Here is a 72089-nt window from a genome sequence, read left to right as displayed (position 1 = left end):
CTGGCATCTGCCTCAGTCTGTCTCTTTCACTTTGAAACCCAACAGTATGAAACAGCTCTCTGAATATATGTTCTGTAGGTTTTGTGAAAAGTTCTTGAGAATCAACTCTGGCCATCGGTGGTGCTTGGCAGTAAATGTAAGACCAGATCTCTACCTGTGAAAAGCTGACATGGTGGCATGGGAGAGAGACACCCAAATAATCTCTTTACTCCATCTCTCTTCTACCAGATGAGGACCCTGGATGTATGTTCTCTTAGCTCTTGGTACTTTACCACACACAGTATGCATTCTCTCTGGTTAATTGTCTTTCCTGCTCTACTGAAAAGGCAGGGCATATACTATACTCAACACCAGACTCCTGGTGTCTATCATACCTACAACCAAAATAAGTTGAGAACTCGGTAAATATTCATGGATGGAAGGGAGTGAGAAAAGAAGAGAGGTTGGGTAGAAATTCTTGGAGATATGCACAGGGTGCTCTGGGAATTTCAGGAAATTTCTAGAAAACTTCAAGTAAAGCTTCTTCTAAGCTGTACCTTGAAGATTGAATAAAAGGTAGTCTCTAAGAAGAAGTGGGAGAAGTTCCCTAAGCAGAGGACAGTCCACACAGTGTGTAGGTGGTGAAATAGCATGGCCAGGGTGTGGACCGCAAGCCTGCATGTACTGTTATGAGTTTAGTGAGCCCACTGTTCTCTTCTTGGCCTCACTGAAGACCACACTGTAAAGGCAGATCTATAACATATTCTATTAACTAAAAACCCCTCTTACTTGGCATTTAAACAATTTTCATTGAAGACTTAAATTTAAAACAGACCAAGAATGCTTTTTTGAGTTGAAGATTTTTTGCCCTTTAAAGAAATTTATCTGTTTTGAAAGTATTGAGGATAAAATGTCCCTTTGCTCATTCATTCTTCTCCATTAGAGGAGTGACTTAACTGGTACATAATTAGGCTAAGGGGAACTTCACATGGACCCCACATTCTCTCCCTTACTCCTTGGGAATTGCCCATGCACAGGCCTAACTGTGCTCCCCTCTGTGCAGTGAGCTCGCTGCAACTGCCCAGTCCCAGCTGGCGGAGGAGCTTTGCAGGACCCCAGCACGCCCCTCCCACTGGGAATAAGCTCAGTTCAGGCTGGGAGAGGCAGGGCTTGGTCGCTCACGTAAGTTTTGTTTTCCACTCTAGCTGGAAAACAAAATTGATAATAAATAATAAAATGGATAATAAATTGATTCATATGTAACCCTGTGTCTATTTCTCAATTGTTTTAGAACTCTGAAAGGAGACAGACATACATAATTGAGTAGAACTTTCAAATCTATACATATGTGACAATGAAGGTGGTTTTATTCTTGTCTGTCTGCGGTACTGTATGTGTATGGGAGAGGGAGAGAGAACATAGAGATACATATATATATTAACTTTTATTAACCAGAATGTTAAAGTAGGCAGCACGACCTATTCTCCTATTACGCTAGTTATTGTAGTTTAAAAAGCAACTTAACAAAATGAATGACTTAATAGCATATTTATAATCTCTTGACTCAATCAAAAGGCCAAAAACAAATATTCCAATTACTTCGATTGGAAATAACCATTGATTCTTATTTTAAATGTTTTTGAAAATTTAACTTGTTACCTGTTTTCTCTTTAAAGTATAGTTTATTAGATTTTGGGTTTCAAATATCAGTTTCCCAGGTGGAATTCTGATAATGATATACTTTTATTTTTATTAATCTTTTTCAGATCATTTGGTGTCTAAGTGAATAATATTATAAGTGAAGTACAAATATGTATTTTAATAAAGATTTATGGTTAACAAAGTAATTTTATGTATATTATTTAGAATAGTGATTCTTAATCATTTTTAGTTTAAGAATTCCTTCAGCATCTAATAAAAAACTATTTACCTCTTATTAAAAATATGTACATATGCATGTGCTCACAGAAGTTTCTAAAACCGTGGGAAGGCAGGCTTTTTGGAACCAGTCTCTAATGCAGAGGTTTGCAACTACACAGGACTCAGGGGCCAAATGTAGCCACCACCTGTTTTCGTGTGTCCCGAGACCTGAGCACAGCTTTTACATTTTTGAATGATTAAAAAATCAACAATATTTTTGACACATGCAATTATATGAAATTCAAATTTCAGTGTCTGTAAATAAAGTTTTATTAGAACACAGCCACATACTCTTTCATTATTAGCATACTGTCTATGGCTGCTTTCCAGCTACAACAGTAGAGTTGAATAGTTTTGAAGCCTAAAATATTTATCTAACTCTACACAAAAAACATTTGCGGACCCCTGATTCTCAAGTTTCAAAGTATATTTTGTGCTTTTAATTGTACTTTGCTGGATGTTTGTTAAAGTATGCTTAAGTTTAATTAGAATTTGAAAAAGACTTTCTACATAGTGCTTAAAAGAATATATAATTATTTACAAAATGACTTTTAAAAGAATATTAGAAGTGGTTAACACGGTGTTTGGAAAAGTATTTAACAGCAAGGTAAAATAATGCTTATGATATTGCTTTAAGTAAAAAAAGTATGAAATAGAATAATCAGTGTGATGTCAATTACATATTTTTAAAAAGTAGAAAACAAGCTTAGAAAAAATATGCTTAAAATGTTAAGCCTCTTAGAGGTTTAAGGAGTGTTTAAAATGTTACTTTTCAGTACTTTTCAAATTGTACACTGTAATATATAACTTTGATAATAAGAAAAACTAAGGAAAATATTGAACAAAAGAGAGTATAATTGCTCAATCTTTGAGAAGAGTGTAGATCAAATATTAGAATCTTCTGTAATAGTATAACTATCAAAATGTTCGAGGGAACAAATGAATAGATTGAATATATTTACAAAACTGGAAATCATTTTTATAAATGAAATCTTAATTTAGACAGCATGACAGTTTGTTGTCAGATACTTTTTTTTCTCAAATGCAAATTATACCCATGAATTGACTAAAGAAGCGTTGATCTTTATGTAAGGAAAAAATCTTACACAAAACTGGAAGCATTGTGTTCATTCTATACCATGAGGCATTTGGTCAAAATTGATGCCAGACAACTCCTTGTCCAAAGGAGCCTCATGGATGGTCCATTAGCACAATGTAGAGTTTTGTGATAGAAAGAAAATTGAACATCTTGTCTGATTGATCAATTGATGAATAAATGAATGAATGATTACATATATCTATGACTTTTTGGCTCCATCAAAAAAATGGTAGATAGTTTGATACCTTGATCAGGAGATCAGTTAATACTCTTTCAAAAAGTATCAGTGGTCAGAGAGACATCAGCAAGGTGGCCAACTGGAAGCCTTAGTGCTTACCCCATCAACAAAGACACCTAGCTTCATTTATTTATTTAATGAATTTAAAACTTCTTGTTGTTGAGATACCCCAGTATCTTATGTGAACTAGTAAGGAGTTCTTGTGGGTTTGGATTCACCTTATCCTCACCATATGTCTAAACTTTCACACAGACAGACAAATCCTGATTAGAACAGGAAACCCGACTTAGATTCAGCGAATAGCCATTGAAGTGCTACACACATTGTTTTCAGTCCCTTTCACTATCCTAGTATTAGCTACATGAACAAATGATGATGTCTAGGTTAGGTTAGAACAAGTATGGAAATATATATGTATATATATGTTTCTTTCCAGTGGGTTCACAATCCAAACTAGAGGCAACGTTTGGAGAGAGGCTCACCTTATTATAAACAGTATTTCCCTTTTCTCCAGCCAGATAAAGGCTTTCTTTTCCCTATGTCTATTTCTCATTTTATAGGTCTTTGGAAATGTGTCTATAAGATGCATTAATGTTTTTACTGATTACCTACCATCTGCAAAGGAATATGCAGGATGCTAGAAATTCAGTGGTAATTGCCAGAGTTCCTCGTTCTAATGGAGCATTTAGTCTTTAGGACATACAGATAAATAAGTAAGATAATAATGTGTGCCCAACAGGGTACAATGGTAGCATAAGAAACACAAAAGTGGAACCAAATATAGAGTTGGGAGGTGGATGGTTGGTCAGTACTTCCCAGGGAATGCAGCACCAGAGCTGAGAACTGAAAGATGAGGGTGGTTGAGGTGAGTTAGGTCTGTAGGCAGAGTGCTTTGCAGAAAAGTAGCTAAGGAGGCCTGACAGAAAAGAGGAATTTGTCTTGTTCTTAACTGGTTGAAGATCATTCAGTGTGGCTGAACAATCGTACATGTGTGTGTGTGTGTATGTGTGTGTATCGTGTAGTAGTAAAAGTTGATTTGGAAAAGAATTCAGAGGCTAAATTATTCAGGGTCTTGACTTGTAATAATAGTAACTAGCCTTTAAATAGCACTCTGTGCCAGGCATTGCTGCCAGGAATTTTAATATAGCAACACATTTATTTCTCACATCAAACCTAAGAAAAAGACGTGCCATTATGATCTTCATTTTATAGACAAAGAAAATGAGACAGAAGCTGAATGACTTCTCTAAATTCACAGAATTAGTGAATGGCACACTGGGATTTGAGCTCCAGCCAGTCTGGCATGAGAAAGCATATTCCAATCCTTGCTCCTCAGTGTGGTCCATGGACCAGTAGTATTAGCATCACCTGGGAGCTTGTTAGAAACATAAAAACTCGGGCACCAACCCGGACCTACAGAACCAGAATCGACATTTTAACAAAAACCCCAAAGTGGTTCTGAGCACCTTGAAGTTTGAGACTTGCTCTAATCCACTATACTCAACTGCTTCTCTGAGAGGAAATTCCCTGAGAAGAAATCTGGACATTATCGTAAGGTGAACGGAGAGTCAGGGAAAGGTTTGAAGTAAGGGATGGGCAAAGTTAAATTTGTTTTTCAACCAACTGTTTCAGTCTAATCACTCTTGCTTCAGTAGGGAGAGTACAGTGGAAGAGGACAAATCTTAGAGGCAGGGAGACCAGATCAAGGGCCACTGCTAACTGAGGGAAAGAAGATGGCACCATGAAATGGGGCAGTGGCAGTGACAAAGGAAGGAAGTGGGTGACCTCAAGAGGTAGCATCGGCAGAACTTGGAGATTCTTTCAGTATATGAACTGAGAGAGGTGGAGGAGGTGGTTCATCGCCAGCTTCTCGCTTGAGCAGCTGGTTGGATGATGGTGCCATTTACTGTCCAAGAGTATACCTGGCAGAATTAGGGTGGGGAACAGGAGAGGGAAATGGTGAGGTTTGAGATGACTGTGGGACAGCCAAAGACAGCTGTTTAGCCGGGGCCAAGGTAACGGGGCAGAGAAACCATATAAATCAATCACTTGGGAATTTAAAAAGGAGTTCCAGGGCAGATGCTATGTCAAATTTGTTTTTTAATTTTCTTGCCTTTGATGTTCTCCCCCCATCCCACTGTATTCATTGGGGTTTTTAATTTTTCTGAGAAGAGGGCCTATCGATCCTATTAGATTCTTAAGGAGATCTGTGATCTCAAAACTAGTCTGATGTAGAGATAGATAAATGCTCAAGCTAATTATTTTGCACTGATTTGAGGTGTTTTGATGAGAAGCAGTTCTCCTCGTCCTCCACCTCCTTCTCCTCCCCCAAGAGTTTCCAGGGTACCAAAAGGCAACCAAGAAAAATGATGACAATCAGAGAGGAAAAAGATAATTATAAGAACATGGAAATGCAAGCTTGTTTAATTGACATCTGATTCCAGAACTTCCCTTGTGAATACAAGTATTTGGTTTTTATTTCCAAAGAGATCATGTTTGCCAGATTGAAAGCATAAAAACAAAAACAAAAAACAAAAAACAAATTAAAGCTTTTCTAAAATACCCTAAACACCTATTTTTAATATAGTAGAAAAGTTTCTAGCCTTGCCTAATAAACCCAAATTAATCCAGCTTTACTTAAAATGTTGTTAGCAAGTATAACAAAAATAAAAGGTAAATTTATCAGTGAGGTGATATGATGTTAAAACACAAATCTGCTACTCTTGTTTAGGTGGATCAGTCCCAGAATTGGCAACTAATGATAATGCGGGAATGAACAGAACAAGTATAGAAAACAGACATCAGAGTTTACCTTCCCCACAAGCGATTTGGATTAGGCCTTTACACATATAACACATATGTTAAGAAATATTTTGTATGATACCTATGTTTGCAATATTTGTGTGAAATTTTAACCCATATACTTTGCTAACACTGGAATTTATACAACAGTACCGTGGCTATGAAATAATAGCTAAAATGGCTCAAGGATTTTTTACATTATATGTATAAAAGCTACACATTTTATTAATAATTCTGTTTAGTTCTCACATTTCTAAAGTTCCAAACTAAGGAGCTGCATTGTGGTTTCAAATGGATAATAGACACCAAAGAGTGTATGACTAAACTAGTGAGAGGGAAAGCATTAACGCCTATGGTATGCACGCTTTTTGCCTAAGTAACACTATCTCAGTTTTAAGAAGTAGCACTTTAGATTGATGTAGTATTTTAGATATCTGTATGGGCTGGACATACAGACATTTTAATTCAATCTTAGGAAACCTAAGATTATGAATTGTTGTATGTCTGTTTCTGGAAAGTAGGCAGATTTTTCTTGAAAATAGCAGGAATCTCATTAACTCTTTTTACTTAAAACCTGTAAGTGACTCCAAAATGTGCTCTGGAAATATAAATCCAGTCACAAAATATCCTTGATGACAATGTAATTCATTTAAATAAATTAAGCCAAATAAAATTCCAGAATCCCTCCTCTTCTCCCCCTTTTTATAATGATGAAGCTATGCCCCAAGTATTAAGACCATTAAGAAAACGCAGGAGCCAATTCCAAAGAGTTATCTGGTTATGTTGCCTCCACGCACATAATAACCATTGGCTCAAATGGAGAAGAATCTTCAAGGTATATACTTTTGCCAAGCAAAAGTTTTCTCTTAAGCACTTATTGGAAAGTTTATAAAAACTCTCATCCTTAAAGAGAAAAATTAAAGAAGCCAAAATACCACATAAACAAAACCCAAAGGAAACATTAAGGGGAGAGAACTCACTTTTTCTTAAAGCTGCTTCTTCCTGTGATTTAAACAGTATGAAAGGAGAACACGTGATGGTTAGTCTTTCTCCGATACATATGTGTTTCAACTGCAAAAGGAACAGAATGGGTCAGCAGTGCTGTCTGACGATTCCTCCCAACTGCAGCTTTTTCAACTTTGTAGGAGAAAATAAGAGGGTCCCTGTGTTTCCTCCAAGTCTTATGACGTGCACACAGCTGCCTCCTACTGGGCTGAGAAAGCAGTCCTTGTCAATTTTTACTTAAAATTATGAGTAACAAATTCTGCGCAGGACATCCTTAAAGGGAAATTCTACCAGGGTTAGTATTTGAAATATCTGGATAAGATCCAAAAAGCTTAAAATACACAGCATTCATACAGACATACACTTGAGAAATTTCCACTGACTAGGCTAAATTAAGGGCATATTTAGAAAAACAATTTCCTAAAAGGATGATGTATTTTCTGTTTCCACGATTAATCTGTTTTTGGTTTTCTTTGTTTCATGGTGGTTATTAGAACCCTCCTTTGAGGTTAGAAATGGCTGAACTGCTGAGCTTTTTTCTGTTGAACTATCTGGAAAGAGATGAAGCCCCATGTTCTCACCTGCGGAGTTCTTGGGTTGTGGCTTCTATCACACCTTCTTGGGAAATTTGGGAACTTTGAGCCTTGGATTTGAATAGAATAACTCAAGGTAGTTCCCTGCTTTCTGCACCTGCAGTGTGGACTCAGCCTTTCCTACTTCTGCCTACCTCTTTGTGAGCTGGCAACCACTGTTATGTCACATCCATGGTGGAGGACATCATGTAAGCACAGACTCACCCGGTCTTTTGAAATCTTCAATTCAAAGCATGAGAATAGCTGGAGATGTGAAGAGTTATATCTAAAGTAATGTTTGGGAATTCTCAGTGGGTCACACTGATCCATAAAGCAAGTGACATTTTGCTTTAGGCAAAAAGCAGCCTCTTGGAGATGTGAGAGCATCTGGGTCCCCATCTAGGTATGGGTGTCCCCCTCTTTGTCACACCCGTGCTTCCTGAGAGGATAATCTACACACAGGCATTATCTTCAAGCTCTGAGATTCTCTCCTGTGCATGATCCATTCTATTTTTAAGGCTTCCCACTGTGTTTTGAAGTTCCTTGAATGCCTCCTTCATTTCCAGGATTTCTGTTTGGTTTTTTCGTAATAATGCAATTTCTTTAGAGCATTTTTCATTCATTTCCTGTATTGTTCTCGTGGTTTCTTTGTGTTGGGTTTTCTATTTTCTCTTCAATTCCACTGAGTTTCCTTATAATCCATACAAATGGTTTTAATGTGCTACATGACATGTGAGCCTTCAGAAATGAAGATCCAAACAAAACAGATAAACTTGTGTATTTTTATGTTTCAGTTTGATGAAGAGTAGATAGTCATGGAGAAGTATGATTGGATAAAGTGGGTTAATCTAATGATAATTTAAACTGGGGGAACTTAGCAAAGCCTGTTTGTCCAGATTTTTCTCTGTCTTCCTTTCCTCCAAGTATAGGGAGTTCACCTCTTGAACGAGGGTCTTTGGCCTGCTTCAGGGGCGAAGGGCAAAGGGAAGGTGAGAGTGACCTTCCTGCTTCTGTGGTTTTCTCAAATGTCAAGGTGACATATTTTGGTGTAGCATGTCCTGAACCCCATTATACTTCTGTATTCTTTTTTCACTTAATATATTGTGATTTTCCAAATAAATAAAATATTTTTAAAGTGCACCAATAATGGGTGCAATATAATTAAATTTATAATGGAATAGTTCTCTTTTTCTCTTTCTTTCCTTCAACACCAAAAGATACACTGAGCATTTATAACATATGAATTACAAGGACTGAGTTTAGTTTGGAAAAAGGGAAGGAGAAAAATCTAGAACACTCACTTTAAGTTCCTTTATGTTTATTAGGCACTATTTAAACAACTGTATTTTCTGTACTAATCATTTTTCATGCTTTCAAACACTTTTCCAACCTTGAAGTCTATGTAATAAAGTTAGGATAAAGACTATATTTTAGATGAGTAAAGATAGGCTCAGTAGAAAACCATTTGACAAAGCACTTTTACTCAATGTAAATTGAATAACAAGAAACTTAAGAAACAATCTTTGGGATTTTTGTCTTAGCTTGACTAGTCAGATAAAGGCTTTTTCTTTGGTGGACTAGTTTCTGAGTAAACGACATATTACAGAGCCAAGAAGATTGCCTTCTTTCTGTGCAAGATGTTGTCCATGTTCCTTTCTACTAGAGGCTGGGAAAAAAGATTCGTAAACATGTTTTAGTCCATGTTTTACTTCCCAGAAAAGAAAAACATTAATTTCACAAATAATATGTACATTTTATAGGATTTTGGTAAATCGTTAAATTGCTTTCCAGAACGAAAGTGATCTTTCTGAGAGACAAATCTATCAGTTTATTTCCCTGGTTAATTTAGTCTTTTAAAGCCTCTTTGTGTTTTCAGGATAGTGGTTAAACTTTTTAGCTTAGTGCATAAGGCATTTCATGATCCTCCTCTGGTCTATTTCATTTTATACTACTTCCCCAGATTACTTTTCATATTTTGCATATATTGCAGCTCCCCAAATGTCTGTTTCATACTAATTTATAGTAGTTCTGCACCTCCTTTTCTCCGACCACAAATGCCCTCCTTCCCATCTCTCACGTCCACTAAGGCTAATCTTACTTTTTCTTTTAGGACTCAGTTCAGGTGTGTTTATGTCCAGCCTCCCTGCTGTGCAAGACCGCCTGAATTTCATTTCTTCTATCATAGGACCCTGTTTACTTCTATCAAAACACTATCTTGAACTATAATTGTTGATTCTTGCCATTTCCTTGAAAGTAAGGCATATTTTAAAAATTTGCATTTGCATTCTTAGTCTTTAGCTGTCAAACAAGATACAGGAAATAATTGGGCCAACACTGTAAATTCATCGTCTTCCCTTGTTTCCATCACACTATCAATGTAATTTGGTTCTTCTTGCTCCTCAAAACAAACACCCACGTTGCCTTACTATTAATCATTTAAGAGACAGAGCAATTAGGGGGCAAGTGTGGTGAAACAAATAATACAACACTGGGAACCTACAAACATTTAGTACATGTTTAAAGTAGTTATGTCTTCTATTTGTGATGTAAATAGAGTAACTTTTTCTGAAAGTCAGGATTTCTTTCTTAGATGGTTTGGAAGAAGTCTCTTCTGGCTTCTATTAAGTCTGTTTGCTTAGTGTGGTCAAGGTAAATCAACCTGTGAATCTGTAGGTCATTTTAATAGCCACCTTAATAGTGCTCCCAGATTTATGTGAAAAACGTACATCCCAGAGAGTTTTATGTGTTTTTTATCTCATCTCCCATGTACACTGAGGTAAAGGCTTCACTGGGTCTTAGTGAAAGAAAGCAAACCTCCCATTCTCAAACTCCCACAAGTTACTTCTTGATAGAAAAAAAATCCCATTTGGCCCTGGGTCAAGAGGCATTTCTGTTCCTTCTCAATCTATAGGCTGTACTATACTCCAGATCACTGCGGCATCTTGACCTCATCCTTGGTGCTTTTCTGTCTGACTAAAACATATTCTCTAAAAAGTTCAGGATGGCTCTACATTCAGGTTAAGCAACTGCTACATTTATTGTTCTTGGCATTAAGGTCTTTTCTCAAAATATACTGTGATTTGATATGCCACTCTTCTCTGGATCTTTCTGATGGATAGAAGTGAGTTTTTTTTGGCTTTTTAAAAACATAAGGGTATGGAGATGGAACACCTGAACACAAATACCTGAGTACATTTTCCAATTATCTCTATTGTAACTGCAACAATAGGAATTAACAGATACAAAAGTATAGCTACACATTTGCTGAAATCTAGCTAATTGGGAAATTACTAAGATGAAATGGTTCATAAATGGCAAACTTTCAAGGAATGAAAGACATTGAGAACTATTTTTGTGTAAAAAAAATACTTTAATAATGTTCAGAATAAGAATTCAAATATAAATACATTACATATAACATACATATCAATTAATTTTAGCATTAATTAAAATAATGGAAGTTTCAAAGTGGCATAAAATTTGATACGCAACTTTATTTTAAATAACATTTTTAACCCTGCTGATTAAGATTACAGTAAACATTTAACAATTTAAACATTTAACAATTTTTATTTTATTAATGAAATTAGACCTTTACATACAAAATCAGCTATGTAATTTTATTAACAAAAATAATAAAAACTCTATTTTCTGTGGAAAAATCAGAATTGTTTTGGTAAATGAAAAAAACAATGCAAACAAAGACAATGGTTTTCTTTTTTTTGCTCCATCGTCTCTTCTATTTGTTTTCTATGATCTAGTTTGACACAAACATGGGTTACTTTGGTATCTGCTGAAACATAAGTGATAAGGTTCTTAAACAAAGATTTAATAAAAAAATATTAATAGATTGGGTGTTCAAAATTTTGGAAGCTGAATAAACAAGTAGAACTAAATTGGAATTTGTGATCATAGAAGATTTGTCATTTTTCTTCCTTTGCTCATATGAAAATATATAATAGAAAATTACCCATGGGAAAACATTTTTAAATTTAATGTTCTATTTCTCTCAACTTTAATAATAATGCTTAGTCAGCAATTATATTAATTACCTTCACTTAGGATTAATACTTTGCCTAGAATGGAATAGAGGTAGACTCATCTTTGTATTCAAACATTTTAAAATATAAAGTTTTAAAAGCCATGTAAGGAATTATATAAAATAGTATTTTTTAAATATTTGAGATTTCAATTACTATTATATTCAAAATAATTAAATGCCTTTTTGATAAATAATAAACTGTTGCTTGAAATTCATTTGGTTGAAATGATTACCCCAAGGAACTATTTTAGTCATTTTTAACTGATCTTTAGAAAACAAAAATACCTTATTTTTTATAAGGGCTTCCATTTATAGAAAAAAAGGTTCCAATTATTTAAATGTACTTATAGACCCTTCTACTGGAAAAAGCAGCCTATTTGTCACATTGGTATTTATAGTATTAGATGATAGAGCAATTACTGAAATAAAGAAATGAAATTTAGAAATGCAAACTAGGTCAAAGAAAAATCTTTGTATTAAATTTTTATTTATTCCAATGTTAACTGTGACTTATACATACTAGCACTAAATTGCATGTTTTCTCTCACTCTTGTTAGTGGCTTGTTTTGGAACAGAGCACAGCAATGCATGGGCTCCTCTAGTCTTCTTGTGCCCCTGTAAAGGAAGTCCTGTAGCCCCAACCACATAAAAGTTTATTCTGCCAGAAATAAGAGCAAGGGATTAATAATAAAAAATATATATATTATGAGAATTTCTGTATTTTAGTTTTGACACATTCTCTATTTTAAAATAAAACACATGACTTATTTTCATTTCTGACACCAGAGATGTTTTTTTTTTAAAAACATGACCACATTTCAAATTTCTGCCTAAATGTGTATAAATACAATAATGTCACTTGAAATCTAATAGCAAAACAAATGCGTTCTTTCCTAGAGATGAAAGATATCAGAAAATTTATTTTTCATTCAGCATCTGGAAAGAATATAAACTTGAAATGTATAATTTTTATAATTACATGAAAATAATATTTATGTGAAAAATTTCACATAGAATTTATGTGAAAATGTGAAAAAGAAAATTTCCATGAAGAACCCAATTTACAAAAATTCTCATCTTTATAAAATTTACATTTAATATAACACTACCATTTTAACTGAATTGTGTGTGTGGGAGAGGGTTTTAGCAGGGAGTGGGGAATTGTGAAGTGACAATTTTTTTGTGTGTGACCATTCACCTATAACTTTTGGGGAAAGTGCTTATGATATCACAAATGTAAATTAAGATCATTACTCTTCTGTCACAGATGATTTCCTGGATTTGAGAACGAGGTCTTTAATGGATGAAGAAAGTTCTTGAAGCTCTTTACGAGTAGTATTGGTGACATTTTCTTGTTCTTTGTCTAATTCATCACTCAAGGAATCACTTCCCTGCCCAGTCTTCTTATTTTGACTGACTAACTGCTTTACAACCAAACCTTGATACTTTACCAAAAGAGCATGCTGATCCTGTGAAAAGGGAAAGGAAAGTTAACAAAATTTAATTTTCTGTGGAATAGATAGAGTATATTCAACTAGTACATATTGAAGGTTCTCATCTTTACACAACACTAGTCATGTAAGTAGAAAGCCAAATTCAGCAGGGACCCTGCTCTTGAGGAGTTTACAGTTTAGGGGAAATAAAATATGGATGCAGATCACTTTACTGTAAGTTGACTTTGCTGGGTTGTACCATGTATATACATACATAGACACACATACATATATATTCAAAATGATAGGGAAGTTCAAAGAAGCCAAATTACTTTTAGCTGAGGAGGTTTTCAAAAGAAGTGATACAGGATAAGACTTTTGAGCTGGTCCTTGAAGGACAAGTTAAACCTAGAGAAGTTGAAATGGCAGATTTGACATTCTTGTATCTTTTCTGAAAGCTTAATTTCCAAATTCAGAATATTCTTTACTATGGATCTTATAGGATCCCGAAAGATTCTTGAGCTATGCTGAATTTTTAACTTCAACCCCCTGATTCACTGTTCACATTCTTGGGAGTGGACAAATGATGTTAAAATGTTTTGTGCCTGAGTATTGACAATGATTTGTATCTATACACTCAAAATATTCACAATCTAAAATCTTGAAAAGTTTCAAGTGCATTCAAAATGTAATACCTCTGGTATTTTAGTATTCAGAAAAGCAATGATCTGCGGGACACATCTTCCAGGTGCATGGAGCATGCTGTGGGTTGTGAACTGAAACAACAGCACTGACGTGAGGTGCAGAATAAGAGCAGGGTCTTCTGTGACTTTTAGCTGTTCAGCTAGTGCTTGTCGATGTTGAAACAGTATCTGCCTAAACAAAAATAAAATCACACAAATGCATTAACATAACAAGTTCTCACCCATTTCAGTCCATTCCTCTGTATTCATTTTTAGCTTCTCTAGTTTAAATTATCTAATTCCATGAGAAAGATAACTTTTAAATATGGGATATATACACAGCCCTATGGCACGGATAGACTAGTATGCTAGAAAATTTAAGAAAAAGCTAAACAGCAGGGATACTCAAAGTAGGCTTTTTGTTTTGAGTTGCTGGAGACCAAACAAAAGTACACTGATTTGGATGAGGTTTCCTATCAGGAAGGTCCCAAAGCTAATAGAAAGTTCCTGGGTTTGATTAACTATGGGATAAGGAACTCTGCTACCTTATCAAAAGGGTCAGAGAGGAATATCTAACTATATAAAGACTTTGAATATGCTTGAGATCTACAGCCATTTAGATACAGTTCTCTATGTAGAAGTCATGGAGTCAAATTCAAATTTCAGATATGGAAAGTCTCACATTTAAGAATATTAATAATATAGATTAATTTAATGTTACCTTTCCCTTTTTTTGTCTCCCCTTTTCACCATAATATCACAAGCTTCTGCTGCGGAATCCAGACAAGAAAGAAAATCTTCTATGCTCTGAAAAGGTATTTAACACCATAATTTACTTTTATATACAGGTGCCTAAAGAAATATAGCCATTTGTCTACGGTCATACCGCCCTGAAGGTGCCCAGTCTTATCTCACCTTGGAAGACAATCAGGGTCAGGGCTGGTTAGCACTTGGATAGGAGAAATATAGCCATTTAACACTGTTTTGTAATTTACACACAAAATACAATTTTTAAAAGGGTCTCTTTGTTATTAAATTAGAGATTGTGCTTTAGGACTAAACAGGGTAAAATGCCCCCAGCATGGTTCCCCCTTTCACCTCCTAAAGAGGTAACTGAGCGCAAAACACTAGTTTAAGATTGGGTTTATAATTATTCTGATATAAAAATCTACTCAAAGATCTTTATAACACAAACTTACAGCCCTGATATCTAAATAGAATCAAGCTTTACTTACTTTTTCATTCAGAGAGTTATGGAGTTTTGTGAGAGCTACTTTGGTTTCTTCTGACAATTTACTTAAAATTTTTTTTCTTACCTGTAGGGGAAAATAAAAATTCTTTCAGCATTGTGCTTTTGACATGCAATGGATCAAGTGAAAAAAAAGTATATTTATTATTATAACAAATTGCTGAGTGAATTTTAGATCTTAAACTAGGGATAAAAATATACTAAAAACATTCTAAAATCAGAGAGCTAGTCAAGAGCTAGTTAAAAGCCAGTCAGCCAAAGAGGCTAGGTAGATACAGCCTTACTCCTCCCACCTGCTCCAGCAATATAAGAGGAAGACTAGAAAGAGAGAGTCTCTGACTTTGTGTGAAGTAGATTATTTGGGGTAAGAGTTTATTCTCTCTTTTCCACTGAAGTAGGAAGAGAGTGTTTTTCCCTCCCCAGTGCCAGCTGTGAAGGCCCCACTCAAAAAGATTAGGGATCCCTATAAGATGGGGGACTGCAATCTTGCTCCATGGCTGGATACTTGTTATGCTGTTTGGTGTGAAGAACCTTTTCAAACACCTCTCTCCAAATATACGTGTCCAGTGAAGGTTGGTGGCATTCTTGACCATAGTCTTTTAGTTTCTTCTAGTGTAAAATTTAGGAAGGAGGCTTGCTGGAATGAGTAGACAGCAGGTTCTGAAGGGCACAGCCTATCTGGGAAGACAGGGACCACTTACTACCTCTCTGCCCCCACCCCACCCCACCCCAATCCTTCTGTGTCCCTTGAAGGGCATAGAACGAGACCTCTTCTATTTCCCACAGCCGAGACTGGTACAAGAACAGAAGACATGGAACTATCTAGACAAATGGGTATTTACTGCTCAAGCTGAAGAAGGGAAGGGGCCAGGATCTTGCTGGGGTAGGAGGAAGAAATAATAACTATACTTCTGTTTGGGTTTTTTTCCTTACAATGAGAGGAAGTCACATAAAACTAAACAACATTCCAAGAAAACAACCTATGTTACCCATGTGGTAATGACCACCATGACCAGAAGCCATATCAGACTGATTTGGTTTGACCTAGATCAAAGTAGTGATACGTAGTTAGTCACATGAAGACACTTTTACCTCCCTCATTTTTCCTAAATCTCTAATCTTAAGTGGCCCTAGAAGGACAACAAGGAGGAGGAGGAGGAGAGAATGGGGAGGAGGGAGAGGAGTTGGCATCATCATTACCTTAGGGACAGACCACACCTTTCCTCCTCTAGGCAACTGGGAGCCACTGCTCTATCTTACATGGCAAGAAGGGAAGAGACAAGCTTCTGAATTTAGTTTGAGATTAGAATTTTTAGAAAGTGAACTGCAATTAGTCTTAAATATTGAAATGAAATGATGTCATTAAATGAAAATTGACTTTGAAGTTATGAAAACTGGCCAGAAAGTTAAGGGATTTGCAAATCATCAGGAAAAAGGGATGTGATATAATAATTAGAAAAAAAAATAAAACTGTTTATTCTAAAGTAATTAAGCATTGTTACTTTTAATAGACTGGTTTTATTACCAATCCAACTAGCAACTGCATATACATTGTATTAAACTTCAACGATAAATCTTTTTTTCCCCTAACAACTCTCATTTTATTGTATTTTATTTTTTAAACTATTTCAAATAAAAGAAAATAAAATGTACTCAGATTCAAAACAAAACACTTCAAGAGTAGCAAGCAAATCACTAACATACTTCACTTGTAATGGCTGCAGGGTCATCTACTGCCATCATTAAATCCGAAGCTAAGAAGTTGAAAATGAGGTTAGTGATATCAGTACACACTGTCTTCAGCAAGTGCTTGGTAAGAGCAGCCTGTGTATCATCTGGAAAACAAAGGTGCTTATTAAAAATAATTTCTCTCTTAACTTATAAGAATCAATAAAAAAAGTAGTAATTATACCTGCAAAAAACTTCATCCCTTTTTCAAATAATCTAATATTACTGTAGAGGTTTGAAACCTCTTCTTGCAAGTCCTTGATTGTGCGTTTTCTGCCAGTTCCAGAAGCAGAAGTTGAAGACATGAATACTGAACGGACCACCTCGAGATAAGTTTTATTAAGAGGTCTGTGCACAAGATAAATATATTTAGATTATTAACATGCACTGAGGATTTATGTAGATAAGAAATTTTTCTTCTATCGAAATCAGGCTTAAAAAAGATCTCTTTTTCAAACTAAACTAAATTAATTTGGAGAATAATTCACTAAGAATTTGTCCCTCACCTGAGTCCCAGGAATTATAACTTAAGTGGATTATTTTTTTTTCAGTTTTAAAGTACTCAAAGTTTTGCACTACAGACAACAATAACAAACACTCCACAAATCTACATAGCTTTATAAAGTTAATCTGGAGAACAGTAGACTCTAAACCTGTTCTCCATCCTTAGGAATTAAAACTTAAATTCTCAATTTCTAGAGTACTAAAAGGTAATGCATTAAAAAAAACCTTTTTATGCTCAACTTAAAATAGATTATTTAAAAAAGCAATGGTAAATGATTACTAGTAACCATTTTTTAAAGGTGAAAAATATGGTTCTGTAATATATTTACAAAAAATTTACTTATATTGTTAAAAATTCTCACTAAAAAAGCTGCACTTTGATTTCATCAAAGTTAGATGCGCTGAACTCCTGGATTATATTTATGGAAGCTTACATACTGAGACTAACTTAAGGGATGGCCAGGTTAGTTAGTAATGGTCAAGTTATACACACTTTACTTTATTTTTGTATAAAAATAAGTTTAGGCTGGCTTGGCTAGGTGCTGTGGCTCATGCCTATAATCCTAGCAATATGGGAGGCCAAGGCAGAAGGACAGCTTGAGACTAGCCTGAGCAACAGCGAGACTCTGTCTCTACCAAAAAAAAAAAAAAAAAAAAAAAGAAAAAAGAAAAGAAAAAAAAAATTGAGCCTGGTTCATTCATAAGGTAGTAGTGTCTAAATTTATTCTTTTTGAAGTCAGTTTGTTACTTTATTTTCTTCCTAAAAGTACACACTGTTTACTTTCTGTCAAATCAAAATAGAAAACGAACCTTCTTTCTTTTGGATGTTATTTTTCATGCTATGAAAGAGACCAGCCAGTGATTAACACTGGTTAATTTTCTCCTCAACGCAGTGATTTTCTCCTCTACTGAGACTTAAGACTGTAAGATCAGTGTATGAGGACACCTTCAAGTTCTTGCCTTAAATTTCCCATACCACCTTGCCCAAAGCACTTAACAGATATTTGTTGGATTAAACTGCCTCCACAGCCAAATGAAATCTAGAATTTGGTGGCTAAATTAAATTCTAAGCTTTGAAAAGACCTAAAATATATGTTTTTCTATGATCTTGGTAAAAATTTTATATGTTAACCCATTGAATTTCTATCATAAAACAAAAAAGTCTTATACTTGCTTTATTAAGTATTCAGCAAGTTCAGAAATAAACTCTTCAGGAGCATCTTGTATGTGTTTTCTTAAAAAGTCTTCAATCTCATCCTGGAACATAAAAGTGATCTCTGGCTTCTTCTTTCCTATAGCAGACATGAACAATGGAAAAAAAACAACAAAAAACAAACAAGCAATCAAATAGCAAATAAGGTTTCATTAACATACTTAATATGATAGCAATTCATTCACTGCCTACCATTGAGACTCTGATATTAATTTCTATATCAATAAAATTATTAATGTCAAATAGCAATAACTAATGAAAACACTTTTAAAATTAGGATATACGGGGAAATTTCCTTTAAGTGATCATTTTCTAACTTAATTTACAAATAACTATTTTCTGTAAGTCAGTCAGAAAACAATAAAGATGATTTCCCCCCTCATCAAAGTTGGATGATATAAACAGCTGTATATCAAAACAATCAAGTAGATCAAAAAAATCTTTTAGGGAAGGATAATTTCTCTTTGTTGAACAATGGCTACTGGGCAGTATTTTATTTATAAAAATGAATATTTATTAAAAACCAAATCATTGTTATAATTTACTTAAGATCTTCAGAAAGTCTTTATAATCTTGTGAACCACAATTCAGTAGAATTGTTTAAGCTAAAATTTTCTTTTTGGAAAGACAGATGAAAAAATATATTATAATTTTATACCTATAATTTATTTCCGCTCTCACAAAAATCAGTCTATACTGAGGAAAATTTGTATGCAGCTACTGTAATGGAAATAATTGTTAACTGTGGAAAAGTCGGTCCCCAACCCCAGTTCCTGGCACTCTGGCAAAACCAGAGGCTGGGCTTCGGGTGGTGGGTGAGTGCGTTGGCTGAAGCCCCTCTCTGCCTCCAGTAGCTGGCTGGATGATATGACACCCTCTGGTGCCACCATTGCCCCCATCCTGCTTTCGTGCCCAGGAGTCTAAGGGCTCATCCCTGGGAGTGCACACCCAATTTCAGGCAGAGAGAGAAAGATGGCGGAGTGGTGGTGACCTCCTGGATTCGTGCTCCTGGAGAGGAAGGCATGGATCTCAGTCTGCCACAACGCTAGAGGATCACTCCCCCACAATAACAGCGGTGTGAATCCACGGAGAATCAGCGTGGGACACAGAGAGCAAGAAAAGACTAAGGTGAATGGGAAATCAGATTGTGAAAATATGGAGAGTGCAGGACAGACAATAGAGAGCGGAGCTGTACCCGCCTCACCAGCGAGTGAGGTGGGTTCAGCCCCACAGGAAAGCGGCTTGTCTCCCCACTGATCTCCATACCCACTCAATCAGGGATCTGCCTGAAGCCGGTGCGGAATCATCTCGGGAGTCGCGGGGCTCTTTGAAGAGGCGACAATAGCAGGAGGCATTTTGGGCCCTGGAGCCCTGTGGGCGGACTGCAACCCGCGGGGGACGGTTCGCGCTGCGCTGCAGTGAAAGACACCTGGGGGACACTGAACTGTCTCCTTTACGCAGGCGGCTGGGCTCCCGCAATCCCGGCTCCTCCGGCCCCTGCCGGACCCTGAACATTCGCCCCCAGCACCAGCGACCGGGCAGCCGCCATTGTCGGGGTCCACAGCCTAGCCGGTGTGGAGCGATTGGGAACCCAGGGGCTCCCTGGGTGGCTCCCTCCCCTAGTCCATGCACCTCCACTAGGAGCTCCGCCTTTGCGTGAACACTGAGTGCTTCCCCAGTCGCGGAGCATGGACCTTGCAGACATTGGGGCAGGGCAGAACATCACCCACAGGAGCTGCTGCAGCCGGGGCGCTGGGGAAACGAGGGCAACGCCCCCTCCCCCTAGTCACTTCGCGCAGAGAGAGGCAGAAACCACCTTGGGAGAGGAAGAGGCAAGGAAAAAGTCGCTTTCCGTCTCCAATTAGAACAGCCCAGTGACTGGACTCTCAAACCGGTTTCAGGTCAAATTAATTCTCTGGGGCTGGACCCAACAGGAGCAGCTCCCCAGATGAGGTAGCAAAATCCTGAACAACACGTGAAGGGCTCCCCCTAGTGACAGAGGAGGCAGCTTATCTGGGCTGCTGCACAGCCCAAGATCAGCGTGCACGGCGTGCCTCTATCCAGGCTAAAGTTGAAAGAAGGGACATAACGATTGATCCAGATGGGAAGGGCTCAGCAAAAGAACTCTGGGAATATAAAGAATCAAGCAGAAACCTTGCCCTCAAAGAGGATTACTAGTTCTCTACCAATTGACACAAACCAGATTCAAAATAGCAACATGACACAGGAAGAATTTCAAACATGGATCATAAATAAGCTGAATATTATGCAAGAAAAAATGGATAACCAACACAAACAAACCACAAAAAAGATCCAGGACTTGGAAGAAAAATTCACTAAAGAAATAGAAATATTGAAGAAAAATCAAACTGAACTCCTGGAAATGAAGAATTTATTCAGGGAGCTACAAAACACAGTGGAAAGTCTCAAGAGCAGGGTAGATCAAACAGAAGAAAGAATCTCAGATATCAAAGATAACACTTTCCAATTAAATAAGTCAGTCACAGAGATGGAGCAAAGACATAAGAGAAAAGACCAGAGTCTACAAGAAATGTGGGATTATGTGAAGAAGCCTAACGTGAGAGTTATTGGCATTCCTGAGGATGAAGAACACAATAAGCAAGGGTTGGATAAGCTATTTGAAGATATAATTGAGGAAAATTTCCCAGGCCTTGTCAAAACTCTTGATATACAGGTTCAGGAAGCTCAAAGAACCCCTGGGAGATTCATACCAAATAGGAAGACATCACATCATGCAGTTATCAGACTAACCAAAATATCCACTAAAGAGGCCCTTCTTCGAGCTGTAAGGAGAAAGAAACAAGTAAAATACAAAGGAAAATCCATCCCAATCACGCCCGATTTCTCAACTGAAACCTTACAAGCAAGAAGAGACTGGGGCCCCATTCTTACTCTTCTGAAACAGAATAATGCCCAGCCTAGAATCTTATACCCAGCTAAGCTCAGCTTTATATATGAAGGTGAAATTAAGACATTCTCAGATAAACAAAAACTCAGAGAATTCACCAAGACAAGACCAGCTCTCCAAGAAGTACTCTGAAAACAGAGTTACACATGGACCAGCACAAGAAAGACCCACGAATATAAAACTACTCAAGAGAACATAAAAACCCAGTTATCACAATGGCTCAAGTGAGAAAACAGAATAATGAAATTCAACCCAACATGAGGAACAGAAATCAGTCTCACTTATCAGTTCTCTCATTAAATGTGAATGGATTGAATTCCCCACTCAAGAGACATAGACTGGCCCAATGGTTAAAAAAATACAAGCCAAGTATCTGCTGTCTTCAGGAAACTCATTTAACCTGCAAGGATGCATTTAGACTGAAAATAAAAGGGTGGAAATCGATATTTCAAGCAAATGGAAGCCAAAAGAAAGCTGGCGTGGCGGTTTTAATCTCTGATAATTTAGTTTTTAAATCAACAAAAGTAATGAAAGACAAAGATGGTTACTATATACTGGTGAAGGGTACAATTCAACAAGAAGACATAAGTATACTTAATATATATGCACCCAACTTAGGTGCACCCAGATTCATAAAGCAAACCCTACTTGATTTGAACAAAATGATAGATAACAACACTTTAATAGTCGGAGACTTTAACACGCGACTGACAGTACAGGACAGATCCTCCAAACAAAAAATAAACAAAGAAATAATGGACTTAAATAGAATGCTAGAACAAATGGGCCTGACTGACATCTACAGGACATTCTACCCAAAATCCACTGAATATACTTTCTCCTCATCAGCTCATGGGACATTCTCCAAGACTGACCGTATCCTAGGACATAAAGCATGTCTTAAAAAATTAAAAAAAATAGAAATTATACCATGCATCTTCTCAGATCACAGTGGAATAAAAGTAATAATGAACCCTAACAGAAATTCTCATTCCTACTCAAAGTCATGGAAGCTAAACAACCTTCTCCTGAACGATTATTTTATAAATGAAGAAATCAAGATGGAAATCAAAAGATTTTTTGAATTAAATGACAAAGGAGACACAACTTATCAAAATCTGTGGGACACAGCTAAAGCAGTCCTGAGAGGAAAATTTATTTCCATAAATGCCTATATCAAAAAGACAGAAAACTTACAAATAGACAATCTAGTGAATAGACTTAAAGAGCTGGAGAAGGAAGAGCAGACCGACCTCAAACCCAGCAGAAGGAGAGAAATTATTAAGATCAAATCAGAACTAAATGAAAAGGACAACAAACAAACCACAAGGGAGATTAATAAAACAAAAAGTTGGTTCTTTGAAGACATAAACAAGATTCACACACCTCTGGCTAGGCTAACCAAGAGCAGAAAAGAAAAAACTCTAATTACCTCCATCAGGAACATGAAAGGAGAAATCACGACCGATGCCACAGAGATACATGAAATCATCTATGAATTTTACAAAAATCTTTATGCACACAAATTGGAAAATGAGGAGGAAATGGACAAATTTTTAGAAACACACAGCCTTCCCAGGCTCAACCAGGAAGAAACAGAATTCCTGAATAGACCAATATCTAGATCTGAAATCGAAATAGCAATGAAAAACCTTCCCCAAAAGAAAAGCCCTGGACCAGATGGGTTCACACCTGAATTTTCCCATACCTACAAAGAAGAACTGGTGCCCATCCTACATAAACTATTCTCCAATATTGAGAAGGATGGAATTCTCCCCAACACATTTTACCAAGCCAACATAATTTTAATAACAAAACCAGGAAAGGATGCAACAAAAAAAGAAAACTATAGACCAACATCCCTTATGAATATAGATGCAAAAATTCTCAATAAAATCCTAGCAAATCGTATCCAAGTGCTTATCAAAAAAATAATCCATCACGACCAAGTGGGCTTCATCCCAGAGATGCAGGGATGGTTTAACATATGCAAATCTATAAATGTAATTCACCACATAAATAGAAGCAAAAATAAAGACCATATGATCCTCTCAATAGATGCAGAAAAAGCATTTGACAAAATTCAACACCCTTTTATGATAAGAACACTTAACAAAATGGGCATAGACGGGGCCTATCTAAAAATGATACAAGCCATATATGACAAACCCACAGCCAACATCATACTCAATGGGGAAAAACTGAAAGCATTCCCACTTCAAACTGGAACCAGACAAGGCTGCCCACTGTCCCTATTACTTTTCAACATAGTATTGGAAGTCCTTGTATCAGGCAAGAGAGCAGAATCAAGGGAGTCCAAATAGGAAAAGAAGAGATCAAACTCTCACTCTTTGCTGATGATATGATATTATATCTAGGAAACCCCAAGGATTCAACCAAGAGACTCCTGGAATTGATCAATGAATTCAGTAAAGTCTCAGGGTACAAAATCAATACACACAAATCAGAGGCATTCATATATGCCAATAATAGTCAAACGGAGAACCAAATTAAGGACTCAATACCCTTCAAAATAGCAACAAAGAAAATAAAATACCTAGGAATATATTTACCTAAGGAGGTAAAAGACCTCTATAGGGAGAACTACGAAACACTGAGGAAGGAAATTGCAGAGCATGTAAATAGGTGGAAAACCATACCATGCTCGTGGATCGGAAGAATCAACATTGTTAAAATGTCTATACAACCCAAAGTTATCTACAGATTCAACACAATCCCTATTAAATTACCAACATCATTTTTCACAGATATAGAAAGAATAATTTTACGCTTTGTATGGAACCAGAGAAGACCCCGTTTAGCAAAAGCAATTTTAAGCAACAAAAACAAAATGGGAGGTATTAATTTGCCAGACTTCAAACTATACTACAAAGCTGTGATTATTAAAACTGCTTGGTATTGGCACAAGTGCAGGGACACAGATCAGTGGGGCAGAACAGAAAATCCAAATATAAAACCATCCTCATATAGCCATCTAATCTTTGACAAAGCAGACAAAAACATACTCTGGGGAAAAGACTCCTTATTTAATAAATGGTGCTGGGAAAACTGGATAGCCACATATAGAAGACTAAAACAGGACCCACAGCTTTCACCTCTCACAAAAATCAAATCACAGTGGATAACAGACTTAAACCTTAGGTGGGAAACTATTAGAATCCTAGAAGAAAATGTAAGAAACACTCTTACAGACATTGGCCTAGGCAAAGAATTTATGAAGAAGACCCCTAAGGCAATCACAGCAACAACAAAAATAAATGGGACCTGATCAAATTAAAAAGCTTCTGCACAGCCAAAGAAACAGTCATGAGAGTAAACAGACAACCTATAGAATGGGAAAAAATTTTCACATACTACACATCAGATAAAGGACTGATAACAAGAATCTATTTAGAACTCAGGAAAATCAGTAAGAAAAAATCAAACAACCCTATCAAAAAGTGGGCAAAGGACATGAATAGAAATTTTTCAAAAGAAGATATAAAAATGGCTAACAAACATATGAAAAAATGTTCAACATCTCTAATCATCAGGGAAATGCAAATCAAAACCACAATGAGATACCACTTGACTCCAGTGAGAATGGCCTTTATCAAAAAGTCCCAAAACAATACATGTTGGCATGGATGCGGAGAGACAGGAACACTCATACACTGATGGTGGGACTGCAAACTAGTGCAACCCCTCTGGAAAACAATATGGAGATACCTTAAACAGATTCAAGTAGACCTACCAATCGATCCAGCAATCCCATTATTGGGCATCTACCCAGAAGAACAAAAGTCAGTCTATAAAAAAGACACCTGCACCTGAATGTTTATAGCAGCACAATTCACAATTGCAAGGATGTGGAAACAACCCAAATGCCCATCAATTCACGAATGGATTAGTAAATTGTGGTATATGTATACCATGGAGTATTACTCAGCTATAAGAAATAACGGTGATACGACATCTCTTTGGTTCTCCTGGAGAGAGTTGCAACCCATTATATTAAGTGAAGTATCCCAAGAATGGAAAAACAAGCATCACATGTACTCACCAGAAAATTGGTTTCCCTGATCATCACCTAAATGCACACTGGGGAATGATACCAACTGGATATCAGACTGAGGCGGGGGGTGGGGGGAGGGGATGGGTGTATGCCTACATGATGAGTGCGTTGCACACCATCTGGGGAATGGTCATGCTTGAAGGTGCTGTCTCAGGGAGGTGGGGGGTGGGGGGAGGGGATGGAGGTATGACTACATGGTGAGTGCCAGGCACTGTCTGGGGAATGGACATGCTTGAGGCTCTGACTCAGGGGGATGGGCGGGACATGGGCAATATATATAACCTGAGCTTTTGTACCCCCATAATAAGCTGAAATAAAAAAAACAGAAAAACAAAAAAACTTTTCACTGTGTTTTATATTTCCTTAAATAAATTTTTCATTTCCAAAAAAAATTCATGTTTACCCACTTACTTGGAAAAGTATGGGTTGTAGACAAAGAAAGCTAACAATATTTCCATTCCCAATTGTAAAGGTATAAAAATGATTATCGCTAGCTAAATTAGGTTATTGATTCTACAAGCAAAACTTTAGAAATAAAAATAAAATAACTCAAAAAATCAATTTTCACTATGAATGAAGATCTAAGTAGTTGAAATCACAGATTAAGAGTAGACAGCCAAGTACTATTCTTCTTCTCTGAGATCTGCTGTCCTTTCCTGATGTTCACACTAAATGGTCTGTGATTTCCCTGTTTGCTTCCTGCATGCATTTTACAAGTTATTAAATTATATTTCCCTCTAGTAATATTTCATACTGAGTATGGTTCTACATTTTAGCTGAGAACCTAATTTCATCTTCCACTTCAGAGATTACAACACAACCCTTTTTCAAAAACACTGAAATTACATTTTTTTAGGTAGAATGGTTTTACTACTTTTATAGTTCCTCTCAATCTATGCACAAAAGGAATATCACATGCCTCATTTAACAATTATTTAAGATTACAGAAATTAGAAAAGTATTTTTTTTAAATGCCTCTTTACTTCCATTTGTAGTACATCTGGGAAATAGGGAAATTCACTTACCAGTGAAAAATTAAAATCCACATAGATAGTCTTAATACTATTAAATATTTAAGAGTAGAGCTAATAGTTTCTACATAGATACTTTTCCTTTAATTGACATTGTTTTACACACATTAAGAACAGTAGCTATTTCTACCTATCTTAGAACACTTTAAAGATAGATCTTAAGCAACTGTGCTATTACAAACAGTAAGCAGCACATTAATAGCTACGGCCATGTCACTTGATATTTGCATCTTCCAGCTGTAGCCAATATGTAATGAACTTCATGAAAGAGGGGAAATAAATCTCAAATTATTATCATTTGAAGTTTGTTTTTCTATTTTCTTTTTGCTGGGGATCAGGAGGAGCACAATATCATGGTTTTATCAACTTTTTTTAAACAGAAAAATAAAAAAATCATAATCTTATTTAGAAAAATAAAATAAGATGTCTCTTGCAGACTTAACCTTGCCAAGCACTAACAAGTCTAGGAAAAGAAAGATACATATAATTAATTCTCCCCGTTAGATATACATAACTGAGTAGTTAGATATTATTATAAAAATTAAACATGCATAAAATTAATGTTTCCTACTTAAATTTGTAGAGGCCTACCTTTCACAAATTTGCTAATACTTGTTTTGCATGGTAGTGGAAGACCATAAAAATGACTATGCAAGCTGAAACTCTGCAAAGTGTTCTTAATAAACAATAGGATGAATCACAACTATTCTGTGGCCTTTTAAAAACTTCTGTGAAAACACTGGTATAGGGAAATAAAAAATAAAATATTTATAATTCTGTACAGTATAATTTAGTATATTAGAAACATGGAGAATAAAAGTGTTTTATTTCTTTGTATAAAAACTTAATCAAGAATAGTCTGAACAGTGCTTGCTTTCTTATCATCATATAACTTGCAGTGTGGAGCAAGTACCTTTACTATGCCTTACAAATTGTCATACCACTTTCTAACTCTGGATCAGCTTCCAACATTTTATTCTTTGCCCTTTCAATGTCTTGGAATATCTCCAAGAGTTCCTTTAATGTGAAGTTTTTTTGCCAACTTCACATCCTTTAAAATGTTTTCATCCTTTTTGTCACAGCTACTTTCCTCATTTATGTCAGTAAGTGTGCCTTTACGAAGTCCTTCTGACTGTGAGCTAGAGTCTCTTGAACAATGGCAGTGTCAACATTCCCACAGTCAGCCATTCCTTCTATAACTCCATTTACGCTTGAATCCAATTTTATTTCCAGTGTTATCACTTTTCATTTCTTTGCTGCACTTTTATTTTTGTTGGCCAATTCCCCTTTTGACTATTCATTTTTGTAAAATGTCACTGGGTTTACCACTGGGAGACAATGAGGCAACACAGCTACGTGCTTTGTTATTTGTGAACAAAGAGTAACAGATGTGCAGTGATCAATCACTGGCAAACTAGAAAATAAGTGACATAATTGTCACGGATCATGATATGCATCTGTTATTTATATACTGATTTGTAGACTGAAGAACTGGCAGTAAAGTCTGCACTTCATGCCATTATTCAATTAATATACCAAGGTATCTTGGTAACTGATATTTAAACTGTGTTGTTGGTAGACTGATGTCATTTAACTAAACTGTGGTAACTGAAATTTGTGCAAAACAAGGACTTCCTGTATAAGCATATGTGCCTAATTATATACATCTTAAAAAATGTTTAAAAAACCATGTATAGACAAAAGAAAAGTAAAATAAAGTCACATACCGGCATGAGATAACTGAGATTCATCATCACTATCATCATCTTTTCTTCCTTTCTTCTTGACTTTTTTAATTTTGTACTCTCTGGCATTGCCCCCACCTCCTCCCCTCACACTTCCACTGCCCTCTGGTGGGAAAACAACATTAGTTAGTATTAGTTAGTATTATCTAACTAAATCACTATTTTTAGAAATGATGACACTAATCGTCATATTTAACTGTACAGCAGAAAAAGGCAAAATAAAGAAACTTTTAGACTCTTTTTAAACTTGGAGTTTCCTTATTGAAATAAAAGCCTAGTAAATCTAATCAATAAAAAAAAAATCAATAAAGAATAAAATAAGGAATCTCTTGAATTTAAGCAACCTATTTTCATGGCCTCCCTGCTCTAAATGCAGTCTCTTCCTCTTTCTCTAATGTCACCACTTTTCTGTAGCTCTGAATCTTTTCATGGCCAAACCCATTCCTTTACCTCTTCTACCTTCCTCAGAAGAAATGTGCCCTCATTTATGCATCTCTGTTACCACAGCCTCATCAATAACCCTCTATTATAATACTTCACAAATTTAATTATACTTGGTTTTGCCTTCTTGGTTGAAAGATTATTATCCATGTTTAGAGGAGAAATCCTGACTCACCCACTACCCAATCAGATTACAGACATCTTGAGAGCAAGGAGCATGTCTCAATAATGTTTATATTTCAGGGGTTATTGCAATGCTTGAAATTTAACAGGGGCTCAATAAATGTTGACCATGAACATTAAATTGGCCAAGTAAAAAAAAAGCCATTATCAATCAACTATTGGCTAAATATAGACTAAAAAATACAAATTATGGACAAACTCAAATTGTAAATATAAGTAAAAAATATTGAGGTATTTAAAATATTTATTCTACAAAATAGAACACTTACAATAGGTGAAAAATATTGCAACTGAAAAATACTGAAAACACTGAAAAATATTGCAACTATATTTCTTCATAAAAGACTATTTTTTTCCAATAAAGTGGTTTATATAAACTAAAGATATTTTTCTAAATTCTAAGAATGACCCTTAGATTTCATCATATCCTAGAATTAAAGCTTCTGTTAATTTCTTTTTCCCTTGCTTTTACGATGGAAAAATACTATTTTTCAAAAGCACAAGTCTAAAGCGAATGTATTTTACACAATTTGGTAGTAAGTTTCTTATAGGGAGGACATTCATGCTTGACATGATTCCACACACTGTAATTAAACTATTTCAATAAAATAGCAATATCACTGAGAACAAAATATCAGATGACATTTAACTTTTAACAAGAAATAAAATAGACTAGTTATACTGACATAAGAAACCAATCGATTAAGGCAAATTTATAATTATAGCTTCAAATAATGTGATAAAATATGCATGGCTTGTGAATATTACTCTGACTTACAGGAGTAATTTACTATAGTTTTCCTAGAAGAATAGAAAAAAGTTTCAAAATACCATTGATAGGTTTTGCAGACAAAGATTTTGGAAGAGGAAAGAAATTATCTTAAAGAAATAAAAGTAAATTCCCATAGCAAAAATTTAGTTTTTATATATATGTTCAATGTAGCTATATTTATTAATGAAACATGGTGACTATATTAAATTTCTTTAACCCTGATAAAGCACTGATAACATTATTCCTACTATAAAAAGTATGGAATACAGATGCTACTTTTCCAGTGCAAGTTATGAATATACCAGTGATATCTAGAATAATTTCCAGTGAATTTAGATAATAAAAGAAATTAAAAAATAATATTTTATTGGGAAATTCATTCACTAAATATATATAGAGCACCTAAAATATAACAAAAGTAGTGTTCTGGGTATGTACTAGAAGTACAACAATAAACGAGATAGGCGAGGTTCCTCTACAATAAAACACATTATAGTAATAAAGTAATGCAACAAAAAAACTGGCAAGATAAGGTGATAGAGACTGTGGTTACTATTCCGAAGGGTTATGGAAATCTCTCTAAGGAAGTGACATTTGAAGGTGAGTTCTGAATGAAAAGAAGGAACCATTTATTTGATGTTCAGGAGAGGACATTCCAGGTAGAGGGAATAGTGTGTGCAAAAGCTCTGAGGTAAACATGAACTTGGTAAATTTGAGAATCTATTAATAATAAAAAGGCTCTGGGCTGGGGAAAACAGGAGATGAACATGATCATGAAACATCATGAAATCAACGTTAGTTTTCACAAAAGAAAACAGAATAATTACCAATATTTCCATTTTCATAATTAAAATTTAATTCATTAGCAAAAGATTTGGTTGATATTAGCAGTTAAAATTAAAGATGAATCAACTAAAAGACCTTTCAAAGGGCTTAATAAATGTAACAAAGTTCACTGCAACAAATACAAAACTCATCTTTAAACATTTCTTGTTAATTTGTTACCTGCTGCTTTCCTTCTTCGCTCATCTTTTTTATCCTTTTTACTTGTACTAATGCTTTCTAAAATGGAGACTTGTTTCAGATCTTCTTCAGTGACTAAATGCACAGGATTATTTTTCATTTCCTGAAATAAAACATGCTTTTTCTGTTAGGAAAAATATACAGCATTTCAAAAAGCATAAAATAAAAGTTGTTTATATACTAATTATTCTTGTTTGGTTTGATTGTTAAGGACTATAGAGCTTTGCCTCAGAGCAGCCACTCTAAGGAAGTTTTTCCTTGCCAAAAATCAGTCTCTTTCCTTGCTGTTCTTGGCTTTTCCCTAGGTAATGAGAAATAGTATCTGGTCACAGAACAACTTATCACACGGCATCAGATGAAATCCTCTTCAGCTGTTATTGACCAGTTTTACCACTGCTGAATAGATGCTCCATGTTCCCTTTTTGAGATTTCCAAGTGAAATGCCACCTAGATACTTGAGGTTACTGGAAAGATAAAGAACCCTCCATCTCCCACCCAAATGACCATATGTAAGTTGCATACTAAGTCATATAAACAATTTTTTCCCCAGACCCATTCTTGATGGTCTTTGTTGTTTAAAAGTTTATGTTAACAACAATGAACTACTTCTAAGTTCAGTTACAGGTTCTTTCTCATGGGAAAGGGTCCTACTATCTCTAGTGATAAAAGTACATTTTCACGGTAAAAGTGCTATTGTTTCTTTTTTGATTTTTTAAAGAAAAATGCTTAGAATGTTGACAGTTCAAGTAATAGAATCATCTTTTTCTGAACTTATTTTTGTGGTTAGAAGGTTAGAGCCCAAGGAAAAAAGAAAAGTAATGACTATATTAAACTTTACTTTAGCAAAAGACCACAAATACAAATAATAGTCATTTAGTAACTAGTAGTTAACATGTACCAGACATTTTATATACATCCCTTATTTGTTTATATTCATCTTTTCCAGAGTAGATATCATCATCCTTTCTTTGAAGATAAGAAAACTGGAGGTTTGTTTGTCTAAAGTCACACAGAGAGTAAGCATGTTTAAACTCAGGTTTACTGGTATCAAACCTATATACTTTTTAATCTTCTCTGCAGCTTATCAGGCTAAATGCAGAAAATTATCTCATTTTTAGACTATTAAAGAGCTTAAAAGGAGTATAGCTAAATACAAATTATTTACATATTTAATAAGCTCTCATGTGTTTGTTAATAGTTTAAGAAAAACAGACTTGTTTTACCTATTTGAGAGCAGGCTTTATAAGGAGATGGTACTGCTAACTAGAAACATGAAAAGAACAGTCATTAAAGAGGACCTAGCTTCACCTCTATTTCAAAATACTTTGATAGCAGTTGCTCTGAGGAACTAATCAATTGTGAGGGGTAACAAAATTTCCTTTCTCAGTAAGTTATCATGTTTGTGTATCCCAAAAAGGTAAAATTAGTGAGGCTCTGCTAGATTTAGTAAATATGTTGTATACTGATTGAAAAATAAACTGTGTATTATTCATATCATACATTTATTCCTAATATACATTCATACAAATGATGCTTGTGTACATTCTAATGTTTTACAGTTGGACCAATACCCTCAGGCAACTTGACTGTGAAGTGTATGATTTCATTTATGTGATTTCAATTTATAAAATCAGTTCCCCAAGTTCTGGTTTATATGTTCTGATGGGAATAAGAGAAAAAACAAATCTGGGAGAGGAAATAAAAAGTAATGATACATTAAAGGAAAATGAGATGTTATACAAAGTGTTCATTTTTGGGTAGACTGCTTACCCCATTTTCCAAAAGACATTAGATGATTCTAATGTGAGAATACTGCTAAAATTAGCAGATGAAAGGAAATCTGGCATACCTTTTCAGCTTTCTGGTGCATCAGTTCATTGAAGAGTTCTGTACAGTCATTTATAAATTTTTCACTGACTACCACAGTGTCACTAAAGACTACAGCTGAAGCCTGTTTGCTGAACGCTCTCATCACCTGTTGAAGCAATATGGCAGCATCTTCAACCGATAAAGAACTGGGCAGCAGAGGCTAGAATTACAAACAAAAAGAAAATGAAGTGTAAATGCAATATAATACAGACAAACCATTTGTTATGTATATACATGCTTTCCCTAAGTGATCTCATTCAGTCCAGTGGCTTTTGGAACCATATTTATACTAACTTTCCAAATTGTATTTCTTATTTCATTACCACTCTGAGCTCTGAAATTGTATATCCTGTTGTCTGCTTTCCCCACTTGTATGCCTAATAGGCATCTTTAACTCTGCAAGACAACACTGAAACCTACACGCACACTTACTTCCTCTCTAACACAAACCCTCAAACAATCCATCAGCATGTCCTGATAACTAACTCCAAAATCTATTTTGTCTTAGCTCTTTCTAATCTGAAATTACCTCATTTCCATAAACTATCTCTCCACAGTGAAAGTGCCCTTCTTGAGTGCAGGAAACTTGTCTGGCTGCCACATCCCCAACAAGCAGAATGGTGCACAAAGAAAGTATTTAATAAAATTTCTAAATGAATTAAAAAACACTTAAATCTAGAATCTTTGGGAACTTGTGTATCCAAAATAGGGAATTTTCTGCTTTATAAAGAGCATTTGAGCCCTGACTAGAAAATAATGGATTGTCCTCTTGTTTATTTTTCTTTACCTACACTTATCTCTTTGGCATAATGAAGGGCAGGGTCAACATTGAACACTGAAGTAAAACACTATCAGTGCCAAAGCAGCTTGTGTTAATACATTAGCAGAGATTAAAGGATAAGGAATAAAAAAATGCTACCCGATGCCTGATGCCAGTACAGTTGTAAATACAACACAGTGAGAATTCTCATCAATTTCTGTATCAGGATTGATATGGGTGTTATATTGTTTGCTTGTTTGAGATTTATAGAATTCTTGATGTTGACTATCCACATGTAGAAGGTCACTCTGTACTTCAAAAGCCAGAAAGATTTTATGAATAAAATAAAGATTTTTATTTTAATGATGACTCCTGAAATTTCTAAAGCTAACATTGCCTTTAGGTAATTGTTTAAATGGCCTTATATTAGTAATATATGAATGGTCACTGGTTTAAAGAAAAGTTGAGAAGAAAGTGATAAAACATACTGCAATATCAACCCATGTTCCAGAGCTGATGGCTTCCTCTACTGATGCTTCCACCTGATCTACAAGTCCTTGACCAACACAAGCTGCTTTCAAAAACAACAGTTGCGTAGCCTTAAATCTCTTCTTTATGTAGCTTACAGCATCTGGTATTCCAAGTCTGGACAAAGAATCAAATTCTAGAAAGACATCACAAAGTTGGAATAGAATTATCAATCATTCACACCTTTTAGAAATCTTAGAAAAACTTAAGTGCTACCAAAACCTATTTGTGAACACGCTGTATTGTAATATATTTTAGGAATAAAGCATAGGAATGTATCCCAGCCTATTTTTTGGTTATCTCACCTTTCCCAATTTTTATTACTAAAGATATTTATAGCAAAATTAGTTCAAGTACTTCCTCAATATCAGCTATGTCACTCCCTCTCCAATTGAAGGGCCAAAGGGAAACATGAGGAGCACAGAGTAATATAATCAGAAATGGGGATGAAGGAGAAGGTCATGGTTCAAGAAGCAAAACCTGGAATTTATTGTGATTATAGTTAATTAAAAGAATGAAACTTATTTTTTTAAATGGTTCATCAGACAATATAGAACAAAGTAATTCTCTAGTTTAATTTAAACTAGAAAAAGATTTAGAGTATAAAACAAAAATAAAAAATAAAAACTTAAATTTACAGCCAATAAAGTTATTGGAGAGATCTTCCTAACTCCCCTACCCCTACACCAAATAATCATACTTAAGGTAACTAATTATAACAAATTTCTAATCCAAGCCTATGGTTGAAGAAACTGAAAAGTACATTATAGGAAGTCAAGAAAACATAAGCAAAACCCAATGTACTACTATGTATTTAAATTATTTAAATACCAATAATTTATAGGATTATTACTAAGTAATCTTTTAATGGCTTAACTTGGGTTGTAAAATTGCTCAAAGTGAACTATGTGTACAAATATATATATATAAACTACTATATATAACTGAGCTATATATATATATTTGCTAATTGTTTTAATAACTGAATTCAGTCAATGTACTTTATCCAAATGACAATAGAACTTCAGAAACAGAATTAAGAATAACTTTAATGTTTCTGAAGTACTAGATAACTAACAGAAATAAACACTTGTAAAGCTGATTGCAAACAAAATATTTCTAAGATGATGTATCTGAAAAACTGGGCAACTTCATAAAATACAAGATATAATAATAAATGTAATTACTTTTATAAATTAAAAATACTTGAAGTTTAGTAGTATCATATTAATATAACTGGAAGATTGGTAAAAATAACAGATTTTGGTCTTTCTACATTAAAATTGTTCAGTAACTATGGAACTAAATTCAGTTCCAAGACCCACAGAAACCTGCACTGTGATTACTTTTATACTCAAAGAGAACATTATAATCTTCTCATTAACAATAGGAAAGTACACATGGACTCCAGGGTTAGTACAATACTTTTTAAGAATGTGTTTAGTATTAGAACGAAATTTTAGTTTCAAGACAAAAAAATAGTTACCTAGGTAGCCATTCTGTCTGAAAAAGGAATCCACCCAAGTGCTCTGTGTCCTGGAGTAGATGTCAGGGACAAACACTGCTTTATCCTGTCTCCCACCAACCACAGTGCCTCGTAAGCGTCCACCATTAACAAGTTCCTCAAGTACAGCTTAAAACAAACCCATACAAACACAAATAAATCAGAGCAGATACAAATCTTAAAGAGTAAAATACTTTATTATTTCATAATTTACCTATTCTTATCCTGTTAAAAACCAATTTAAAGTTCAAATAGCATAAAGGAAGGTATTATATTTTAGATACAACTTTCCTGCCATTTATGAGAATACTCAGGTCATAAGTTCAGGGAAATTCGGCAACCAGCTGAAGGTGTTGAACTTGTAACTCAAACTAGTTAATATTAACAAATTGAATTTTTTAGTTTGGTAATTTTGGAAAAACAAATCCAGCATGCCATTATTTATCTCATGATTTGTTTAAAAGTGGATGATACAACACTTTGAGAATAGATAATATGCAATCAATAGCGTTAACAAGTTCAATTTTCTAATATTTAGAAAAATCAAGACACCTGGACCACATTAGAATCAGTAGTGTGAAATAAAACTATGAACATTTTCACAAGTTACTGCATTTCTGCTGTTTAAACTGAAGCAACTTGTTTCAACCCTATCTATAAGAGAAGTATAATGCTGTGGTTAAAAGGATAGATTCTGGAGCCAGACTGCTTAAGTTTAAATCTCAACTGCTACCTACTAGCTAGGAAACACTGGGCAAGTAATTTTCCTTATCCCTTCATTTTCTTATCTGTGAAATGGGGATAATAATAATACCTACCTCATAGGGTTGTTGTATTCAAGTAAAATGCTTAGAAAAGTAACTGGCATATAATAAGCACCCAATAAATATTAATTAAATATTAATATCATGACTACCACCACCACCACCACCATCATCAGACTGATACCAGTTTAAAAAGTGGATAGTGCTGCCATTAATACCAAATTTATGCTTTGTATTTAAATCATAACATTTAACTAAACAATTTTTGTTGTTTTAAGAAGCAAATACATTCAAAAGATGCCTGGCACAAAGAAAGATTAATGAAAATTAGTCTTTAGCAGAAATAAAAATTAATTTATGTATGAATTTCAGAATTTCAATGTTGAGTAAATTAAAATACAACAGAAAAGTCCAGACTTCTCAATAGACTACAACACATGATTCTCAATTGGGAATGACTGTACTACACAAATCCATCCTAAATTCCAGCCAAAGTTGTGAAGTTATCAATTATTACTTAAAGAACTTTACATTATAATGAAATCACACCCACCCCCAGTTACGCAGATTCCAAAAAACTCATAGTTTAATTTTAAATCTGTCTTAAACAAAAATTTTGAATTTAAAGTTGTTTTTTTAAAAATGTAGTGAATGAAAATTTTTGATTCTATATTTGAATTTCTTTTCCATTCTTCATTTTAGTTTTTACATTTGCACAGAATATGCTGAGTTGAAAGATTAAGTCATTGTTTTCAAAAAATTATTCTAGGAGAGCATTAAAAAAACCCCTCAAAATCTCATAAGAGCTTCAGAAATACACCAAGAAAATAGACAATGAACCAAGGTTATTTTGGAGATAACATTATGTTTGAATGCTAAGAATATATTTTTATAGCTATAAACTCTTTGTAAAAATTTTGTTAGTGAAACAGTATTTACTTTCATATTAGAAAATACAGCAAAAAACCATAAGAAACAAAGTAAAAATTATTCTTAATCCTACAATTTTAAATCTCTTTCTGTATGTATTGTATAACAGTATATATGTATATATATGTGTGTGTGTGTGTATGTTTTCATTGTATATACATACTTTTTTTTCCACATTCTACTCCTCTAGGGCTAACCAATAGTAAATGTTTGTTGGGTATAACAGAGAGATATGTATATGAAAACTGACACATAGAAACTTTTTCAAACCAGGAAATATTTTAGTTACATTAAGTTTTTATATTAAAAGATGAAAAACATTAAAATTAATAAGTTTTACATTAACAATCTATTCAGCAGCTAATTAAGTGAACATAATTTAAATCAAACTTACAATAAAGAAGCTGCTCCTGAAATCCATATTTTGAAATCAAAGAATTCACTGCTGTAGGCCTTAATAGAAAGTTAAAACGACAAAAAAAGAGAAAACTTTTGACTCATTATAGAGTTACACAGACTTATGAATTAATAAAATAACTAGGATAGAGTTTGTAAAAAACACCAGTTAATTTAAAGGAAAAAAACGATGCCCCAAATTACACAAATCTTAGATCCTTAATCAGAATTAGGCTACTGAAATACCAGGGAAATCAATCTGTCTTCCCATCTGTGATCAACTTACATTTCCATCCCACCAAATTTCACCTCAGATTTCTGTGATACTTGACTATTTGCCTTGTCCTTTACTGTACATTTGTTTTCCTTCATTCTGTTATTTCTATCTGGGAGGTTCTTTCCTGAAGTTGGGAATATTCAAGTGAGTGTTATATGATTCCATTTTCGAAGAAAAATGAGATCATATGTGCACTGAAAAGAATTTAGAATGATATACTCCTAGATTAGGGTGACTGATTGGGAGGGATCCATTTAAAATGCCCCCTTTTTTTTGCTTACCAGTTATTTTCTATAATGACTATGCATTTTTTTTTATTAGGCCGCTTTTAAAAAGGTATAAATTATGTAACATAAAATCTACCCAACTGTAAGAGTACAATTCAATCGTAATGAATTTATAGAGTTGTACACTCATCACTACAATATAGTTCAGAACATTTTCACTACCCACAAAGTTCCTTGATAGCTATTTGTAGTTAATTTCTACTGCAACTCCTAGATCAACAATTTGTTTTCTGCCCCTATAAATTTCCCTTCCTTGACATTTAATACACAGAATCAACATGTGCTCTTGTTTCTGTCTTCTTTCACTTAGCATGTTTTTGAGGTTCATCCACGATGAAGCATGCATCAGTAGTTCATTCCTTCTTATTGCTGAACAGCATTCTATTGTATAGATATACAACATTTTGTTTATACATTCATCAGCTGACATTTGAACTGTTTCCAGTTTGGGGCTATTATGAATAATGCTCCCATGAACATTCATGTTCTTGTCTTTGTGTGAATGCATGTTTCCATTTCTTTTGGGTAGATTCCTATATTTCCTTTATAATAACTACATTTTTTTAAAATAAAGGACAAAAAGGATATAGACTTTTTATTCTGATCACAACTTTTTTTCCTCTTCATTTTAAGCCAGTATGCCTGTTTTCTCTAGTTAAGGTTAGTCTATGCATATAATTAAAAGACTTTCAAGTAATTTCAACTTTTTAATCCTCTATTGTTGATTATTTAGGATGATATAAATTCTTTCTACAACAAACTTGGGAAAGCAGAAACAGTTGTCTAAAGTTGAACTGAGTATTTAAAACCCTTGTGTTTGGGGGATTTTTGACTAAATTATTAATCAAATTCTTATGTAGATCAATTTGTTTTTTGTTAAATTGTTTTACCCAAAATTGTCAGCTAAATTATCTAGAACCCTGCCTTAGCCCTTTTAGTGCTGCTATAACAGAATACCTGAGGTTGAGTAATTTTTAAAGAAAAAAGGTTTATTTAGCTCATGATTCTGGTGGCTGGAAAGTTCAAGATTGGGCAGCTATATCTGGTGAGGGTCTCATGCTGCTTCAACTCATGGTGGAAAGCAGAAAGGGAGTGGGCATGTGCAAAGAAATCACATGGCAAGACAGGAAGCAAGGGGGAGAAACCAAGGAAGCCAGACTCTGCAATAATCTGCTTGCACACACTCTCTCTCTCTCTCTCTCTCTGAGGAATTCATTCCCACTGGAGTGAGAACTCTGGTAAGAGGGCATTAATCTATTACTGAGGGATCTGCCCCTGTGACCCAGATACCTTCCACTAGGCCTGACTTCCCACACTGCCACAATGAGGATCAAATTTCATTATGAGTTTTAGTGAGTACAAACCACATCTAAACCATAGCAAACTTCCAAACCAACAAGGTCCAAGTTCTCTGTGAATTTTGCTTTCCCATTTACCTAATAATTATTACAATCTTCTCATTTTTTAATTCTTTGTGTTTTCCATTCCCTTCTACCTGAACACAACCTTACAAAAATACAGAGGGCTCCTTGAAGGACTTTATCTTAAAATTTTTGGGTACATAACTTATTGTGGGTGCTTAACAAATGTTGAATTGAGTTGTACAAAATTTCTAGCTCTTTTTGGTATGAGGAAACTTTAGCTGGATTTTTATTTCAATTTGGAATACAAGGTAGTTCTTCTCACTAATTCCTTTTGTTCTTCTTTCTGGCTATCTATAACAATAATAAATATAAACTTTCAAAATCAGAGATGCAGGTGATTTCTTTGAAGTTAGTCCAGAAAAATGGTGTAGTTCCTTATTTTTAGAGGCAAATATGAAGCTGTGGTACATTACATGGAACTGTCTAGAAGCCACATAGCTAGCAACATCTGAGACTCAGAACTTGTTTTCCTCTCATGATTTGATAGTATCTCCATATTGAGAAACTCAGGGCTACTATGAATGTGAAAAACATTGTTAATCTTGATGAAAATTACAATCACCACAATAATCAGTCAAGGAAAAACGTAAAGATTTGTTAGTAGCAAAAATATATTTTTAGTTTTTACTTTTTTGCAAAGTAATAAATGCAAAGGGTACAAAACAGTTACAAAACCGAATCCTCCTCCATTCCTATCACTCAGTCACACAGTTCCTCTCCCCAGAAACCACCACCAGTTTCTTGTGCTAGGATGGTGACCTGGCACAGGCTGTCAGAGCCCATGTGTGGTAAGGAGAGTATCCATATGGGAAAAGGAGCTACAGCAGCAATGGGAAACCAGTCACATTTACTTAATCAAATATGTAAATACATTAAGGATAATGGGAGTTGAGTTTCTCATGGTTAGAGAAGGGAGTTACAAATATGAAAAAGGAGGAAACTGGAATAAAACAAAACTTATGGTATTGGACTAGAATTGGAGGTATCAGTATAAACTCATGGTTTTTGATATATAAAAAGATACAGAAATATAGATATATAGAGGGGTGTATATATTTGTCTATGTATATCTTCAGTATAAGGACATTCTCCTAAATAGCCCTACTATCATATTAACATCCAACAAAAATAATAGTAATTTCCTAATGTCCTCAAGTACCAGTTATTTGAAGTATGTTGAATTTGAAGCACTTGGAAAACATTTCAGTAGGGATGCTATAGATGCTGTATAGGTAACACTGAGCCTGAAACAAAACTTTAAAGGCTAGGGAAAGGAGAAAGAGCCAGAAAAGGTGACTTAGAAGGTATGCTTAAAAGTGATAAAATCAGTAAAGTATTATTTTTTTTAAAACAGAGAATATTTTAAGAAGGAAGATATAACTGGAGTCAAAAGCTGTTACAAAGTCAAGTTAAATAAGGACAGAAAGTATCCATTATATTTAATGATATTGAGACATTAGTGCTATATATATGTAATAGAAGCTGGATAGGTAAGTTAAAAAGTGACAGAGGTAAGAAAATTGAGACATATATAGAGATATGTAGACATCAACTCTTGAGAAGGTTCACTTTAAAAAAAAGAACAAACAGGATAGTAGATGGAGTGGAATATGGGGCTCAGAGGTTTGTTTTAAAATGGGAGAAATCTGGACATATTTAAAAGTTGGTGGGACACAAAGCCACTGAGATACAGTTGATGACATGGGGGAAAGCAGAAAATTGAGAATGTAGGTTTTTCTGAATTCTATACTGGCGTCACACAGACCAAAACATTTCAGAAATTCTTATTTTGAAAAGTTAGTGATTTTGAAAGTGATACTGTTATTCATTAGAATTATAGAATGCTATATGGTAAAAAGGATCCTAAAATCATCTGGCCCCTCTGAGGCCCAAAGAAGTTAGGTGACTGACTTATTTGCTCAGGGTCACGTGCTTACTATGTGATAAAGCTATGACCCACATTCTTCTGACTTTAAACTGTATCTTCTTTCTATGATTACAGGGTGACTTTAATAAACTGATCTGGGCAGCAGTGTTTAAAGTGCATTCTGCAGAAGTGCACCTGGGGTTACGAGAGTGGTAAAGATAGTGAGAGGAAGGAGATGTGGGTTGGAGAGAGTTAGGCTGAATTCTAGGACTCTGAAATCCCCACTCCTATTTCACTCCCTTTTTATTTGTTTAATACACTGGGGCCCTAAATGACATTTTGTTTAAATAATTCAGCTGCTAGGAAAAAAATGCAAATCATGATTAAACACATTTACAAACACATATGCTTTAAAACATGCTTACCGGGTAATAGCACTGAACAGTCCACGGATGCGTGCTTTATGTCGAGCCACAAAAGCTTCAGTAAAAATTACTCCTCTGTTATCAAGATCAATATGTCCACTGATAATTCTACCAAGTCTCTGAGTTAGTGCCTGGGGGTAAATTTTTATTAATTTGAAAGGATAAAATAATACATATATATTTGCATAGTCATATTGAAGTCATGCTGTATGTTGAGGTATCAATTATGTGATTCAGAAATTTCAACAAGATATATAAACTTAAAGTGAAGATTCAGTACCTAGAAAACTTCATTATCTCATAACAGAGCCAAGAAATGAATCAAATTGTCTATATGTTAAAAGGCTTAGCTATCATATTAGCCCTTGCTAATAAAAGCTCCTTCTAATGTAAAATAACAGTGATTAACCAATATTGTAGATACAGGCAGCTTCTAACACATGGATAACCAAGACATATATGTGGATCTTGAAGAAGATCTTATCTGGAGCATCTAAGACTAACGGAGCGGAACAAATGTTTTTTCAAGATTCTGCAACCTAGTGAAACCTAAGACCTGAAATATTATCTTCTCTGATGCATATATTAATAAGTTATCTCTGTCCAGATGATCTAGAAAGGCAGATGATCTGGTTTCTTGGCAACCTGCTTTCAAACTTGAGAGTATTTCTCCATAGCTAAACTATGATTGGGGACAGGCATATCTCTAATAAATCTGGACATATTTTACATCCCAAGATAAGTTAAATCTACTTAAGTCAGCTCAGCTGATACTTCTATGATCTAGAAATATGTTTTTCAAACAATTTAATAAGCTTTTAGAATAATGCCTATGATATTCAGAAAAACTAGAACTGAAAAATATTAAGAAACTGTGTATGTTTCCACAATGTATTCAGAAACATAGTTTTGTAAAAAATCATTTGGATCTGAGCCTGGTATTTTTAAAAATACTTTTTAAAAATATATCTTTCACCTGTGATTAGCATGTATTTGTTCATATAAAATTGGCTCCTGAAATTTCAGCTACATAAAACAAATCTATACTATAAATGGTATTTTAAATACAATTAGGGAGGTTCATTCTCTTAATATGGGTAAATTAATCTGCTTATAAGTTAATCTCCTACAATTATGGTTTGGTAAGTTTTGTAAGCTGAATTTTCTTAAAGTGATGTATACCTAAAAAGAGATTTGGTTTTTCCCTTGTTTCAGTAAATAAAAAACAAGACTATCATTATTGAGTGCCTCCATTGTGTCAGACATTTCACCAGCTATACTTCATTGAAGCCTACGGAAAAGACATACATTTTACAGATATGCAACTTGAAGCACAAAAGAGATAAAATTATTTTCCTAATGTCAAACAAATAAGAAGTTGTATAGACAGGATTTAGATCCAGGTCTGTTTAACTCTAAAACTTATGCCCTTTCCAATGTACCAAATGGATCTCTATGATTCTAAAATGTCAAAACTACTTAAAAAAAACCAAACAAGAAAATAGCCTCCATTTTCAGGCAGCATTGTTATTATACAGTGAATCAAGATATCTTGAGTATTGACATAAGTATCTAAAGTTAAAAGAATATGTGAGATCCCTTGGCTCTTCTCCCTATCATATTAATAGTTTAAAGGAGGGAAAAAAGATTCCATCAAAAGATGTTGGTACTGCTAACATTTTGGGCAAGAAAATTCTTTGTTGAGGGGGATGTCCTGTGCATTGAGGATATTTAACAGCATCCCTGACCTTTACTCAGAAGAAGCCAGCAGTATTCCTTCTAAATTATAATCTTCATCAGTTATTTCTTAAAATATAACTGAGCAATCAGAACTGTAGATATCCTGGTTAGTTTCTATACAACTAAAATAAAAAGCATTAAATAAATTAATGCACTTATGGTATACTTGCTATTGCATCAAGACAGCCCTAGAGCTTGGTCTATTAATTGGTTTTAGAATGTCTCTCAGTTCAGGAAGATAGTCATTTTTGAACAGTCTCCTCAGAACCATCAGTATACAGGAAGTACCCCCAAAATACACTGCTATAACATATATCAAGTCAGATACTTGCAATAAATCAATTGATGATTAAAAAGTCTAGTTTTTTCCCCTCCTTTTATAATTCCTTGTTAAAAAGACAAATGATACTATTAAGAAAAAATACCTGTGTCAGAAAGTTTCCAGGAAGATCATAGGTTTTACACAGTTCTGATATGGTTACCTGACCACTTTCTTGCAATTTATCATTTACCTCTTCTGCTAACTGATCCAAATAGTTCCTAATAGTGAAAGAAAGAAAAGAATGAAAAAAAATTAGGAATGTTTTTTTCTCTATCTTTTATGTTTAATTTCTGTTGAAATAAGGTATGCCCCAAAAGTAATAAATTGGATATGTGTAAGTAAACACCATTACTCATATTCTAAAACTTATTTTTTCCCCATCAATGTAGTTAAGTGTAAGGTTAATCAAATGATAAATATTGGGATATTTTTTTTAAACAGTGGAAATGCTGTAGTAATTTTCCATTAATATTTTTGGAACAAATGTGCTTTCAGAATTAAGATCATATAGGAAAGATTACAAATGTTTTGTATTGCTTTAAGATAATAGAGAAAAAAAATCAAAGTTTATATTTTTCCCAAGTATTCCACACAATTAAGCACTACCTTTTTAAGTAGAATAATCCTTATAATGAAAATAAGCACTGTAAGAGTTCTAAAAATAAAAAATAAGTAAATAAGAAAAATAGAAAACAATTTCTAAATGAAATGCCTAACTGGACATATTAGCTTAAATTTAAATACTATTAAAAAAACAACAAAGTGCTCCTAAATATTGTACTTACTCATCTATCAGTTGTCCCAACACTAGCTGAACATGCTTTTCTGATTTAACAATGTCACCAATTCTATTTTCAATATGAGTCAGGTCCACATTAATTACCTGGAAAATACATACAAATTTAATTAGCAATAGATTCGTATTGTTTCTTAAGCTTGAAATTATACATTTAAAACTATATTATTTAAGAAATTACTTGTTCTTAAATTTTGAATTGATTGGAAATATTGTAAAAAGCCTTGGTCAAATAAAAACTTAGAGGCTTATTGCTTATTTACTTTCAGTTCTGAAGAATTACACTTTCACTTGCTAGGAAACTTTATATTAAGCAATAAGTTACATATTCATATAAGGAACACCATTTCACAAAAAACTTGCCAGCTTCTTGTATACAGCGTACCTTGGAAATGACATGTGCACCTATGTTAGTTTGAAAATATCTTCTACTCTTTTTTATATTTCTCTGTTCCACATACTGAAAACATGTAAACATGAAACTCTAATGATTTTTCTCCCCAAATTATAAAAACTCCACAATTATATAAAATGATAACTGTGTTTATTTAGAAAGGAATAAAGAATAGGCAAGTCAACTGAGAAAGAAGAAATTATTAAATCATTTTAATATATCAGAGCTTATTAAATTGATTCAATGTATCGGTGAGGATATGACTATTTCTTCACAAAACATCATATAAAATATGATACCAGTATTAGTGAATACTTTTAAAAGCACTGAACAAATTTATAGTATCAAAAAATTGAGAAATCAAAACAAAAATTTTGTAAATTTAAAATTTACCTGTTGCAGATCAACAATGTTTACTCGACCTTTAAAGAAAAGATATTCATTTATTTTAAATAACCTGTATGTGCACAACAATCCAAAACTGTAAATTCTAACAGATTTAAGTTTTGGACAAAGTCCTTCTACAAAGAACATAGAGCCACAATAATTAAGGTCTTCATATACAAACCATTAACTGAGTAAATCTTCATGGCCGAAGCATAGGCAATAATTTATTTTCAAAGTTCCCCCACCCCCAATCCCCACATCAGGCTAATCATGAGCATCAGCTGACACATAAGTTGGCTAGATCTATGGAGGGTATTCATTTCCCTTCACAACTCAGAATTTATCCATTGTGACCACAGATACTGACAACAAAATTAAGATGAACTTTTTTCAATTATTTGAAACTGAAAAGTAAGTTTCTACCTATCAGCAAAAGAAAATCTGTTATGTATTTCAAATTATAGCTCATATTTTATTAGTACTATGCAGGAAGATAAAAAATTAAGACAAACACCAAAGTTATATTCTGGTAACATCTAATCAAGAGTTGCTTTCATAGTTGCTTGTATTTGAGTAAGTGTTCAAATTTGTTCAATTTGTTCAAATTTTAAAAAGGCAAAGGAAAACAACTTTTTTTGCTTGTTTGTAATGGTATTTCATGCAATATGGCAGGTGTAACACCATATTGAACTGAGTTACCTAATTTGCAAATATTTAAAAGCACTTTTAAAAAAGCATGGTTACATAGCCTTGATTTTCAAAAAATCTATAATCCTTTAAAAATCTCTCTTCCCTCTCCACAATTGCCACCTGATTACAGGCAGTGGAGTGCCTTTCACTGAGTCATGCAATAAATTAATGAATTGCAAAAACAGTCAATTCCTATATAATACACATAACTCAAAGTGATAAAAATTCTATTTTATAAAGTGATAATATTTGAGTTCATTTAATTATATGACCATGTTTGCATGAGCCTAGTAAAAATGGTAATGCTGATTATCAAATTAACAATTGAAAAGGATGTCTTATAACCTCCAAATAATTTATTAGTTATAGTTTTAAGATGCTGTTTTTTTTTGTTTCCTCCTTCCAAAAATCCTTGAGAAAAACAGTAAAACATCACCTACCACCTCGGACATGTAGCTCATCTCTCATTTCTTTACTAATTTGGGCTGGAGTAATATATTCCTTTCCATCAAGTGTGTGAACTACCTCTAGCTGTTTCTGAGCAATCAATTTATTCACAATCTCAATGCAGTTCCGCTCTGACAACCTGAGGGAAGGAAGAAGAGTTAAGTTTTAAAACTGTACTTGACACACTGGTGCACAATAAAATTGACACAGCTTACGAAAACAGACTTTTAAAAAGTTTGTATAAAGAATCACTAACTTCTACATTACAAAATCTTTATCTTTCATTAGTATAACAATATTTATTAAGTTACAAAATCTCGAGTAAGCAGGTTTGCATACACTTAAATCATTTACTTAATTGATACATATCACTTTGTTACAAACTTCACGTTTGGTGTCTCTTCTAGGCCTGCTTCCAATCTTCCAATTTGAATAGAAAATTAAGGACACATTATTTAGGTAGGAAAAAAAAACACCTGCCTGACTTTTACTTCAATTTCCAGTTTAATCAGAATTTTCTTTTAAATTAAGTGCATAATTGGCTCACTCATACACTTAGTCTGGAGGCAGGCAGGGGATCTGGCCTACTAAAATCAGAACAGCTACTGTTGAGTTACCCACGCACTTACTATTGCCCTAGTTTGCTATCAGTGCTACAAAATACAGCTCAAGGGACTGCTGTCTTCGGGCCCAAAAAGAATGAAACATCGCAAGTAAGAAATAGTTAACGGATAATAAGGCTTCTATTAGTACTATATATATGTTCTGTAATATTAAAAAGCCGAGTTAGGGTCCTCCGGACACAGCCCCCTAAGGTTAGTGGGTTTGTAAAACATGTCAGTGACCTGAAGGCCTAAAAATCACAGGTGGGGTTCTGTTATGGTAGACAAAAAGGCAAAAAATTTTAAAGGGTCAACATACTATTTGCAAAGTACTGTATTTCGGGGTTAGTTTCTCCTTTCAAGCTCATTCTAGGTCAGCAAGTGTATAATAGACAGGATGCCACGGGGATTTCGTGGCAGGTGGCTGAGGAGGGAGCACGGGAACCCTCAATACACTCCGTAAAGACAGCCTGGCGGGAGTCACCGGCACGACCGTGGGGCGGGGGGGGGGGGGGCGCCAGCACAGAGCTGGGGCGGAGATGGGGGCTTTGGGGCGCCGCGGATTGCGGGCTTCCCCGGCGAGACCTGGACTCGGAATTGGGATCCAGGTTGGGGCAGAAGGAGCAAGTGGGAACGGTGACAGGGACTGAGAAGGTCCGGGGTCCAGGGCCAGGGATCTAAGGTCCCGGATCCCGGCGTCTCCGCCCAAGGCCTAGTTTGGGCTCCACAAAGGGAGGGTCGGGTCGGGCACCTCTGCGTGGCCTCGGCGAACTGAGCCCGCTGGAAATCGGCAGCCAACCGCCTGATCTCTTCCCAGGCATCCGCCATCACGGCCCGCTTCGCAGAGACGCGGAGGAACTGCAGACACGTCAGCCCGAAGGCGGCGAGAGGCGAGGAGAGGCTGAACGGGCAGCGCAGAGGGACAAGAGACTCCGCCCCCGACACCGATACCAAACGCGCGCGCCCCGAGGGGGCGGGGCCGGGCCGGAAGTGCCGCAGCCCCCCCCACCCGCGCAGCGCCTGGGCCTCGGCGAGGCTCGCCGGGTGGGGGCGCCTAAGAGGGCGGTTCTGGGGTTCCTGAGGGGCTGCGGGCGGGATGAAGGAAAGGGAGTGCCGAGTTAATAAAGTCTTATTTCAGACCTTTGTTTGCATTATCCCTAATGTTTCCCTATTCGTCAATTATTTTGGGGGCGGGCGCGGAGACAAGATACACCTGTGCCTGCAACCAGCGTCCTTTCTTCTCTCGCTATTATTAACTTTGAGTAGTCCCTTTTCTGTAGGGAATCGTGTTAATTTTTACATGGGCCCAGAACGATGTTCCTTTTGGGAGACATGTGGGGGACACTACTGAAGGTAATTACTCCCCCCCCCCTCCGCTTTTTTACAAAATGAATAAATTCGGGCACTATAAAGGCTGTGGAATTGCTTTCATGTGTTCTAGAGCCTTTCCTATTTCTCTTACGGGGAAGATTAGCTCCATGAAATAATGAAATATAAACCCAAGGTAATAAGTGTATATGGCTACAAATGACGTGGGGAAAGCAAGGGGAACACTGATTCTTCCCTGCGTTGAGATCAGGGAAGAATCAGATATTTACTCTGGAGTAACTTTTTCTTTCCCTTTTACTTTTATACATCACTCTTTTTTGAAAAAGTATTCCTCATAATCATATGTCATATTGATAGTGTTGGTAAAGGGGGGTTATTTCATTTCCTTTCCCATCTAATTATATTAATATTATTCTAGGTAACTCAAATCCAATGCTACAAATGTGTTTGCCTATTAAAGTTCTCAGTTTTATTTAAAATGCAGAGAACTCAGTCATAAAACCTGTTACTAAGACTGCCACCAAAGGACAACCTGAAAGCTCACACCAGACCAAGAGGTGGAACACCAGAAAGTCAGAGCTAACTTGAAAGATGATAGGTAGTGTTCCAAAGGGTATCAAGCTTCAGAACAAACAGAAGCATTCATTTGTAAAACAAATATTTATTGATTCTCTATTAGATGCCATGGAGTACATGAATAAGGCAGACATAGTCTTGCATAGCGATTTATCAATCTAATGAAGCAGAATTAAAAATAAAAGTACTTACAATAAAGTGTAAAAATTCGTTTTTAAAATTTTTTTTTGGTTGTATAAGATCACTGACAGTTTGTTTTTAATTATCATAAAAAGGATTTTAACAAATATTAATAAATTTAGATTTTTTAAAAAGACAATTTGTCCAAACTTTCTTCTGGAAACTACAAAAACAATAAGGGAAGTATAGGGTACTCTGTGACCACTTAACAGTCAAATTTCTTGCTTACCATTTAAGACTCTCACAGTCAGCCTGTAGCCTACTTTCCTGGAACGTCCTCTGCTGCTGCCCACCGCATGTGGAATAGTTTGCTGTATCCTAGACACACTAAGTGCTTTCAGGACTCCATCTTTTCTGTAATGCCTGTCCACTTCCTTACATCCCTTTCCCTCACTATTATTTTGCAACTTATTCTTTCATGGTGTCCCATGAAATGAATAGAAGTATTCAATACACCTTTTTAACTCCTACAGTTATCGTGTATGCTGTGTTCCCATAATTTTTTATTCAGATGACCCTAGTAGCAAGTAAAATTATAATTTATTTAGTTATTTATTGCATCTCTCAATAATGTCTGAGCTCCTAAAGGAGTTTCTAAAAGCTCCTCAGCATTTAGTGTGAAAATTGGTACATAGTACCTGCTGTATTTTATGAATGTTTGTTATATGAATAAGTCAGTGTAAATGTCTTGGTGGAGCATTATACTTTGGTAAGATAGCACTATGCTAATGTTATTAACATTTACATTTATTACTAAACAAAGAAACTGTAAGCATAATTCATGGTTATATTTTCTAGAAAATAGACTTGTTCTGTTCAATATGGTAGTCACTAGCCATATGAAGCTAAGTTTAAATTAATTAAGATTAAATAAAATTGAAAATTTAGTCCATCAGCTGCACTAGCTACATTTCAAGTGCTCAAGAGTCACATGTGGCTTGTGGCTATCATATGGGACAGTATTGAAAAATATTTTCATCTTTGCAGAAAATCTTATTGTACAGCTCTGGTCTAGACCTTTGATAAGAATGCACATTTGTTCAGACTCTGGGATCATGTGACTTAAATTAACTATCACCACCAGCAACCACATACTCCGACTGCATTTTCAGTTATTTTGAATGACCAATAAGCATCTGCGGGGAGGGGGATATTCCCATGTCAGCCAATATCTGACGTAGTAGAGGAAATTTAAGCAATATAGTGTGAGACTAGAATAACGGTATTAATAAAAAACCCAAGTGGCTATTTAATAATAATTGGGAGATTCCTTTGAAGAATAAGCTTTGTGTAGACTTGGGAAATAGAGCTTCCATTCTCTACAAAATGTCCTAACAGCTGCGGCTGTGTCTACAAAGTTAAGTTGAATTTTGATATGTAGATGATGTGAAAAGGACTGATGGTGTCTTCAGCTGTGCTATGTACATGATTTATGACACAATTTGCAGACTCATTTTTAAATATGAAGGGTAATAAAATATTTAAACATCTGTAATGTGTATCGATGGCTTCACTGATATATCAAATGTGATCCTGTAAAGTTTCTCCAAGATAAGCTTTTTAAAAAATAAAATTTGAAGCATTTTCCTCTTGTCTACTAGGAAAATAAACTAGTAGAATTTGAAGTACTTTTCCCAGCTTAACTAGGAAAATATGAAACAACTGCAACTGGGTATTATCAAACAAATCAGTATTTACTATTTGTTATATAGGGAAGTTACAAAAGCATAGTGTTAATTCCATCACTGATATTATGCTATTGTAATTAAAGATTTAGAATTCCTCTGATCTCATCATCAAAAATGGTAATAAAAACCTATACTTAGAAAGTGTCAGTGCCCTAGGAAAATATGATGATTCATGGGGTGGAAGGAGAGCAAAAAGGCCATTGAAAAGGATAAAAGTAATTGGAAAAGCAAGAAGGTATAGAAGAAGAAATATTTAACAATATCTCTACAGAGTCAAGGAGAATGAAATAAATGCAGGACCACTGGCTATTATAGCAAAGAGATTGTGAATTTTAAGATGGGATTTTTTTCCTGTCATTGTTGCCATAAAAGTCAGATTGTAGGAGTATAAAGAAGACATATTAATCAGGGTTCTCTAGAGAAACAGAATAGGAGATTTTATACACACACACACACACATCTACACACACATACACACACATGCATGCATAGAGAGAGAGAAAGGGAGAGTGCTCATTTATAGTAATTGGCTCATGTGATTATTGAGGCTAAGAAGACCCATGATCTGTAAGCTGAAGAACCATAGAAGCTGGTGGTGTAATTCAGTCTGAGTGTGAATGCCTGAGAACCAGGCGAGCTGATGGTGTGAATTCCAGTCCAAGTCCCAAGGCCTGAGAACCAGGGGTGCTGATGTCTGTCCTAGCTCAAGAAGAAGCAAATTCACCCTTCCTCTGCCTCTTTGTTCCATTCAGGCCTTAAGAGATTGATGATGTCCACCAGCATTGGGGAGGGCATCTTCTTTACTCAGCCTATCAATTCAAATGTTCTGGAAACACCTTCACAAACATAACTAGAAATAATGTTTTACCAGCTATTTAGCAATCCTTTATTCCAGACTAACTGACACATAAAATAAACCATCACAGAAGGACTAGCTCATGAACAACTAAGAATAATGGAAGCTTAGAACAAAGGTAGACCTAATCACGTATTAAGTTGGAAGAAGATAAATCAATGAAAAGAAAGATTATGATAGTGTTGAAGAGGAAGGCAGCAAGATTCTCAGGGACCATAGAATGATAGAATATTAGGCCAAGAAAGGCTCTTCAAATTATACATGCTAATGTCTTACTAACACAGGAATAATTTCTCTGCAGATTATTTAGTTTTTGCTTGAGCCCTTAAAGTGATGAAATGTTTTTTTCTTTGCAGGGTAGATGAATCTGTTTTTGGACAGATCTAACTGTTGAAAGTCCCTTCCTTGTACTACTAAAGCAAGATATGTTTCCCTGTAGCTTCCATATGCTTTCCTGGGTGGTAAACAGAATGACTCTAATATATCTTTTCCATGACAGCTCTCCAAATATTTGAAACATGTCCTTCCTGTTTTCTTTTTCCAAAATAAACATCCAGATACTTCAATTATATCTCATGACAAGATTTCCAGACCTTTTAATATTCTGGCTACCCAATCAGAATAAAGTTATTGAACTCTAGTTTGCCACTGTCAGTTTTAGAAAGTGATGCCTAGGAGAAATTTAGTATTTTACACATAGTCTGACTGGAGCAGAGGACAGTGAGATAAATTTTACTAGATATTTATCTGTTAGTTGGACTCTTGGTTTAAATTGAGCCAGTAATGAACTGTATCTGGCTTGTATTTGTCTAAATTGCTATGAAACTAGGTTTAGTCTCTTTTGTACCTGAACAAATTAATTTTATTTGATAAATTTCACCTTGTTAGTTTTGAACCATTCATTCCATTTTTTTACATTCATTCTTTCAACAAATACTTTTGAGGTCTGCTGTGTGGCAGTCTTTTTGCTATGTGCTGGGGTTACCATAAAGAACAAGTTCTTCTAGCTAGTTGAGATTATTTCAAAAATTAAATCTGACATTCAACATTATTTCTGTATCATCTGTCATCTCTAACTTTGATTAATATGATTATATCTTTATTCAAGTTAATAACAAGATTGATTAAGAGAAAATCAAGGACATATTCCTGTGATAACCTGGGGACCCAGATTGATTAGGATCCTAGATTTAAAAAATTTTGGAGCTACAGGACATCTAATAATCTTATTCACCTATTTCATAGAAGAGAGTTAATACATATCTTTTAGTTTGATTGTCTTAAGTACCATAGTTATCCTTTTGTTCAAGAGGATGATGGCAAATGTCACCTTGTTTGTGGAATTACAGAATTCAAATGTATCAGTCTTACAAGTAGTAAATTTTTCAATACTTACTCCTGAGAAACTCATACTGATTCCTAATAATCACTGTTTTCTTAATCTAAACCCTACAAGGCCACCCGTGAAATATATATGAAAATCTACAGTTTACAAGGTATTTACATGCATTTGACTCCATATCTCAGACTACAAAAAGAGTATGTACAAATAATAAAATGATATGAACCTGAAATGATGCTATTTGTTATTTACTGATGAAAGTAAAGGTCACAATAAGCTGAATCTTGCTCCTTACCCCCTAAAAAACCCTAAAAATATAAAAAGAGATTTTTATTATTCTTCATTAGTATTACTTTAGAATATATTGTCAGAATTTCATTTTAGAGTCACATTTTTGTGAAAATTGTGCTGCAAATGTATTTATTTATTTTTTCCAAAAGCACCAAGTATTCTTTTGTTTCCAAGGGAACGAACTCTATATGAGTCTTTTCTCATTCTGTTTTCTTCAGTTCCTTCACAATGCTGTATTTAGTGCTAGATTTATCAGCTCTAGGCATCACTTGCTTTCCTGTGTATACTTCTTTATAGCATAACTCTCAGGCAAAATGACAAAAAAGCAAATTCGCAAAGGAAGGAATTAGTGTTCTTGTCAGTGCTTGGGTCTCATTCTCAGAGGAGCTGAAAATTCTTCTATTTCATCAACAAAATGTGATTTAAAGGAATATATTACCAGCGTGTATCACTGCTAAGGCAGTGGTGTGTCACTGAAGAGAGACTAGTCACTGGAACATATTCTAAAGCAACATATAGTTATATCTATGCTTCCTGTCAAGCAAGGAAAAATCCAGACTGGCTCAAATCTCCAGGAATAACTTGTGTTGTCCTTCTTTATCTCTTAACTCTTTCTCTGTTCTCCATCTCCTCCTCTTGTCCTCTTCCTCCTTCTCTTTCACCATCTTTTCCTTCTCCATCTTCTCTTCTTCCTCCATGCATTAATAATTAATTATGCCCACAAGATGATACGTTGTGAAGAAATGGAGTACTTGTAGCAGATGCCACACTAGAGCAGCAGCAGTGACCTAATCTGGAACTGTCAAGAGCCACAGTTGACATCCTTAAAATTCACCTTCCTAAATTCCATTCTGAGAAGATTGTTTCTGAAAGAAACTTCTGGCCAAGCTTCTAAAAGTGAAAAAATTAAGGCGAGTTGGTGTCTATCCTAGTTCATGTGAAAGTTTAAAGTGTCTTCAGATATATAGATACACAGACTATGTTATTAAAACTTTCAAGGCAATTTTTATGCTCTTATGCATTTATTTGTTTCTTTGCATCACAAAATGTATGCTTATATTTTAAGCAGATCAAGTTTTTTTTATAAGGGAGATATTGCTGATACCTGTTATTATACATCAAAGTAGTTAAATTTCTGTGTAATTTTTCCATGGACTAGGCATTTATTGTCTTGCTCTACATCTGGAGATATACTTTTCCTACAGTAAATGCCATAATTGACTTTGTAAAGCCTTTTCTTATAGTCTCCATTCATGAAAGTTGGGGGCATGAGAATAAAATGGAGCTGAGAATATCATATAAACTGCTTTTTGTGAAAAGAAAAGTATAATCCATTTGTTGCCAATATTATGAGAATATGATTCTGAAATGAAATTACCTTCCTTTTGTTATATCCAAATTTTCATAGTACAAGCCCCTACTGGTCTATTAGAAAGTTAGTCCCAAGGCTCTAACTTGTAGCAAGAGAGCTGAGAAATGTGGGGGAACACAGGACATTTGATGAGAAGTAAATGTCTGATACAGCTGGTACTTTGAAGTAGTAATACTTTAGATGAAATGTGTGTGTGTGTGTGTTTTCCAGAATGAGTAAGAATTATATGTATCATGGGCTGAATTCTGTCTTTCTAAAATTTCTATGTTGAAGTTCTAACTTTCTGTACTTCAGAATGTGACCCTGGGAGATAGAGTCTTTGAAGAGGTAGTTAAGTTAAAATAAGGTCATTAGGGTGGACCATAATCTAATATGCCTGGAGCCCTTATAAAAAGAGGAGACTAGGACACAGGAGACCATGTGAAGACACAGAGAGAAGATGGCTATCTAAGAGCCAAGGAGAGAGGCCTCAGAAGAAACTAAGCCTGCCAACACTTGGATCTCAGACTTCTAGTCTCCAGAATTATGAGAAAATACATTTCTGTTCTTTAAGCCAACCAGTCTGTGGAACTTTGTTATGGCAGCCCTAGCAAATGCGTATAGCATGAGCCTGTGATGAGGCGAAAGATCTGTTGAAGGGGGACAATCCAAGATGCAAGGGAAAGGGAGAAGGAGGCAGGGCAGGGGTAGGGAGCGGAAGGAAAAAAATGTCAGAGGTGGCAGAAAAGTATGGGGTGAAATCACAGAGAGTTGGGGTGGTAGGCCAAAAAGTAGTACCAAAGATATCCGTGTCAAAGTCCTGGAACCTGTGACTCTTACTTTATACAATAAAAGATGTTATAAAGTTAAGGCTCTTTAGAGGAAAATTTATCCTGTATTATCTGGGTGGGCCCTAAACACAATCACAGGTATCCTGATACAAGAGAGGTAGAGTTTTTTTAGACAGAACACTGAGGAGAGACACACTGAAGAGGAGAAGCTGATGTGATATGGGCTCAAGCCAAGGACACCTGGAGCCACCAGAAGCTGGAAGAGGTAAAGAGAGAATAAACGTTTGTTGTTTTAAGCTACCACATTTGTGGTAGTTTGTGACAGCAGCCACAGAGAATTAATGCAGATGGACTAAACTTAGATATCGGAAGGGGAATTTCTTCCTTTCAGACATCAGGTACAAAACTAAGAATGTTCACGCACTGATTATCTTGAAGGTGGTGGGTAATACAGTTGTTAAAGTAATTAGAGACTATTTATTTTGTGAATAACAAAGAACTTTTCTGACTTTTTATTTGGTGGAGAACTCAGAGTTCAGACCAAATCTTAAATATAATAGAAAACATTGAGTTTTTTTAAAAAAATTTTTGTCCATTTACAACAACAAATAGTAAACCTTCTTATTTTACATTTTAAGTGTTTAGTTATAAATAATGAATCATACAGTAAACAAAGGGTCAGTAATGATATAATGAGCTCCTCAAGGTATTCATCATGCTTCATAAGTTAGAAATTTCTGATTATTTTTCTTGAGATCAAAGCAACTTTCATTATAAGATTGCTTCTTTGAAATACTGTAACAGCATAATATTCTAGATTGTGATATACTACAACATGTTAATGTCTAATGGACTTTCCTTATAAAAATCTGTAATATTGCTATGACTGAATACCTCTTCAGAACTTGGTAAATACATTGTTTTTCTAAAATCTTGTATTTGCCATTGTACTTATTCTGGCAGGTGGGGGGACATTTGGGTGATGTTTGTTGTTAACAGAAGGATGAATTAGTTTTGCAGCATGAATTGGTGTTCCATAAAATTCATTCACAAAATAATTGCTTACTGGAGTTTTTCATCATTATAGCTGAGAAAGAGAGGCACATCTGTGCTCCCTGCAATATGAGACAATCATTTTTCAAGCAAATGATCCACGCTAGAATAGACAGGAATATGGGAGAAAAAAATATTCGGTGGTTCTATTTAAGCCTGTGATTCCAACACTAGAGGCAGAATTGAGATCAAAGTCTATAGTTATACCAGGAAATGTCTTAATAACCATATTGGGGCTTGACATATTTTACTTCTGTTTAAAATAGCTTTCTCTTGGGTAATTTGGCAGGAAAAAACGTGAAATAAAAATATATGTTCAAGAGTCCTTAAACTATTACTAATTATTTATGGGATTGGTTTTCAGAAGTGACATGACATTTTAAACAAAAAAGAAAATAATCTCAACAAACAGCATTAAACTATGTTCTAAACCCAAAACTATTTTTTTCTCCCTGATGATACTTATTCAACAACATATATGCCAAAAAATGCAAAGGGACATTGTGCGTGTGTGTGTGTTGGGGAGGGGCTAGGTAATGCAGAACAAACCACCAGGGGCATCTCCTAGCACTTCTTGAACCCCAAAGATTCTTTGCCTCTACCATCTGACATTTTTCACTGCCTTTCCCTTCTCTCTGCAACCACCAGCACCTGCCTTCTAAGTTACCTGGGTTTAGGGACAATGTTGTTAACTTTTATATTTACAGATATACAGAGTGCAGTGCCTTAAAATGAAATATTAAATTGCCATTTTATACAATGATTGTTGCAATAGTTATTTAAGTGCTTTGATGATTCCAGTTTACATTTGTACAAGAATTTATATTAAAAACATAATTGTAGTAAAAGCATAATTCAAGTGATGCCAGTTGTGCTTTTAAAACCATTTAAAATGTTTTGTGTGTTTTCAAATGTTAATGGCTCTTCACTGGTCAAAGAAACAAAGGTACCCACTCCTAAAAAATCTCCTGAAATAGCCCAACAAATTTATCCTCAAATTACTGCCTCAGCTGCAGCCTAATCTTCCTCAGCATCCCTGTGAAGGCTGGGCTTCAGCCACATGCCACATTGTCACATTGTTGCCCCTTTAGAGAAGTTCCAGATTGCTTCAGGGTTCTGCATATTTGCAGAGGATGTCCACCTTTCTGAAATACACTTTCCCTCTTCTTCACCTCTGGCAAAGTAAATTTCTCCCTCCTCTTTTCTCTAATAGCCTCCATTTCTTTCCTTTTGAACAATATAAGAACCTTAGAAAACTTTAACTTTTCCACTTATATGAGTTTTAAACTTCATTCTACTATATTTATTCCCCAAATTGGTCATAACTTTATCAGAGATTGAACATATTTTTTCCTTTTCATCTTTTATCTACAATTTCTTGGTCTGTTTCCTTTATTACGAGGTGGACTTGTTAGTAGTTCTTCCTGCCAAAGGCTTTTGGTAGTAAAACTATTACAGTATTTGTCCATCATTAAATCCACTAGGATGGCTAAAATTAAGAAGACTGACAATACCGAGTATTGATGAGTATGTGAAATACTACTGGTGAAAGTACTAGCAGGTACAACAATTTAGAAACATTATATGGTATCTCAACTAATGCTGAACATAATGAAAACTTATACCCCAGTAGTTTCATTCCAAAGTAAAATCTGACAGAAATGCATACATATTGTGGTAGGCTGAATAATTGTTCCCCAAAGATGTCCATGTCTCAATCCTCAGAACCTGTGAATGTTACTTTATGACAGAAAGAATTTTGCAGGTGTGATTAAATTAACAATATTGAGCTGGGGAGATTATCCTTGGTTATCTGAAAGGTTTATTTAAAGGGATACAGGAGGAGTGAGTCAGAGAGAAAGCAAATAGAGTGTGGAGTGATGTGGTCACAGGCCAATGAATGCCAACAGCCTCTAAAAGTGGGAAGGGTCAAGGAACTAATTGCCCCTGGAGACTCCAGAAGAAACCAGCACTGCTGACACCCTTAGTTTAGCCTCATGAGCTTCATTTCAGACCCTGACCTCCAGAACTGTGAGTGGGGACTTTATTTGCTTTCATTAATGGTATGTTCGTTTGTCTAGACAATGTAAGTTCTCAACAACAATTGTTGAACAACAACAGAATGTGTGAACGAATGAATGCGGATGTCTTTATTTCACTCTTATTTTGATGAGTACATTGGCATGGCATATGATTCTAGATTGACAGACATTTTCTTTCAGCACTTTAGAGAGGGTTCTGGCTTCTCCCTTAACCAGTATTTTCTCTGCCATTATCATGGATCACTGTGCCTCCTCCATTTTCTCAATTCTCTCCTTTTGTAACTGTTCCTGGAATTTCTAGCCTCTTTGTCCCTAACCTTCTCATTCATTGTGTCCATCTCTGTATTTCCTTATATTGCTCTCTGAAGAGTTAGCTCAGATTATAACCAGTTCATTAATTCTCTCTTCTTTTTAACAAATCCACACAAAGTGCACAAATCACAAGGATAAATCTTGACAAATTATTACAAAGGAAACACACCCTGTAATCACTACCTAGGTCAATAAATAAAATTTTGCTAGCACTCAGAAGCTCCCTCATGCTCTCTCACATTCACTATGACTTTCTTGCTACCTAGAGGTAACCAATATTCTTTTAATATTTTCATTGGTGGAATCTACTAATAATGTCTGGGTCTACTGACAACATATTCTCTTGTTTGGGTCTGCAAATATCCTAATTTGACTTCATTCCCCAAAAACGTTTTTACTGATTACAGAATTTTAGGTTGGCAGTTATTTTATTTTGGTACTGTGAAAACATAGTTCTGTGTCTTCTGGTTTATTGTTTTAATTGAAAAGGCAACAATGACTCTTATTATGATTCTCATCAAGCTACTCTCTCTTCCTTCCCTATAAATGATTTTATGATTTTCTTTTTGTTTGTTTGTTTTTCATGATTTCACTATAATATGACTATGTGTAGCTTTCTTTATATTTATCCTTTTTGGGATTCCTAATGCCACCTGAATCTGTGGCTTAATCTCTTTTGTCAGTTTTGGAAAATCCGTTGTCATGCTCTCTTCAACTATTTTTCTGCCTCATTTTTCTCTCCTCTTCTTCTCGGACTCTAGTTACACATTTGTTGGAACTTTTCTCTGTATCCCCTATGTCTCTCCTACATAATTTTCTCTATTTTTTCCTGCCTTTTGTCTCTCTATGCTTCATTCTGGATATTTTCTTCTGACTTGTATACCAGGTGACTTACTCTTTTTTCATCTGTGACTAATTTATTATAAACATATATATCAAGTTATTGATTTCACTTATTGCATTTTTTTATTATCTAGAATTTTCATTTGATTCTTCTTTACAAATTTTAGCGGTCTGCCAATATTTTAAATTGTCTTTTATTTCCTTTAATATATTAAAATCTGTTTTTAATAACTCTATTATTTAGATTTCCTGTTGCCTGTTTCTGTTCTTTTTTTCTCTTGGTTGTGATCATATTGTCCTTTTTCCTTGTTATTTTGCTTATTTTTTAATGTATACCACACATTTTATGCAAAGTAGTAGAGATGATTTAGGTGTATGATGACATTATCTACCACCAGAGAGGCTTTATATTTTTTTCTGATAGTTGGCTAGAAATTCAAGATCACTTTGATTCAATCAAGTTTTGACTTCAGTTCTTAGAAAAACCCATATTTTTAATGATAGACACTCATTCCTTGGGTCTATTTCTTTGTGGTCTCAAATAAAGGCCCAATGTGTTTGCCATGACCCCTGTGCTAGACAGGCAGTGAACTCCAAAGTTTGTTCCCTTGGCAACATGCATCTGTTCAGAGTTCTGCTAGGCTCCTGAGTCTCTCAGGCGCCTCTTCTGGTATGAGCACAGACATCAAAGAAAAATGGCACCAAATGCAGAGCTCTTCTGTCTTTCTCATTTTGTTCCCAAGATTTGGTCTTTTAATTCACTCTTTTCTCTTCAATCCTCAAATGGCATCAAACAGATTTAAAAAGATATTTTACCAGTTTTAATAGTTATTCTTGGTACGAGGGTTGATTTGATTTACTTTGCTTGCAATTACTACAAATGGAAATCAGGAGCAATTGCAAGATTTTTCATTGCTATTAAGTTCTATTCTATTGTTTTTAAAATTTGCATATCCTTTCTGTACAGTCTTCTTTTATTATGTCTTGGTTCCTTTCATATGTCTTCTATTTTTATTCTAAAGATAGTTATTTCATAGTGTCTACTCAATAATTATATTATTAAAAATTCTTGGAGGATATAATCCTGTTGTTTACTGTGGATTTTAAAAAAGGGAGCCTTAGGTGTATATGCTGGATTTATCCCTTAATTATTATGTAGGCAATTTGTTTACATTTTAAAGGCTTAATTTCTCTTATCTTTTTGAAATAGAAATTGTGTTAAATGTAATTTTCATAGTTAACTGTGTAACATAATGTTTTCTACCTGTTCTTTTAATGTAAATGGTAAAGAACCTTGGATTAATTTTTTTCTACCAGAAAATGAGTTAAAATATAAATGTCTTGCTTTGTAGGTACAGAAATCTTGGTATTGTGGAGCTCTTTGTAATCACAGTAATTCATTCTGACATTACCTTGACAGACAGGACTACAATCTTCACTGATACAGAAACTTGGAGATTTCTCTTTCCAGCAAGATGGAGGGCTAGATCACCTACTACAAAATGTACACATATATGAAGGTGTTTTCTGATACTAGGAGACTTGTGTTTTCATAGCTCAATAATATCTTGTACGTATGCAAGATGGATTATTTAGTCAGTTCCTTCAAAGGAATATTTTCTCAGTGAAAAGACAAATTAAGAAAAAATATAGCCTCCCTACTAGGAAAGATACATGACAATGCTTTGGCTCTAGGTGGGACAAAAATAATGTATTTCTTAAGAACTCCTAAATCTAACCCTGACCTCATATGGAATTGGTATTTGGATTTGTATACTACCAAACCTAAAAATTAATTTAATGTGACCGTAGGTATCTGGCAGAAGCAAATAAAATTACTGTTTAGAAAAATCCACATTTATCTTAGACCTCCTCATTATTTCCATAGATTTAGATTAACTGAACTCAAAATTCACAATTATAAAACAATCCATCATGAATGGGAATCAGCACGAACAAACAGTAGAATTAAAAATACCACTCCGTGTCATTGTTTGTTTTACTGTGTTCTGTTTTTTACAATGGAATAGACTTTAGCATATTTATAGGTAAAGAGGAAAAACAGATTAAGGAAGAGTTTGGGGGAATAGTTGATGGGAATCCTGGAGCAGACCTGAAGAGAGAGGAAGATCAGGATCAGAGATTGAGGGAGAAGGCCCGTTCATCCCCTGAGGAAGGGAAGCTGATGTTGAGATGTTAAATTGGGAATGGACAAAAACTTGAAAGACTCAATGGCTCAATTTTCTCAATGTAAGAGGAAGTGTGAAGAAAGTAAGAATAGGTAGTTTGATTAGAAGCTTGAGAACATGGGTAAAAGCTTAGATTCTGTGTGGAAAATTTAAGGAAGGTAAACAAGAAAAAGTAGGATGACTGATCAATGTTCAAAGCCCAAGTATGCACCCGAGAGTTTAAACAATGTTCATTCTGTGAGGTTGTGGCAATTTCTGCCAACCATGGGAAGATGGAGAAGCTGTAAAATCCACAATTACAACTGAAGGCACATTTAGAACAAGAGCAAGTAAGTAACTGAAATTCTTGCATTAAGAAAAAGATAGAATTTTATTTGATATTCAAAGTTTAAGAAAGAATGGAATTGTGTAGAAAAATTTTGGAAGCTTTTGTTGAAGTTGAAATGATTAGAAATTTTAGTTTTCATACCAGAAAGAGTAAACATTCTCTGTCCAGAAAATCCATTTACATGGATAAACACTGAGCAAATGAACTCTTACTGAATTTCTTACTTTTTACCTGATTAAATTGGTTGCCAAAAGGTTTGCACCATTTTTTCTCTTCTATAAATCTATACAGCACAGTAAGGGACGGCAACAACAAAAGAACAACTTTAAACAAAATATTAAAAAACTAGTTAGATATGATGCATGTGAAATTTGAAATCTGGACAGCCAAAGAACAAGTGCACGTGTGAATTTTAAGTGGTTCCTTCTATCATCATTTCAATGCCACTGGAATCATTCACTGTATTAGGAGTTCTAATCATTTATTGATGTTCTGGTAACTAGCATGGCAGTTGTAGCAAAAGCCTTACTATGTTTCTGTCCAAAATCACTGCTGCACCACAGCCCCTGCTGTGAAGAAAATTAAGTATGGATGAGAGATCCTTGTTGATTTCACTCCCAGCAGGTTCCATATGAAAAAGAAAATGCTTTGGCTCAGGAGATCTTGAAATAAGAGAGAAAATAAGGAGAAATGATGAGTATCTGAAACAATAAAAAGTTAAATGAGTTGAAAAAGTGAACAAGATGAGAAAAAGTTCTTAAAAATTGTAAAATTCAGAGACTATAAGAAGAAAGAGAATCTCCCAAAAATGGTTTGGTGAGGGAGTTAGACTTGAGAAGAGCCCAGAGTCAAAGGAAGTAGGAATTTATTATCTTGTTCCAGTGCTCTTGGCATCTCATATAGTTCTTTGGCAAGCAACGGCTCCTCTGGAGGCTGCTAACTGCTTAGTACCCCTCAGGGGGAGTTTATAAAAAAAAAAACAACAACATTAGGTAATATAGAGGCTTGTTTAACTTAGTTGCTGCATTTAGTTTTGGTACTGAGGATTTCCTAGGTTGCCAATATTTTCTTTCTGTTATTTTATGATTGTGGTGTTTGTTTCGAGACAGTGAGAATTAGAATAAGGCATATTTTAGGCCTGATTAAAAAGTTATCAGGGCTAAGAAATTTGGTGAGATTTTTCTTACCAAAAGTCTCTTAGACTCATTAGCAAAATTCAGCCGTGGGAAGCTCAAGGAAGCTACTATATCCAAACCACTCAATTGCTAATCCCTTGATAGCACCTGCTTCAGTATTCATGTGTCTCTTACTTAGGTTTTGGCCTTAGGAAAGGAAACACCTAATGCAGAGCAACCGATCAACAGAAACACACGCACTGAAAATGTAAGTAACTGAAATTCTTGCATTTCAGTTAAATGTGGTTAAAAGAAGTTTTTTTTTATTTACAAATGTGGCAAGAGTTACTGTTTATTACAAAATGATAGTGGCATTAAATAAAAATAGAGAATCTGAAGAGACAGGAAAATAAGCATGTCAGTGTTTAAGTTTCACATCATTAATCCTATAGGTTTCATTTTACAGGGAAGCCACTCAAGTCCTCATCCAGAGGCTACTTACTATATTTTACAGAACATTTCTACGTGCCTAAGTATCTACTTACCCAGTTTACAGATTATATGTGGAATAGGTATATCTAGGTAATCCTGAGAAATCCACTTGTCTGAAAACTCTATGAGGGCCTTTTACCATATTTACAGTATTCAATTTTGGATTTCCAGTGCTCAGCACATGCCTGCTCTATAGTAGCTGCACAAGAAATATTTTTATTTCAACAAATATATGAATGAAAATCAATGAGGGGTGATCAGGAAATCTAGATCTGTCTTAATGAATCATATGTGTGATATATCCTCTGAAGCCTGAAAAATCTCAGTCATAATGCTAATAATGTTTCCTTTTAGGGATAATAGATGTGGAAACTATTTTTTTTTTCCTGAGATCTGTCAGCTCTGTCTTGAATGACCTAAACTGTCAAATTTATAACTGAGAATATTGGTAACTACCTAAATCAAAACCACACTCAGCTGTATTCAGAACAGTAACCTTTAAGTAGAAGATTGATATCCTTTTATTGGTCTTTTAAACCAGGCTTATTTTTAATGTGTCCTACATGCTTAAAACACAACCCTCATCAAACTTAAGTCTAATTTATGATGTGTCTGAATCTAAATATTGTCTTAACCAAAAACGTTTGATTGAAGTAACAATCTACTTATTGGCTTAATTTGACATAAGGGAGCTTGTGTTTCGGAACTCTGGAGGCTAATTTCATGATAGCAATAATCTTTCAGTAGTGTAAATTCCTTTTGCTTCTATTTTTGAAGAAAGGTAATGAATATAAAAGCAACTGAAGCAATAAGATCTATTTCATTAAAATGTGGTTTAAAATGAGGTTAAAACACGCCAGAATAGTGTTATTAGTAATTGTTATAATCAGAGATATACTAGGGAATAATTTAATCATCTAGAATGAGAGAACTAACCATAAAATCCATTGGTTAAGAGCACAGAGTCTGAAGTCAGACTAAGGAGCTTAAACCCAAGGTATGCCAGTTACCAGCTATGTGACATTGGTACTACTTAACCTGGGGTTCAGATTTCTTATCTGAGAAATGGAAGTAATAACATTATCTATTTTAAAAGGTTGCCCTGAAGGTCAAATGAGTTAATATGAAGTTTATGCAAAGTACCTGGAATATAATAAGTGAAAGATAGCATTTGGTCTTCCATCCTTTCTCACAAAGTAACATACAACTGTAATCATTCTTTTGAGAAACTTAGGTGACAGGGAAGAACAGTATGTAATCATAGCAATATTAATTCCATGAATACCTTGTCTGCATTCTCTGTGCAATTAGGCAATCATTTTACTGCTGGTCCTGTCCCAAGATGACTTCACTTCAGCGAGCCTGGAAGGAGTTTAATGCTGATTTCTTCTCCTTCATTAGCAGTTTAGTGGATTCTTTAGAGACCAAATCCCCTTGGTGTGGCTCTTTTGGCTTAGACCAATATACTCTACTCAACTAGTTCACCTCCTCCTTACTCCTGGAAGCTACTGCATTTCTCTGTCTTACCACCACCAAAGTAGCCTGCCAGCTTGCACTTGACTCCCCAAGATCCTGGGCAGGAGTCAGACACAGGTTCACTGGGTCCTCCTATGCCTGGGGCACATATCAAGCAATCTGGGTGCTGACATTGAAGACCCTTTTCTTTGGCCCTTGACTCACAGCATCCCAGCAATTCTCCCCAGAGAAATCCTCCTCCCAAATCCTTTCTCCAATCTCACTATTATTAACCCATTACTGTTAACCCATTGCTACTGTTAACCCATTACTACTTTCTTGTGTAAGTTTTAGGGTTGTCTAACTAGTTCGCAATCATACCACTTTGAAAATGTTTAAGTTCTACTAGGTGTTACCCGTTAATTCATTTTACTATCTAACATTCATCATATCTTGGTGCTTCAGTTAAAATTTCCTATTGTATCTTGTTATAGAAGCAATAGCTTAGTTCTATGATGATATTAATGATCGATTTTTAAAAAAAGGTTTTTATCCAGAATTTCTGTTTCCTGGAAGTTCCTTTTTGCAGTGTGTATTGTTCTCTGCCCTTCATTCTTCATCCACACCCTGTCCTCAACAGCCTGGTGGTCCTTGACTATCTGTTCACTGAAAGCTGACTGAAAGCTCTCTCTGCATGTGTAGGTTGGACTGTCCTCTGGTGGACTTCTCTGTAGGGTGATTCAGCTGGGCAGTGTCACTGTGGAACACTAGTGAAAAGTGATTTGTTAGGTTTTTCATCTAGGGATGGTAACCCCAAGAGAGAAATCCTCCAATCTCCTGCTTTTGAGGTGTGGTGGTGGTGTATGGGATCTAGGTTGCCACTTTTCTCATAGCCAAGGAGAAGGGGACTAGGGTTTCACCATTCATAATGTAGACTTTTGCTGATTCTCCTGTTTCAAGTACAGCCACTTACCCCTGTCCTCAGCTGTGTTGTTATCCCCAAATCTCAAGCCTCTCTGGTTCAGACACTTTGGACTCTCCTGATTCTCCCTGTCTTCTAGAGCATTCAGTGAATCTGTGTGTGGGGGTCAGTGGGAAGGGGGTAACTCTTCTTGCACAGATTTTCATCCAGTCTTCCTATGAATAACATCTATACCTTCACTAAAAGAGGTACTTGACCCAACAACTCCTAAGCCTGTTGGCAAGTCTGCAAACATTGTTTGCTAACAAAGGTTGCTGTTTTTCCATTTTCTCAGGTCTGTTAAATTATTTTCTATGCATCCATAAGCTTTTTGTGTTCCAAAATTTTATGGTCATCTTCTTTTCTCCTTTATTTTCTTTGTGAATTCATAAAAATTTTATCCATTTACTGTCTCTTTAGTGAGGTTTCAGATAAAATATCTGTGTAAGAACATGGACGTGCCTTATTTACCCCTCAACATTTTATAAATATAATTTTCTCTTGTCATGAATCTGCTCTCAAAGAGTAATGGCTTCTTTTTTGTGAAGTCTACTGGAGTCTTACTAAACGATACACATATGTACCACTTGACTATAGCACTTAACTAACATAATCTTTGGAATCAGGTCTGTTGTATTTGTGGAAGTGACATTTGGGTTAAAACCTGAAGGTTAGTCAGGTGCTCCATATGGGAACAGAAAGATGGTGGTTTAGTAAGGGAAAAGCATGTGTGTAGACCCTGAGCAGGCATGTTGCTTGCTAAGTTCAAGAATTTTGTGTGACTGTACCCTCATGGGCAAATAAAAGAGCAGATAAGATGAAGTGGAAGAGATAGACGGGGGCAGATTATGCACATTTAACAAGGCCATGCAAGTTTAACAAGGCCGTATTAAGAATTCTGGATATGATTCTAGTTGTAATGAGAAGCCACACAAAGGTTTTAAGGAGTGAGGAATGATCAAAATTGAGTTTTTAATAAAATAACCCTGGATGCTGTCAGGAGAAAATATTTGAACACGGTAAAATTGTGAGTCAAAAAAGAGTTAAAGGCTCTTAGGGACTAGTTAGAGGCTCTTGCTTAGTTCAGTAATGACTTGAAAATGAATTCTGAGAATGAAATTTCAGAGAATTGGACTGACCCTTTCGCAGATAACAGTTATAACACATACATACATGTGTGTGTGTTTGTCTATGAGTCTGTTTTAGTGTGTGTGTATTTGTATGTGTATAATACACATACCACATATGTGTTTGTGTGTGCAGGTGTGTTTCTCTGTGTGCATAATACATTAATGTGTGTGTATGTTTGTGTGTGTATGCATATGTCAATGTGTGTGTACCTGTGTGTACATAATACATACACACATGTGTGTGGTGTACTGTGTGTTTGGGTGAATAATACATACATGTGTATATATGTATAATTCATAGACACGTGTGTTGGTGTGGGTGTATATGTATTTGTATGTGTATAACACATGTATGTGTGTATGTTTATTTGTGTGTGTGCATATATAATTTGAAGGCCCTGGAAATTGGCCAGTAGCAAGCAGAAACTGAAGGAGATTTCACCCTTTGAAAGAAAATACCCATAATCACTGAGAGTCTAAGTGTCAAATTTACATGGATTTTCAAAACTACCGAGTCATATTTACACGGATTTTTAAAAATACAAGCCACTCTGCCATCTGCATGGCATAGAACATCTAGACTTACACAGAAAGCCAAAATGATAATGGCTTGAGGAATCAGAGGATAGAATTAAAGGATGCCAGAGTGACTGAAAATTAAGGACATCTATAAAGGAGAAATCTACAGAGAGAACCCCAAAATGTGAGGATGAACTCCCCTCAAATCTTTTGCTGACCACTGAATTATGCATGCATGGGAAATACTCTACAAACCCATTAGAAAGTAATGGATATGAAAGGATAGAAAAACTGAACAGAGATTTTAGATTCTTCTCAAGGTAGGGAAGACAAAGTTTGGAGTTGGAGTACTTCCAAATTAGGGAGCTTAATATACCCCATGGGCTTTCCACCCATCCACCTTAGCAAAACATAACACAAAGCCTCCACAAGTTTTATGTGACCAGCCAGTAATTTAGCACCCCATCAGAACAAAAATCACTACTTTTCTGGGAAAAATAATAGATTCCAACATTTCTACAGTGAAAAACAATGTTTCACAATGAGATACAACATTTTTATACAGGCAGAGAAGCAGAAAAATGTAATCCATAATCAAGAGAAAAAAAGCAGATGAATCAGATGTGAGAGTCAGCATAAAAGAACATTACACTTGCTTTTATAAATTTGTTAGAGTACCTAGGAGAAATAATGGTTATAAAAAGCTAACAGATGAGGAAACTCAGTAAAGAAATGAAATTTATAAAGTACTTGGAAATTTAGAACTGAAAAGTACAATTCCTGAAATCAGAAGTTCACCAGATGGTCTTAACAGCATATCGGATGAGCAGAAGAGAGTCAGTAAACTAGAAAATAGGTCAATAAAAATTATCCAAACTGAAGGAGAGAGGAAAAAAATCACAGCTTCAGTGGCTCATGAGATGATATTAAGTGGTCTAACACATGTATAATTTGAATTCTGGAAAGAGAGAACACAAAGAATGAGGAAGAAAAATATTCAAAGAAATAATGACCCATGTCATATTTTGATAATTCTCTTAGTATTTTAAACTTCGTTATTATTATATCTGTTATGATGTCTGTGATCAGTGATCTTCAATGTTACTATTGTAATTGTTTTTGGGCACCACAAACCACACCTATATAAGACATCAAACTTACATGTTCTGACTGCTCCACAGACTGGCCAATCCCCCATAACTTTCCCCCTCCTTAGCCTCCCTATTCCCTGAGACACAACAATATCGAAATTAGACCAGTTAATAATCATTAAATGGCCCCTAAGTGTTCAAGGGACCCTCTTTGTTTTTCTTTACCTTTGATGGCTTAAAGTCAATTTTGTCTGATATGAGAATGGCTACACCTGTTCTCTTTTGATTTCCATTTACATGGAATATGTTTATCCATCCTTTCATGTTGAGTCTGTGTGTGTCCTTGTGGTTTAGATGTGTTTCCTGGATACAGCAGATACTTCAGTTGTGTTTTTTTCATTCATTCAGCCAGCCTATGTCTTTTGAGAGGAGCATTCAGTCTATTTACATTAATTGATAGCATTAATATGTGGGATGCTAGTCCGTTCATCCTGTTGGGTAGTCCCTTATTGCTTTTTTTTGCCTTTTGTTCTATTGTTTTATAAGAGTTGTGAGTTTTGGGTTTTTCCTAGGTGATTTTACATTGGTGGGTATATGCTGTTATGCTGATTTCTGTATTTCATGCAGGGCAGGTCTGGTCATGGAAAATTCCCTCACTGCTTGTCAGGAAAAAATTTAATTTCTCTGTTGATTGTGAAACTTAGTTTGCAGGATACAAAATTCTAGGCTAGAAGTTGCTTTATTAAACTCGATTGAAGATGGGTCCCCCCAATCCCTTCTGGCTTATAAGGTTTCCACCGAGAAGTCTGCAGTTAACCTGATGGGTTTTCCTTTGTAGTTTGATGATTTCATCTTGCTGCTTACAGAATTTTCTCCTTCATTTTAACTTTGGCCAGGTTGATTACTGTGTGTCTTGGAGATGGCCTATCTGCTATGAATCTTCCCAGTGTGCAAAGTCCACCTTGTATCTGTATGTCTGAATTTCTGGTGATATCAGGGAGGTTTTCCTCAATAATTTCCTCAAATAGATTTTCTGTGCTTTTAGCTCTTCCTTTTCCTTCACAATACCTATAATTCACATGTTAGTTTGCTTCACATAGCCCCATATCTCTCCCGGTGGTTGCTCAGACTTTTTTGTACCCTTCTCTGCCTCTCTGAATGACTGGGTTATCTTGAGGGCCTTGTCTTCAAGCTCTGAGACTCTTGTCTTTGGTTTAGGCTGTTGTCAAAGCTTTCTGCTTGTTTTGAAATTCCCTAAATGACTCTTTCATTTCTTTAAGTTCTAGTACATCCTTTCTTATGTTTTCTAGCTCTCTAGTGACTTTTTCATTTTTTCCATTGGTTTCCTGGAATTTGTTGGGCTTCTTTTTGTTGGTTTTCAACTTTCTCTTCAATTCCGTTCATCTTATTTGCCATCCAGATTCTGAATTCCATTTCTGTCATTTTGGCAATTTCCTTGTGGGTCGAGTCCACTACTGTAGCTCCATTGTGTTCCCTTGGGGGTGTCAAACTATTTTGTTTTTTAATATTGCCAGGGTTATTTTGCTATTTTTTCCTCATCTGCTCCTCTTTTCTTGGCTCTGGATTAATAGCATTGCAGGGCACCTATTCTCCTTTGTGGGGGACCTTCTAGAACCCAGTCCAAGATTGATAGATACTTAGGGTTGGGGGCCCCTGAGTGAAGTATTAGGCCTTGGGGAGGTTCCAGAAGTAGTGGTAGGGACTCAAGGGTGGGTTCTTGGGGTTCAGGCACAACTCTGGAGTCTCAGGTGGAATCACAGGCCTGGTAGTGGCCCTGGAGTTAAAAGGTCAGAGCCATGAACTGGGGCACAGTGTGAGCTTCAGAGCTGGCTCTTGGGAATTTTGGGGCAGAGCCATCCATATGGGGGGCTGTTCCACCAGTGTGGGGACTGCTGATGCCCAGTCATGTAGGCAGCAGTTTCTCTCAGTGGTCCAGGGTCCGTGTAAGCAGGCCAGAGCTGCTGGTCAGCCAAGGTTCTCCCCCTACACCTAGAACCCACTGAGGCAGTCACCCCGGGCTTCCCAAGTGGTGCCTGTGGCATCTGGCGCTCCTCTTCTGTTCACCTCCCATGCTGGGGAGAAAGTGTGCTTGGCCCCCAGTTACAGGGCATGACACAGGGGAGCATCTGTTCCCTCCTTGGCCTGGCAAGGGTGATGCAAAGACTACTGGTGGAAGGCTGGGTCCTGAGCAGACCTGGCTCCATGTTCCAGAGTGATCAGGATGGTGTTGGTTGCAGAAACCTGGCATTGGCAGGCACCAGATCTCTGCTGCACCTGCTCTCCAGTAGAATGGCTCTGTACAGCCTCTGAGCAGCTCCCCAATCAGCCCAGAGGTCCGCAGTGGAAGAGGGAGACCCCTCACAGATTGAGCTGCCTGTAACTTTTATTTCTCTCCTAAAAAGCAGTGTCCCCTTGGGTTGCTTCTATCCTGTTGTCTTCACCTCTTCCCAGCAGTGTGAATTGTATTGGGACCCCCAGCTTATTCTCTGAGATGATGGGTGATACTTGTGTGTAAGAATCAGCCGGAGGGTACAGGATCTGGCCTGCATGTCTGACCTGCTGGCATGGGTCTCCAGGAAATGCTGGTAGGCAGGGAGCTCCCAGATCAGCCACCCCAGGTCCACTACAGGTCCTCAAGGGGAAAGGCAAGGGCACCATTCCCTGTGGAAACCTCAGTCTGGAGGATGCACCAGCTGGAAAGAGGTGGCCACTCGCCAAATTATTGACTCAAACTGCTCTTCTGGTTGCAGTGGGTGGGGAGGGGTGGGAGAAGCTAAGAGTCTGAATGGAAGAAAGCTGGCTCTCCAGCCTTTTGGCTCACTCTCTTTGGAGGGGAACCCTTCACAGAATGTCCAAGCTCCGGGATGACGTAAGTTCTCCCCACAATTCTGTGGTTGCTATAGCACTTGGACTCGTGGGCTGGAAAGGCTTCCGAGTAACTTAGTAGCCCACTGATCACTGAGAGTGTGGGAAGGGGACAGCGATCCCCCTTTACCCCTTCACTGGGCTCGGAACCTCTTTGGGTTTGATCCTCACTGATATCTTTTTTTCCTTTTCTT

At 35.5% G+C, this 72089-nt stretch overlaps 1 protein-coding gene across 1 annotated transcript; it reads right to left on the bottom strand.

Annotated features, from left to right (window-relative positions):
* Positions 1-12739: 12739 nt before the first annotated feature.
* Positions 12740-47970, bottom strand: UFL1 (UFM1 specific ligase 1). The gene is made up of 19 exons (XM_045544043.1): positions 47827-47970; positions 46467-46612; positions 45343-45371; positions 44545-44642; positions 43863-43977; positions 41698-41828; positions 37416-37474; positions 35310-35456; positions 33784-33959; positions 32516-32695; positions 30649-30769; positions 28230-28352; positions 18429-18546; positions 16935-17098; positions 16727-16857; positions 15009-15089; positions 14495-14580; positions 13786-13966; positions 12740-13126 (listed from the first exon to the last, which is right to left on the bottom strand). The coding sequence occupies exons 1-19, from the start codon at positions 47901-47903 to the stop codon at positions 12908-12910; spliced, it is 2382 nt and encodes a 793-aa protein (XP_045399999.1). The 5' UTR covers positions 47904-47970; the 3' UTR covers positions 12740-12907.
* Positions 47971-72089: the final 24119 nt, after the last annotated feature.

Source organism: Lemur catta, chromosome 2 (assembly GCF_020740605.2).
Source record: "Lemur catta isolate mLemCat1 chromosome 2, mLemCat1.pri, whole genome shotgun sequence".
Taxonomy (NCBI): Eukaryota; Metazoa; Chordata; class Mammalia; order Primates; family Lemuridae; genus Lemur; species Lemur catta.
The sequence above is the reverse complement of the archived record's forward strand: the minus strand, read 5'-3'. Positions and strand labels throughout refer to the sequence as shown.

Bases quoted from the DNA above. Each gene is read 5' to 3' on its own strand.
- UFL1 (XM_045544043.1), bottom strand. From the start codon at position 47,903: ATGGCGGATGCCTGGGAAGAGATCAGGCGGTTGGCTGCCGATTTCCAG. The intron at 35,457-37,415 runs GTAAGTTTGATT...GTTTGTTTTAAG, and splicing joins TCAGGAGCAGCTTCTTTATT to CTGTACTTGAGGAACTTGTT. The intron at 17,099-18,428 runs GCAAGTATAAGA...TCTTGTGCACAG, and splicing joins CTTGCTGAATACTTAATAAA to ACCTCTTAATAAAACTTATC.